The 51805-nt window shown below is 44.5% G+C and overlaps 2 protein-coding genes and 1 non-coding gene across 4 annotated transcripts; 2 read left to right on the top strand and 1 right to left on the bottom strand.

Moving 5' to 3' along the window:
- The first annotated feature begins 5711 nt into the window (after positions 1–5711).
- On the top strand, positions 5712–23612 carry LIPM (lipase family member M). The gene is made up of 9 exons (XM_046027824.1): positions 5712–5858; positions 8459–8576; positions 11677–11875; positions 12702–12811; positions 15085–15221; positions 15801–15947; positions 17161–17232; positions 18455–18526; positions 22025–23612. The coding sequence occupies exons 1-9, from the start codon at positions 5712–5714 to the stop codon at positions 22292–22294; spliced, it is 1272 nt and encodes a 423-aa protein (XP_045883780.1). The 3' UTR covers positions 22295–23612.
- Positions 23613–24032: 420 nt separating this feature from the next.
- Positions 24033–47456, bottom strand: ANKRD22 (ankyrin repeat domain 22). 2 transcript variants are annotated; one of them, XM_046027826.1, is made up of 7 exons: positions 47341–47456; positions 45354–45455; positions 33503–33694; positions 29835–29942; positions 27159–27236; positions 25155–25253; positions 24033–24891 (listed from the first exon to the last, which is right to left on the bottom strand). In XM_046027826.1, exons 2-7 carry the CDS (start codon positions 45372–45374, stop codon positions 24814–24816), a joined length of 576 nt encoding a protein of 191 aa, XP_045883782.1. In that variant the 5' UTR covers positions 45375–45455; positions 47341–47456; the 3' UTR covers positions 24033–24813. The 2 variants fall into 2 exon arrangements, with proteins under 2 accessions (XP_045883782.1, XP_045883781.1); XM_046027825.1 differs by lacking the exon at positions 47341–47456 and having other exon boundaries at positions 45354–45607.
- Positions 30044–30117, top strand: TRNAK-UUU. The gene has a single exon. It is a non-coding gene; the product is annotated as a tRNA-Lys (tRNA).
- Positions 47457–51805: the final 4349 nt, after the last annotated feature.

Genomic DNA, 51805 nt, shown 5'->3' with positions numbered 1-51805 from the left:
GTGTGTCTACACTTGACTCCTGCAACTAACAGCCCAGTGGGTACGTAACACCAGCTTCAGCCCCCCACAGCTGCCTACCCTGATTCCCAGCTGCTGGGCCTACTGAGGACCCCAGCAGCCCTGGCCACCACCGCAGACCCCCACACGCTCACTAAGGACCACAGAGTTGTCGATGCAATGGACCTCGGCAGCCTGAGTCAAAATGATCTCCTTCCCCTCTGGACCTGGTACTGACACCCACCCCCACACTTGGCACCCTGTGCCATTAGACATCGTATTACAGCATGCCACAAACAAAAGGTTTTCCACCCACAGACAAAAGGTTTCCCTCACCAAAATCAGCTCATCAAGTCTGAATGAGGTGACTGCATCTTCAAATACAGACACCCATTCGACGCTACCGTGATCACGAAGAATGAGGGAAGCACGACTCTAGCAAAAGCATAAGGCACACCTCCAGGAACTGAACCCAAAGAAATAGAGATCCAGAAATTGCCTGACAAAGAGTTCAAAATGCTTCTTCTATAGCTACTCAGAGGGCTGAAAGTACACAGGTAACGATTTAAGGGTATCAGGAAAACAATACGAGAACACAATGGAAGTTCAACCAAGAGATAGAAAATATGAAAAAAGAACCAAATAGAAATTTGGGGGCTGAAGAATACAATGGCTAAACTGAGAATTCAACAGAGAATTTGAATGAAGACTTAAATGAAAAAACGAAGCCATGAGCTTGCAAACAGGTCAATTGAAAATATCCAATCAGAGAAGCAAAAGCTAAAAAAACAGAAGAATGAAAAGGAATGAAGAAATGTATGGGATTTATAGAACAGCGTCTGTACCGCTGGAGTCCGGGAAGAAGAAGAAGGGAAGACACAGAATGCTTATTTAAAGAAAAACCGGTGGAGAATTTCCCAAATCTAGGGAGAGAGATGGATGTGCAGGTTCACAGAGCTCAGAGGTCACTCCAAAATTTCAATCCAAAACGATCTTCCCCAGGATACGTTATGATAAAACTGTCTAAAATTAGAGACAAAAGAGTATTTTAAAAGCAGCAAGAGGAAAACAATTCTCTGATACAAAGGAGCCCCCACAGAGCCGCCAGCGGAGGTCTCAGCAGAGACCTCACAGCCCAGGAGAGAGTGGGATGAGATACTCAAAGCGCTTAAGAAAGATGCTTCCAACGGAAAATACTTTCTCAGCAGAGTCGTCCTTCAGACAGACAAAAGCTGAGGGAATCTTTTGTAGGGTATGACTGTTTGGTTTTAGAAATTAACCTACCCTGAGGCACCTGGATGGCTCTGTGGGTTGAGTGTCCCATTTGCCTTGGGCTCAGGTCATGACCTCAGGGTCATGAGATCAAGACCCGTCTAGGGCTCGGTGAGTAGCGGGGAGTCTGCTGGGCATTCTCCCTCTCCCTCCGCTTCTCCACCCACCTTCTCTCTCTCTCTAGCAAATAGAGCTTTAAAAAAGGGGGATGAACCCACATTTTAGGCTCTGCCTTCTTTCCGCCCAGTTACCATGATATTATGCAATTGTTACTTTAAAACCCTGTAGTTTTCCTTACGCCTAACACACACCTAAGTGCATTCCGTTGTCTTATTCTGCAATCATGTTTTTTTAAGATTTTATTTATTTATTTGGCAAGAGAGAGAGTGCATACGAGTTGGAGGAGAGGGAAAGGGAGAAGCAGACTCTCTGCTGAGCAGGGAGCCTGACACGGGGTTCCATCCCCAGGGCCCTGAGATCATGACCTGAGCCCAAGGCAGATGCCCAACCCACTGAGCCATCCAGGCGCCCCGCAGTCCTGTTTGGAGTGGTCTCAAAATGAGAATCCTGTGTTTTCAGGCATGTCTGACACATTGTGAGGGCAGATAAACTGAAAGACCATTTACCTAAAGGTCTGGGGTGTCCTTTGAGATAAGTCTTGGTGATAAAGGAAGGGATCAGGCCAAAGTCTGTGTCAGCGTAGAAGTTCCAGTCATTTGATGGCACACAGAGTCTGCCCAGAACACTGACTGGTACTTTCGTTAGATTCTGGTGCCCAGGCCCGACTGGCCTCTGGGCTTCAGCTTAGCCAACCTGAAGGAACTGTTTTAATAAAACTCAATTCAGTGTCAGGCAAGCACAGCGCTAAGTCAAGACCCCTTTCACACACAATTCAAGCAGAAGAAAGAACTTCTCTCCCAGCTTAAGGGGCTTTTTCTTTTTTTTTTTTTTTTTTTTTGAGCATTGCTGGGAAGAAAGCTTTTTTTTTTTTTTTTGAAGATTTTATTTATTTATTTGACAGATAGAGATCACAAGTAGACAGAGAGGCAGGCAGAGAGAGAGAGAGAGAGAGGAGGAAGCAAGCTCCCCGCCAAGCAGAGAGCCCGACGCGGGACTCGATCCCAGGACCCCGAGATCATGACCTGAGCTGAAGGCAGCAGCTTAAACCACTGAGCCACCCAGGCGTTAAGGGGCTTTTTCAATTTGCCTTTTTTTTCTTACTCTTGTGTTACTATTTGTTTTCTGTTTGGGGGATTTTGTCCTATTTTGTTTGTTTTATTTTTATGGTTTTTTTTTTTTTAAGATTTCATTTACTTATTTGAGAGACAGAGATAGGGAGAGAGAGAGGTTTTGTTGTTGTTGTTGTTGTTGTTTTAATTTTGACAGAGAGAGAGAGAGAGAGCCCAAGCAGGGGGAGCGGCAGGCAGAGGGAGAAGCAGACTCCTCACTGAGCAGGGAGCCCGATATGGGACTCTATCCCAGGACCCTGAGATCATGACCTGAGCCCAAGGCAGAGGCTTAACTTATGGAACCACCCAGGCGCCTCTGTTTTGTTTGTTTCTTATAGTTTTAACACGCAGTACAACTTGGGGTAAGGCTACGTGCTGATTCTTCATTCACTTTGTTCTCAGAAAGCTTTTCTTTAACTCCTGTCCTATTAGACCAGTTGCTTTTACATCATTTTGATACTGAATTGATTTCTACATCATGTACATTGGGGAGACCCATTTTCCTAGTTTTGAGATACCAGGGTCTTTCAGATCCCCTGTCTTTAGGTATGGACAGGATAAAAAACCATTTTAAAAGATGACAGAGTTCTCGGATAGAAGCCTTTACAGATAAATCTTTGGAGAGAAACACTTCCCAGGTGAAGGTCAAGTTTGTTGGCACATCTGGACCCCCATCTCTGTTTATAATGCTTCTGATGCTTCCAATGGCTTGAAAGTTGCTAAGGTGGTTAAAATTCTGGAGTGGGGGAGAAATGAACTTGTTTCATGTTTGTTCAAAATTTATCTCCTTGAACTGGACTTAGAATGTCACTTTCCTGCTTCCAAAAGGATAGTCGGGAGCTCATAAAGTCACCCCAGAACTTTATAGCCAAATTGAACTGTATTTTCTCTGCATTATGCTCGCACCCAAGAAGGGCATGGCTCAGCAACGTGGAAAACTAAACCACCAAAAACGGCATTCTTTCTGAACCAAGCTGTTTAATTGGCATCAATTCTTTTATTAACAAATCCGTATAATTTTCATAAGTTTACTACTCCAATGTGGGCATTGATCTTACCTGAATATAGTGGAGCAAATGTGAGTAGATTATGTTTCCCAAATTTATAATGAAATCATTGCAAATAATCTTGAATCTCAAATCCAGGAGAGAAGTTTTAAAGAGACAGTTTCCAGAGATTGATGCCATTTCTTCTGACGCTGGTAAGGCTCTGTCCTCGAATGGGGACGAGGATACTGAAATGTCACATTTTTTTCCATGTAGTAAATAACACTAACCAATGAATTAAAACTCCTGAATTTCTGGTATTTGTGTTGCCACAATCTATCGAGGTAACGTTGGTGGAGTCTTCACACTTTTCTAAAAAAAAAAAAAAAGAGCCAAATGTGATTTTCTGGTTTTGTTTTTTTTTTTTTTTTTTTCTAGCTTTCTGACATTTAAAACACCAAGATATCAGTGATGGGAGCCAAAGTTCCCTTCGAAATTCTCACTTTGCAGGAGGTCAGAGCGAGCTCAGCGGGGACTGAGGACGTGGGGCTCTCTGCCGTGTTTAACAGACGTCCCTGCTCTTCTGAACTAGGTCAGAGGGCCCCTCCTTAGCAAGCATCAGATGCGCACAGTGGGAAGGCTGAGATGGGTCCAGATAAGAGCCTCAGGCTTGCGTCATTACCCCTCTGCCACCAGCCCAGCACGGGCGAGGCTGGGACCGTGGGCCGTCCTTTCTCATGGACTCGTACGTCCTGTTCTAGCCTGGGCTCCTTCACCAACCACATTCCAGGTGTCTCTGTTAGTGTGGCTGCTGTTGGCTCAGTTCATTTTTTTTTTTTTTTTTATTTTCTTTATTATGTTCAGTTAGTCAGCATATAGTACCTCATTAGCTTTTGATGAAGTGATCAACGATTCATCAGCTGCCTATAACACGCAGGGCTCATCACCACGTGTGCCCTCCTTAATACCATCACTTGGTTCCCCATCCCCCCCCCACCCTCCTAACCCCTCCCCCCCCACCGTAACCCTCTGTCTGGTTCCCGGAGTCCAGAGTCTCTCATGGCTCGTCCATCTCCCTAAACGAAGAAGTATGTCCCTTCAAATAATGGTTGGTTTTGTTTTGTTTTGTTTTGTTTTCTTAAATTCTAACACACTCTTTACTCACAATGACAGTAAGTCTATCCTGGCCTGCTTCAACAGCAGCAGGGTAAGGAAGCGCTCGCATCACCCCACGGTTGATCCGATTGGGACATTCCGCTCGTGAAAATAACTAGGCTGCAACTCAGCTGAGTTATTGCAGATGATTAATTACCAGGTATTTGTCTCAGTAATCTTTCGGCATTAGCTCTGATTATAACCCAGAATAAAACCCTTTTGCGTGTGTCTGCTTAGTCGAGTCACAGAGAAATGGCCTAAATGAGGAAGACTCATTTTCTTCCTGTCGATGATCTCAGCCATTGCTAAGAAGAGAAGATGTCCCATCGTTTCTTGACATGTTAAATTAAACTACTTATCAGTACGCTGATCTGCAGTTCAAGGACCAGTGGTGGGGGCGGAGTCTGGGCGGCTCAGTCAGTGAAGCGGCTGCCTTCAGCTCAGGTCACGGTTCCAGGGTCCTGGGATCGAGCCCCGCATTGGGCTCCCTGCCCGGCAGGAAGCCTCTTTTTCCCTCTCCCACCCCCCCTGCTTATGTTCCGTCTCTCTCTGTCAAATTAATAAATAAAATCTTTTTTAAAAAAAAAAGGACTGATCATTGAAGCCTTTGAATGTGATTATAGAAGCTTACAAAGTTTTCTGCAGACTCCGTATCTTTCCACCCTCCAAAGAAAGACAAAAACTAGGGAAAAAGAAAAAATGGTCTTCCCTGTGGTTCCTATTTCCTTATGGAAGAACAAGGGTTTTATGGGCTGTATCATATGCACATCACTCCAGGTGGTATGAAAGAATGTTCTACCCAGCTAGAAGTTGAGGGTTGGTGACTGTGTGTTCTGGGAGGAGTGGGAGGGGCTGGTGGCATTGAGACATCCTGGGCCACGTTTCCATTCTGCTTCCAGCTCTTTCTTCCCTGTCCACCAAGCCTGTTGGATTTGCTTCCGAATTTGGGGGAAGAATCCTGGATGGAACATGTAGGAAAGAGTTCTTAAAAGTTGTAGATCGTACTGACGTTAGAATGAAGTTGTGATATTGCCAGGAAAAGAAAAAAAACAATAAATGCAGATGTTGGATCATGCCAAAGATCTTGTCAAGAGTGTGGATTGTCTCCCACAGAACCGAGATGTGGCTTCTGATTCTGGTGGCGTATTTGTTCCAAAGAAATGTGAATTCAGGATATATGCCAACGAAAGCCGTGGATCCAGAAGCATTCATGAATATTGTAAGTTGGGATTTTTCTGTGTTTGGGGGGGAAAGAAAGTGACTCACATGCTCACTTTTGCATCTGTGTATTTTCTGCATTATATATTATATTTCTATGTGGTGGTGATTTTTGCTGGCAGAGCGTAGACATAAATAAGCTTGTCAAACTGGGAGGAACGCTAACCTGGGTACGGGTCAACAGCCTTCATCCTCCTTGAAGAAATTTGGTAGACTCGGGTGAATGACTTAATCCCTTTGCCCCAAGCACAATGTAAATTTTTCTTGGATTCTTCAGTTCAATGTAGGAGCGGAGAAATCATTGTGGTATCTTAAGCCACTCCCAGGCCCTGGGCAATTCCACTCCAGCTGTGATTTTTACCCCTTCCCTATTTGCTCCTAAGCATCCATTCTTCATACCCTCCTTCGGACTGGGACCTCAGTCAACTGGCAAGAAGGAGGCCTTTGTAAAATCTAGAGAGGGCATCATGCACGTAAGACTCATGAATGATGCAACGTCCTTTTAGGTAACCCGGAGGGTTGGGCTTACTTTCAAGTTGTGGGTTGAGTTTGGGAATGCCCGCCGTCTAGTTAGACTCACCCCATGGCAGACACGGTGATCAAAAGCTGTCGAAGTACGGCCGGATCAGTGGGTGGGATCATCCCCATTTTTCAAAGCCAAGGACCTGAGAACAAGGGGCTGTAAGCAACTTCAGTTAGGCCTCACCCCTGGCAGGTAGAAGAACCACAGTTTAGATCCGGGCCTGTCTGGACAAAAAGCTCATAATTGTAACCAACGTGCAATCAGTCCTCCCGGGTGAGAAGAGGCTCCCACCGGCTTGCCGGCCCTGGGAGGATCCTGTACACATTCCTCTGAGTTACTGCATGGAGGCAGTGTCTTCAACTGGAGGCAGAACCGGTCTCCCCAAGCCTCACCCACTGGGTGTGCCGAGCACTGGGCGCTGTTGGGGCTTCAGGAACCCTAACACCAAAACCCACTGAGTCAGACTCTGCCATTGACTGTTTATGCCTGGAGAGGCAAAGTAAAATAGGAAATCCATATAATTACTGGTGTACATTCGACAATAGAATAACGAGCCGTTCAGAGCCAAAATGGGTTTGATTCTGTAGATTGATTTATATGGATATAATCTAGACTGTATTTGGGGTTACAACTGGCCTCTTGCTTGAGTCTTTCTAGCTAGTGTTAATTGAGCACCTAGCAGTCCCTTGTTGGTGTGCTAGTCAGTGATGTTCCAAAGACATCTATGAACGCCAAAAGACCCGAGTTCGGAACTTCCAGTCCAGCAGGGAAAATAGACCCTCCATTACTAATTACGATAGCAGTGAAATCAAAGATGAAAACATAGAAGACGGGGACCTAATCCAGGGAATTCAGGAAAGTTTTTCTGGAAAAAGATCTCTTAAGCAGAAGTCTGCAACTGAATGGGAGTTACTTGGGAAGGTGGGGGTGATTTTTAATTCTAGTAGTCACTATTGCTCATTGAATACCGACTACGTGCCAGGTAACCTAGTGAGCATTCTAGGTGCATTATCTCTTCACATTCCTTGCCAGAACCCCAGGGAGTAAAGGCCATGGGTATAGCTGAATTGCAGATGAACAAACTAAAGAACACAGACAGGTTAAGTAATTTTTCCAAGATCACACAGCTGGTTTGTGTATTAGTGTTAGAACCGGGAATACAACTCAAGCAGGGGACCTCAAGGGCCTTTCTCTTAACTTCTATGCCCCTTTTCACCAGGCACTACACTGGGCGTTTCACACCTGACTTTCTCCTCACGGACCTGTTAAAGCTGAGAGAAGTGATTCTCTCCTCTGGGTGATGACAGTGAGCAGGAACAGGGAGGCTACTGAGGAGATTTCTGAAGCTTCCTGTTTTACAAAGAGTTTCTATGTGTAATATCTGTGTAGAGTAGGGGTCCTTAAACAGGGGTCTACAGATAGGCAACCTAAACCCCCTAAAAGGAGATACAAAATGTGTCAAAAAAAAAAAGTCCCCGTGTCCATGTGTGTATCCATTTTTATCGGTCTCCTCAAATTCTCTGAGGGCTCCCTGACCTAAAAATATTGTGCTTCTTAGAGCTGAAAAGGGCCGCAGAGAACTTGTGGCCTGAAGGTTCTCCGAAGCTGTCCTGGGAAGAATGCCTCGTTGACTTCATTGCAATTATCTGGTCCCATATCTGAAGTGAGCTGAGGAAACTGTACCTCTAAGTGCCCCCAGAAAATTCCGGCATGCACCCAGGCTTTGAAATCGGGGTTCTGGTCTAGTGGTTCTTAAACATTAGAGTGAATCAGAATGTCCAAAGACGTTTGTTAAAGCACAAATTGCTGGGCCCCCTCCTCAGAGTTTCCAATTCAATCCTTTTGGTTCAGGGCCCACACTTTGAGAACCATTGTTCTAGTCCATTCTCTACATTAAAGGCAAAGAAAATGAGTATTAGAGAGGGCTGGTTAGTTCTTCTAAGACAACATTAGTAAATGGGGAAAAGAAGGGACTCCTTTCTCTATCTTCCAGAGTCAAGGAATCTCTGTGTTACTTTTGGATCATTGAGAGTATAGCCATACAGAACCGAACTCAAAAGACACTGTTTTTTCCTTAGAGTGAAATCATCCGGCATCAAGGTTATCCTTGTGAGGAGTACGAAGTTGTGACAGAAGATGGGTACATCCTTTCTGTTAACAGAATTCCTCAAGGCCTAGAGCAACTTAAAAAGACAGGTATGGTTCAACCCCATGCCATCCCAACATGGCAGCCCTCTCTATAGCAGTGATTTCCTTGTGGTGTGAGTGTGTCGAGGGGAGTCTGGATTCTTGTTATGGACTGGAACCCATTGTTTGGGCCAAAAGATAGCTTCACTCCTCCCATCCTCCCCATCACCACCACCCCAATGATCCCAAATATCTCCAATGGTCTCAAAGAAACATAGGGTTTGCTTTAAAAAGAAAAAAAAAAGACCTTCAAGAAAGATCCATTTCTTGACCCATTCCCCAAACCCCTCTTATACAGATATTCTAGAATATCCACTGATGGTCTCTTGAAGAGACCATACCAACCCCTGCTCATGGAGAATGCAAACTCCAGTATGGCACCTGGCACCCACCACTGCATACTCTGTATTCCCCATCCAAAAAGCACTTCAAGTATTTGGGATGTTGCCAGCTTTTTTTTTTTTTTAAGATTTTATTTATTTATTTGACAGAGAGAGATCACAAGTAGGCGGAGAGGCAGGCAGAGGGAGAGAGAGGAAGGAAGCAGTCTCCCTGCTGAGCAGAGAGCCCAATATGGGGCTCGATCGCAGTACCCTGGGATCATGACCCGAGCCCAAGGCAGAGGCTTTAACCCACTGAGCCACCCAGGTGCCCCTGTTGCCAGCTTTTTGCTGAGGTTTTTTTTTTTTTTTTTAAAGAAATCAGACAATAGATACACTTCTTTAATTTTTTGATACATTTCTTCATGGAATCCCATTTTTTTCTGTATGAGATTTTCAGCTACTGCGGGCTTTTTAAAAATATTCACATTCTCTACCAACGAAAGTGTGCTCAAGTCCTTTGAATCCTTTAGCTCAACATTTATAGCAGCAACTATAGTATTTACCATGAGTACAGATAATAGTTTCATACCGTGTTCTTTGCAAACACAGCTAGGATGCCATGTGCTTTAATTGCATTAGTCTCGCTTAACTTTCACAATAATCTGAAGAAACTGGTGCTCACAGAGGTTAAATAACTTGCCGAGAAGGCCTATGCTAGCACTTGCTAGAATATTGCAAAACCTGTGTTCAAATCAAGACCTGTCTGCCACTCTAGCCCACGTCCTTCATTAAGACCCGACACGGCCGGCGAAGGCTATCCTCTTTGGTGTAAACGAGCTTCAAGGTTCTGTTTTATTCTAATTTATATGTGTGCAGCTCTTTGAAAACCAGCTTTTTTTTTTTTTTCCTAATATACCTCCTGCACAGCTGTGCTTTCTATAAGCCCAGCCTGCTCCAACCTTGGTACGTTTGAAGCAGCCCCTTGCCACCTACTAGGGTTTGGCTCCTTATGCTGCTTACATTCCCTACAGCGCTTACCCCTTAGTATAATAGATAATTTGCTGGTTTATTATCAGTCTCCCGCAACCAGAATGTAAACTCCCTGGGAGCTGGGACTTTATCAATTTTATTGAAAGCTGTACAGCCGGTGCCTAAAAGAATGCCACGCACAGGGCACCTGGGTGGCTCAGTCAGTTAAGCCAGTGCCTTCAACTCAGGTCATGATCCTGGAGTCCCAGGATCAAGTCCCGCATCAGGCTCCCAGCTCTGCAGGGAGTCTGCTTCACCCTCTGCTACCCTCTCATGCTCTCTCTTACTCGCTCTTTCAAATAAATAAATAAAGTCTTAAAAAAAAAAAAAAAAGAATGCCACGCACATTCTAGATGCCAATAAATCTGTGTGGAATGAATGAGCGAATGAATTTTATACCAATAAACAGAGAGCCTGGAGATGCAAAGAGAACTTTTTGCTGAGCCCCACAAATCGTAGGAGGTAAGCGAGGCACAGCTTTTCCAAGCAATCGAGTGACTGTGGCGGTGCCAGAACTCACGGGTCACCTGCACCCCTTTTCATGGATGGAGACTCTGTTCTCACATCCTGTTTACTTACACTGTTCACTCATAACCCCCAGAGTCCGGGAGTTCAACACACCTATCCATCTGCCCTTTGGGTCCAGTTGGTGCAGAATACTCCCCTCTAGTGGCCAGCATTGTCCCTGCACCTCCCATTTGGCCTCAAGGAAAAAATCGCCCCGTAGGCTGGGTCATATCCTGATCCCTTTCACTAAAAAGTAGGATGGATGTTCTCTTTTATCATCACAATACATCTATCAAGAAATTAGGAAATTAACTCTTATGGATATTAGTAGCTACTGCATAGCCCATATTCATACGTTTTCAGTCATACCAAAGTCCTTTGTATTTGATCTTCCTTCTGGTCAGTTGTCTTGTCCAAGGTCATATGCCACATTTAGTCTTCATGACTTTTTGTTTCCTTTATGAACTGAAACAAATTTCTCAAGTTTTGTCTCTTTTGACCTTGATATTTTTAAAGAGTCAGGGGCACGAGCGATCTTGGGTCCCCGAGACCCTGACCCGAGCTCATGACCTGAGTCAATATTAAGAGTCAACACTTAACCGACTGAGCCACCCAGGTGCCCCTAGACTCACACATTCTTAATTTATTCACTGGGATATGATTTATTGGTATCGTTATTTATTTTGAATCTCAAATTTTCCCATATTTGAGCAGTGGGAGCTCCTTCAGATGGCTTGTGAATTTTTTTGACATGAAGGGCCTGTAATCATTAAATCATTATACATATAATACCTATGGCAAATACATATATATATAATTATAATATGATTACATATACATATGTAATTATGTAATATATAATTATATTTATAATTACATAATTACCTTAATCATTAGACTATGCTATGTCCTGGCCACTTCCAATATCCTCAGCCCAGACACACCAAGTGAGAGTAAGAACTACAGGAAGGCAACAACGGAAGCCGAACTCAACCGATCGTTTCTCTACACCAGGCATCGTCGTTTCTGCTCCCTGTGCACTACTTTACCTAGTCTTAACAAAAATCCTGTTTTTCTGATAAGGAAATCGAGACACAGACAGGTTAAGTGACCAACTAATATAATCAATCTAGCAAACAGCTAAATCAAAATTTGAACACGGGTCTGTGGAACTTGAAGGCACTTGCACACAAGAGGGTAACAAGGAAGGTGGAGAACATGTCTAATGGCTGAAATTCTCTTGCACGTAGGACCGAGGCCGGTGGTGTTCCTGCAGCATGGCCTGCTTGGGGACGCCAGCAACTGGATCTCCAACCTGCCCAACAATAGCCTGGGCTTCATTCTGGCAGATGCCGGTTTTGACGTGTGGATGGGGAACAGCAGGGGGAGCACCTGGTCTCGGAAACACAAGACCCTCTCCGTAGACCAAGATGAGTACTGGGCTTTCAGGTATACCGAGTGGAGGTGGACACGGATGTCTTGGGGAGAACGGGGTAAAGAATAGGGTTTCTAGCATTTGGATAATTTACTTTGGATGCATCCTCTTGGTAGAGAGCCCCCAACTGCTTTAATTAGGGGGAAGTAGTGGGAAGGATGGGTTTCCCCAGTAGAAGAATGGGCCTGGCTAGTAGGCCTGGCTATTAATGGCAGTTGGTGTCAGGTAGTTGAGAGAAGGTACGTAGGTCCATGTCCTTGTAAATGCATATCCTGGAAGAAACTCCCCCACCCCCCGAATAATGACAAGGACATGTACCCCCAGAAAGAGATGAGATCAGGCAACATTAGAGATATCAGGGAAACTATTAAGCCCTAGGGATTATCAATTTGGCTGATACATATCTCACAGTTTTTAATGTTTTTGTGTAAATTACTTATCGGCATTTAACCTGCTCTTTATCTCAACCTATATCAGAGAAGGGCCCTGCGGCATTTTTAATCCTTTCCATACAAATGAATCTGTAAGGCCGGGTGCTGTTCCAATAACTACACAGCAGGACATTTCTACTAGGAGGCAGGTCACGTGCTCAGTATATATTGAGGATGATTATCGCTCTGTGATACTACCTGGAGAAAACAGCAGGATGCAAAAAGTCCAAATGGTCTGTGAGCCCAGAGGCCCCCATGTGTCACAGAGGTGAAACAAGTCCATCCTGAGGGGCATGGTCACAAGCTACTGGGGTTGATGACACGGGGGGCTTGTTTGTAAACCCCAGGGGCTTCTTTCATTGTTTCTGATTATAATTTTTCATGTAACTTTGTCTTTTCCCCCTTATAGTTATGATGAGATGGCTAGGTTTGACCTTCCTGCAGTCATAAACTTTATTTTGCAGAAAACTGGCCAGGAAAAGATCTATTATGTCGGCTACTCACAGGGCACCACCATGGGTAGGTTCGATGGAGAGCAGGTTTGTATAGTCAGGGACATGGGTGTATGGCCCTCGGCAGTGCCTGGGGTCTGGCACCCGACCTTCTCTCAGCTCTGGCCCTGTCTTCTTCGGCGACTCTTCGGGGGCTGTGGAAGCCAGGGACTGAAGAAGCAGAAGGAGGCAGGCAGAGGTGGGATTAGATCACAGCTGGCTCTACCACGTCTTCGGAGAATGTCCTCAAGTGATTTGTCCATCGCCTGTGGTCCCAGTTTCCTCATCCACAAAATGAAGAGAGTAACTTCCTCGTAGGGGAATTAGAGGTGTTCGAACTATTCAGGGACAATATGGATCCTCTCTGTGAGGCAGGGGTTTTTGTCTAAGACATAAATCTAAGTGCAGTTTCTGGCCCAGACAGTGCACTCGATCCCATTAAACAGGAAGAATGATCATTACACAACAGACAGGGCAGCTGGAGGATTTCATTCAAGCCTTTTTCCTTCCCTTCTATGGCCAATGTCTGGAATTTCATGCTGTTGTCCTTCTGCTTGTGGTGAATTTGTGAGAAACCTTAACTCACGGCCCCTGCTGGGTACAGGTCATCGCCGGGGAGAGGGGAGTGGAGGCTGTGTCCTCTGGCTCTCTCTCAGATCAAAGCCCGCAGGAAAAGTGTGTTTGGCTTAGACCGGGACAAGGAGGGATGCAGCAAGTGCCACGAGGAGAAGGCTCTCCTGGGAGGGCGGAGAGCACTCTTTGCCTTCACCCTGAGCCAAACCCAAAGGGGAAGGCCAAGGTATGGGATTCTGAGGAGACAGGGGAGCACACCCTCCCTGGAACTCAGGGCAGGAGTTCAGTGGACTTATTTTTATTTGGTGCTCTCTTCTGGCAAGCAAAAAGGGTCTGCCTTTCACATTTTCCTCTCTGGATTTTCCAATAACATGAACTGTCTCTGGGGATGACACGTCTCACCACAACCCTCACAGAAAGCAATTTGGGGTGTTAATACCTGCTTCTGCTCTAATGGCTGGAGGCATCTGAGATTCTCTTTGCTCTACACTCAAATTGTCCAGCTTGACATTAAGACAAGGGTGCTGATGATGAACCAAATGCTCTTTTGAGACGTGAAAGGGGACAAAAAAGCATAATAGGATTCTTCTAGTCATCAACCATGGAGCTGCTTCGATGGAGGACTTATACTAGGTTTGCATAAAGAAAAAGTATCGCTGGGAGAAGTCAGCTAGAGTTCTCAAACTTGACATTCGAGGGGAGTTCTAATAGGGTCACAATCCATCTGGAATAGAGTTTAATGGAGTTCCAACTCAGGCCTACTGATGGTACAGCTGGGAGGGCAAGAGGAACGAGTCACTCTCGGGCCTGCCTTTGCATGTGGCTGCCAAGCCTGATCACGTGGAGGGAACAGTGGGGGAGGACACTTTCTTCAGGAATACTCACTCACCTCGGGGAACTGAAGGAAGTCACGTGATACTGGTCCTCCCCTGCCCAGCTCCCCTCCCCCTCAAGCTGCAAATACAGCCTAGACAGGGAGTTCACGGATGTAGAGTATTTCAAATACAGTGACCAAGCTGTGGCTTTACATGATAGCCTTTTTTTTCTCGCCAAGGCTCCACAGAGATGGTCCCCACGTGCTGGTAACTCAGAGACTTTCACAGGCATAGAAACTGAGGTACAGACTGAGTTATCCAGGGTCCCAGACCTGGTCTATGACAAAAATAGGAGCTGGGACCCAGTTCAGTAGATAGCTTGTCTATTAGATCATGGTGCAGTAAGGGTTCCAGAAAAGGTAGGCATCAAGGAGGCCAGTGGAAATCCTGCTATCCCAACACCCATGATACTATAGAACCTGCTTGTTACTGATAAATAAGGCAATTTCTCTCATTCTCAATTTCATTCACTCTGAAGTAGAGATCTGTTAAAAGTACCTCACGAGAGTCTAAGAATTCAATGAGGTAAGAACCACAAAAGTGCCCTGAGAAGTGTCCAGCACATAGTTACTTCTCTGAATATATGTTTTCTCAAAGTCTGTACCATTAGACTCAATAGTTTAATTCAGTAATGCAGGGAGAACCTACTAGCTGGAAGGTAGATGCCAGGTGTCATAGGGAACACTGAGACGTGTGGCTGCTGGTGTTTTCCCCATCAAGGAGCTCATACTTTCCTAGGACAGTTGAGATAAAATCACTCATAGTTACTGAAATAACTTGATAAGAGTACAATCAGCATCTTATGGATTCTAGGATACACAGTATCCACACTGACCTGTCTCTTCTCTTCTAGGCTTTATTGCTTTTTCCACCATGCCAGAGCTGGCTCAGAAAATCAAAATGTATTTTGCATTAGCGCCCGTAGCCACTGTTAAACACGCAAAAGGCCCTAGTGCCAAATTTTTGTTGCTTCCAGATATGATGATCAAGGTACGTGACTCCCCAGATAATTCCTTGTCTGCATAGAAGAGTCCTCCAACCCAGTTCGCTAAGACATACAGACAGTCCCGACTCACAATAGCTCGACTTCACAGCCTTCTGACTTAATGATGGTGCAAAAGTGGTACACTTTTAGCAGAAATCATACTTAGAATTTTTTTAAGATTTTTTTAAATGTTTTTTTATTTATTTGACAGAGAGTAGGCAGAGGCAGGCAGAGAGAGAGAGAGAAGCAGCCTCCCTGCTGAGCAGAGAGCCCGACGCAGGGCTCGATCCCAGGACCCTGAGATCACGACCCGAGTCGAAGGCAGAGGCTTTAACCCACTGATCCACCCAGGTGCCCCTGAATGTTGATCTTTTCCTGGTGTGATGTTGGAGACAAACCTCTCTCGTGAGGTTGGCAGCAGCCACAGCTCCCAGGTTTTGACTTACCGATATTTGCAAGTTAGAATGGACTTATTGGGGACATAACTCCATTATCAGTTTTGGCAGGTCTGTATGCTTTTAAACTAGATACACTTCTTTTTCACTGTAACATAATGACTATGATTCCATGTCATATTTTAACAGGGACTGTTTGGCAAGAAGGAATTTCTGTACCAGACCAGATTCTTCAGACAGTTTGCTATTTACCTGTGTGGTCAGATGATTATGGATCAGATTTGTAGCAACGTCATGTTACTTATGGGAGGATTTAATACGAACAACATGAACATGGTAAGTGGGAGCCTCATCAGTTCTTAGTTTTCCAGAAATCAAAACGAGGAGTGAGTCTTACCTCCTGAGAGCGAGCTAATGCCAGGGGAGACGTACTATGTCTTCTTCAAATTATACTAACGTGCAGAAAATACTTCAACGCAAGCTGAGTCAAGGCTGGCATGAGGGCTTTGCTAGATATAGACGTTATAGATGATGGATGGAAGAGGTCCGAAAGCCCCTTTACTACATGAGGTGACCGTATTCAGAAGAGAGAGCTGCCAGGCATCGTGGACCTCATCTTTCTCCTTGGGTCCTTCCAGTTTGTCGATTCATGGGACATCCCAGAGCTTCATTTGAGCTTCGGCATAGTTATCGTTGGTGGGGTCACCGTGGGGCTTCCTCAGAAAGCACACTTGGGGGCAAAAAAATAGTGTGCACAGCGATTTGGGGTTATACCCTTGGGATGGCACCAGGGAAGGGAAGGAAACAGGATTCGGTAGATTGAAAGCATCAAGCGGTGATGCAGCTGGATGTGAAGGTGGGGTGACCCTTCTAAGCTGTCCCAGGTTAGAGTGAGAGGGTCGGTCTCTATATTCTCTCCTCAAGCTGTCATTTGCTACAGATGTCACCAGGGGAGACCCCGGGCAGGGCAACTCTCTGCACATGGGGTGGCCCCCCAAGGAAGCCTAGCAGTGGGCTGCTATCTGCCAGCAGCCTCTCTAGAAGCTGGAGGAACACATCTTTCACTCCAGAAGATTTTTGTTCTTTTTTATTAATAATATGATCAATCGCTACCGTTTGATAAGCATTTGTTATGTGCCAGGCTGGTGCTTCCCTGTAACAGTCGTATGAGACAGGTATCATCAGTAGCCTCCTCTTGTAGACAAGTGTCCCGAGATCTCATGTATTCAGCTACTCCCAGGGAATGGCAGAGGTAGGATTTGAATCCAATGTAGTTCCCTTGTCCTTAATTATTCTGGCAAGGTTTTTATTTTTAAAGAAATCAGTTGTCTAAAGAGAAGCTCTTCTGAGATGACAAATACAGGTGCCTGGGGACACACTGAGTGGTATTTTTTATTTATGCACATGTGTATATTACTGTTCTGTGAATACTTGCTGATAACTTGATGATATTCCCAATTCTTAGTCTGACACCCTGCAGACTGGTCTGGCCAAGGCGCACGTCTTGTGGGTTTTCCATGCCCCACACACCACTTGTGTTCTGTTACAGAGCCGAGCAAACGTGTACATCGCTCATACTCTGTCGGGAACGTCTGTGCAAAATATCCTGCACTGGATCCAGGTAGGAGGGCTAACTCCGTCGTCCTTGCCGAGGGTCTCTGCATGCTTTGTCTAGAGCACTCAAAGCTTGTCTTTTGACAGCCAAGGTGTTATTTCACATTTGTTCCAGGATGGAATGTGATCTTGTCAATGCTGTTGCCACGTGATCCAGAACCCTAAATCTCTTTTCAGGAGATGGTGGCGGGGAGGGGAGGGTTGGCCCAAGGAATCCTCAGGGCACGTTGAGAGTGTGACTTCAGATGGTCCAAGTGAGACCTTCCTCTGCCTCTAGTCACCTCACAGACGAGGCCGGAGATCACGTTTCCGATCTCTTTCTGGGCTCCGCTGGCACAATGATCACATAGTAGTAAAAATGCAAAGAAGGCAGGACCTAATTCACAGGAGACCTTCGTGCTGCAGACTTCTCCCACAATCACCAGAGGGAGGGTCCCGACCACCAGTCACACCATCTGTCTCTGGGGGCTGTGGGCCCCTCCCGGATCACCCAGGACTCATGCAGGGGCAGTGCAGAAGCTAATTCCTGCATCACTATAAGGAAGCACTGTGCCTAATCTCGCTCCTTATAGACGACACTGAAGAGTGACCGATTTGCTGTGGAAATAAGGATGGAGATAAAGACAGAGAGCCAGAGCATAGTTAACCTTGGGTCCTCATCTACTCCAACCATAACCTCATTGAACAAAACCCGGAGGGCTCCGAATCCAAGAATACTGAGGGTGAAATTTAAAAATCACAAATATCAGTCCTGTTTGCTCTGAGGATTTAGAGCCTAGTTAAATTGTTCCTCTAAGGTCGTGGCTCTGTGCGTGTGTGAGTGTGTGTGCGTGTGTATGGGGGAGGGAGATCTTATAATCAAAAGGAACGAAGAAGTCTGCCTGGGTGAAATTCTGGTCACGCTCTCCTGGGATCACCGCACCGCAGGGCTCTAGGGGGCGCTCTCCCGTCGTAGTCTGCGGAGGTGCGCGGTTCAGCCACCTGATGGGTACCACGACAGGGATGCACTTTCAGGACTTGAAGGACAAGGTGGCAAGAGCGTCTCCAGTGCATCTTTCTCCCCCAAAGGGCCTACTCTCTTGCTCAGTTGCTTTCTCGAAGATTCTCTTAACACCGAAGGGAAGAGCAGCCTCAGCTTTTGCCCTCCCCTGGCTTGGCACCTGCTCGCCCCTCCCCCCACCCGTATCCAGGGACGCGTTTGAAGGCCATGTCCGTTTGTCTCCTTTTAGGCAATGAATTCTGGGGAACTCCGGGCATTTGACTGGGGGAGCGAGACCAAAAATCTGGAGAAAGGCAATCAGGTATGAAAATCGAACACATCCTTTTGAAATAAAAGGAAGGGAAATTATAATGACAGTTTTCTGTAGAGGCAGGAATAAAATACGAGCTCGGGCTTGACTCCATTTGAAAAGAGAAGTTCACAGCTTCTACGAGAGGCTTCCTGCTTTCATAAGAGGGTAGGAGAACTTTCCTGATAAGTCTGCCGCTGTGAACAGGGCCTCTGGGCTTCTAAGGAGTAAGGTGGTGCAGGTATAGTGAAGGGAAGAGTGTAGACTGTGGTGGTCGCTAGAAGGACTCTTTTAGGATCAAGAGATAAAAATAAAAAACAAAACCAGGAATGAAGATGGCAGGGGTGAGTTTCCTTCATGGCCCATAAAAGAGCAAGTAAGGGTTGCTTGTGAGTCCTGCCTCCATCTCCCACCTGTGGAGTCATGGATAGGCTGCTTTCGTTCTGCAGACTCTGATGTCTTTATCTTCAAAAATGATTGGACTGGGGTGCCTAGGTGGCTCAGTCGGTTAAGCATCCAACTCTTGATCTCAGCTCAGGTCTTGATCTCAGGATCATGAGTTCAAGCCCGGCATGGGGCTCCATGCTGGGCGTATGCAGCCTACTTAAAAGATTATTATTATTATTATTGGCCTAGATAATCCTTTTAAAAAGTTTTTATTTATTTATTTATTTATTTATTTGACACAGAGAGAGTACAAGCAGAAGGAGCAGCAGAGGGAGAAGCAGGTTCACCGCTGAGCAGGGAGCCCAATGCAGGGCTCCATCACAGGACCCTGGGATCCTGACCTGAGCTGAAGGCAGATGCTTAACTGACTGAGCCACCCAGGTCCCCCCAGGACTAGATAATCCTTAAGAGTTCTGCTGGTCACACTTTTAACACATCTGTCACTTGCAAGCGAGAAGTATGAAAAGTTATTACATTATCTAAGAAAATGCATAGCCAATGCTCTAGAATAAAATGAACAGGCATGGAGAGTCGGAAGGGGAAGTTATACTCCTCTGAGCAGAAAATCCCCACTGAAGATCATTGGTTAGCTTGTGTGTGAACACAAAGAAATTCTGACCACAGGAACACAAAGCCAGAGGGAGCCCAGCAGACAGAGGCCAACCTCTGAGAATCCTGGATCATACGTAACATCCACTCCCATCCATCAGTCTAGATACAAAAGCCTAGGAGATGGGACATACTGGGGAGTGCCCTGACTAGCAAACTCTCAGTCACAGGCATCTGCTACTTTTTTTTTTCTTTAAGATTTTATTTATTTATTTGACAGACATAGATCACACATAGGCAGAGCAGTAGGCAGAGAGAGAGAGAGGAAGTAGGCTCCCCGCTGAGCAGAGAGCCCAATGTGGGGCTCGATCCCAGGACCCTGAGATCATGACCCACTGAGCCACCCAGGCACCCCCATCTGCTACTTTTTATTAGGTCCTTCTTCAGCGTTTCCTAAAACATGTCTTTGGAGAAAGCATTCTGCCTCCAAGATGGTTTTCAATTACCAACATTAATGTTGTAAACTCTAGAGAGAGCAGCTCACACAATGTAGGCCCCAGGAAAGCAAAAGAAAACACGCATACAAAAAAAGGCATTCTAGAATCACAGCACCTTAGAGTTCGACCTGAATTCAGGTGCCCGTAAAATTAAAAATATGTATGACTTGTGCCGTAGAATGCTCCAAACTTTCATATCTAAGTTAGAGCATGAAAGGTGACTCTGATGGGGCGCCTGGGTGGCTCAGTGGATTAAGCCGCTGCCTTCGGCTCAGGTCATGATCTCAGGGTCCTGGGATCGAGCCCCGCATCAGGCTCTCTGCTCCACAGGGAGCCTGCTTCCTCCTCTCTCTGCCTGCCTCTCTGCCTGCTTGTGATCTCTCTCTCCGTCAAATAAATAAATAAAATCTTTAAAAAAAAAAAAAAAGAAAGGTGACTCTGATCAACTCTGTGTGTGTGTGGGCTTGGGGAGATTCCCCCCCACCCCAGACAGGCAAGTCTCCGGACCCCAGCTGGGTGTCCTGCTGTCTAGCTCAATCCTGACACTACCTGGAGAGAGCGTCAGAGTAAGGACTCGGTGTGCTAAGACTGCCCTCCAGTTCACACGCCGGTCTCAAGCCCAGGTTCTTCTTGTGCTTCTGACCCATCGGCTCAAAGATTCTAACAGCCCTCTCCTTGGGTTCTATTAATTTGCCAGGTTGGCTCACAGAACTCAGAGAGACATTTTACTTCCTAGATCACCCCTTTATTACAAAAGACCATAACTGAGGAGCAGCCAGAAGGAATAGGTACAGAGGACAAGGCATGGAGGAAGGGCAAGGAGTTTCCAGCTCTCTCCCAGCCCATGGCTTTCCCCAAATCTCCATGTGTTCGCCAACCTTCTTGAGGGTTTTTCTAGAGGCTTTATCACATAGGCATGATTGATTCAATTATTGGCCATTGGCGATTGAACTCAATGTCCAGCGCCCTCCTCTCCCTAGAGGTCGGAGGCAGCCCTGAAAGTTCCAACCCTCCAATCACAGGCTTGGCCCCACTGGCTCCACTTGGCTCCAATGGCCCCCATCCTTACATCAAGTCCAAAAGTCACCTCATTAACTTAAGAAAAGACATTTACTGACTCTCATCACTGGGTGAAATCCAAGAGTAAAGAGTTCTGTGCCAGAAATGGGGATAAAGTCCAAATATACACTCCTTATTGCAAATCACAATCTCAGGTTAGAACTCAAAATTCTTAGAAAGCCACAGAGTCAACCAGGACTCCTGGGTTGAAGCCTTGGTTCCTTGGTGGACTTTCTGAGAAGAATTGGGGCTCAACTTTACTGTGGAAAGTTCTGGATGCTTGATTAACCTCAGAGCTCAGCCAGCCGGTCTGATCAAGAAGCACCGTTTGAGTAAGAGAGATCATCGGTTCAGAATCCTAGATACCTTTCTTCAGGTGACAGGGACTGGAGCAAAAGTCTAATCATTACTTTCCCCCCCAACCCCCAGGCTCAAACCACCCTAGTTCTAGTGCTATTGACTTCCCCAGGTTTTGAGCTTGGCCTTCCTCAAGGCCTCTTTGCTCTCCCAGAAAGTCTCAATGAAGACCTAGCGACCTTCTCGGGGCTCCAATCTCTTGCCTTTCTCTCGAGAATATCTCTCCTTCTGACCCCTCTGAAATTTGTGAAATCAGCCTTTAAAAGGACAGGAACATTATCTTCTAAAGGCAATGGATGTGTTAAATATTTACTAATAGGGAGGAAAAGAATTGAAAATTCATGCTTAAGATGGAAGGCCACTTACATGGTTTGTCAGTTAACCTTGTAAGTGGTTACAAGTGTTATCCCCATTTTAGAGATGAAGAAACTGAGGCTAACCAACTGTACCTCCAAGTAGGGGCTGAACAGACACTCTGAATGCAGTCCCATTTGGCTGCAGCGCCCATGAACCTTTCTGCACAACACACGGCAGGTTGGCTTGAAATATAAGTCGTGGTCCAAATGTTACCAATAGCTAAAAACTCATTCCTTTTTTCTAGACAACTCCCATAAGGTACAAAGTCAGAGACATGACGGTCCCCACTGCAATGTGGTCCGGGGGTCAGGACTGGCTTTCAAATCCAGAGGACATGAAGACGCTGCTCTCCGAGGTAACCAATCTCATCTACCATAAGCACATTCCTGAATGGGCACATGTGGATTTCATCTGGGGCTTGGACGCCCCTCACCGTATGTACAATGAGATCATACATCTGATGAAGCAGGAGGACGCCAGCTTCTCCCAGGGAACATGCAGGGTCAGACTGTGAAGCATCTTGATACTGACGAGTCTTGGATGGGAGGGGGGCGGTCCCTGAATGGAGGATTTTCAGGATTTCGAGAACTGGAAACCTCCCATATGGGGAGGGGGGAGGAGCGGGGAGTAGTGGAAAAGGGAGGGCGAAGCTAGGGTACACATCTCTTCAGATTTCCTGTATTTGACATAAAACGGACATTTAAATTTTTTCCAACAAATTAAAATATGCATTGGGTGAACATAGGTTTCATGTGTTATTTTACATTATGTCATCCTGAAGAGTTGGTCTTACCTGACAACTTGAAATTAGCTAGGACTAATTAGCCAGGACATTAGCTATATGTCATTCAGGTAGGCCCCTTTACAATGTTAATTTTTTTCTAGAAGCCATATTTTTGGAACAGTCAAGAAAAAGGATGGATTGGGACAGAGACAGAAGTCTTGAATCTCTGAACTATTGTAACTATGACAAAATAAGGTAGACACTTTCACCTTAAGGCCAAATAGACATCACACTACCTCAGGAAGCTGAGCTGCTTAATTATTATTATTATTATTATTATTATTATTATTATTAACCTATAATGTGTTATTTGTTTCGTGGGTACAGGTCTGATTCATCAGTCTTACACAATTCACAGCACTCACCATAGCACATACCTTCCCACGAAGCTGAGCTGTCGTAAGAAAGAAAGAGAGAGAGAGAGTGGGAGGGAAAAAGAACAGTATGGACGAAATATATTTTAAGCATCATTAGAAAGGGCCAAGTTTTAGAGTTGAGTCTCAGAGGAAATAATCTGGTAAGATATTCAGTGACTTTCCACTAAGTACATTACACCTTGCATGAAGGATATCTATGGGTCAGTACCTAGTGCCAAGTCCAAGCTCATATGAGCGTTTACTGCCTGAGGCTACCAATGCCTGGCCCCGTTTCCTGCCTTCAAAAATTAAAAACCAGGAAGAAAGCTTTAGAAGGTCTTAAGCATAATGACATAAACAGTCACATATTCTGTCTTTGGATCTCGACAAGAGCCCAAACTCACCTACCAATCTGGATTTACGTCTTTAGAAAAATGGTCAACGTTCACGCAGTTTCAAAGATGACAGTTAACAGATTACATGAGTGAGAGCGTAATTTTGCAAACCAAATTGGAGGTATACTGGTGCGTCAAGTTCATGTTTATTCGATTCCCCAGAGCCACCTGGTGACCTCATTCAATGCAAATGTGTCTTAAATAATTTAAGAGACACTTAAGGGCTTCAGAATCTGGATCTACACCCTACTACATCCCTCTCAAAGCATGTACCTTAAGGCTCTGTACGTAGTTTGATAAATACCCGTGGATCAGATTTTCGTTAAACCCTTACTCTATTCAAGGATGGTAAATCTTTTCGGTAGACTGTTTGTTACCACAAATAGTGTGGTTTAGTCCATGGCAGAAGATATTAATGACCGTCTTACCTTGCAAAATTCAACCATTTTTTAAATGTGTTTATTTCTACTGGGTCTCATTGATGAAGGACTTATGAAATAATTTCAATATTCTCTCTCTCTCCCGGAATCATAACCCAGATACCACCCCACCCTATTGCTCTACTTCTTGTAAAGAAGTCCTTTGTCTAATAATGAACGATGCTATTTTAAATTTTACCAATGAACATAAACAGAATCAACAAGCCCAGTAGCTGCCGCACATTCACAGGAGAATCAGAAAAGGTGTTTTTGAATGAACGTCTCGGTGGTTACAGGATTTTGTTCAAAATCAGGGTGACTTTTATTTGTAAACCGAGAGCAAAATGTCTAGAGCTATGCTGGTTAAATTGGCTCTCCAGAGGGGCGCCTGGGTGGCTCGGTGGGTTAAGAGTCTGCCTTCAGCTCAGGTCATGATCTCAGGGTCCTGGGATCGAGGTCCACATCGGGAGTCTGCTTCTCTTTCTCTCTCTGTCCCTTCCCCTGGCCTTTGCTGATTACTATGGCATAAATATTTCCACCCCTGATGACTGGGAGATGATTTTGTTGAAATTGTTTCACCAAGTAAATATTTACATATGAAGCTCATCTCCCATTTCCCCAATACATCAGTCCATACGAATATGTATACTTTGATTCTTCCTCTTACTACTCAAAAAGGACGGACAGAAACAGCTGTCTACTGGGCATGAAAATGCCAGGTAAGAGCTACACAGCTGGGAAGAGAAAACCAAACCAGGTAACTCTGATCCTTTTCTTTGGAAGAGACTGAGTTTGAAACGTCTCCTTTTTTTTTTTTTTTTTGGACCCAAATGGAGACTCCAAGAGTTCTAGTGTTTCTCCTAGAAGGATGGTGACCATGGTGAACTCCACTGGCAAAAGAAAATTCTAAATACAAAGCTCTTCCAAAATGTTAACCGTGGCAACCACCATTATGGTTACTCACGGTAACCAAAAAAATCACAGAGTCCGGGTTCAACGGTCCACAGACCACTTGTCCAAAATGGAGAGAGAATTCAGTCCTTTAACTTCTTCTACTTCTCCATGCAAGGCCACAAGGATTAGGATGCTTTCCTTAGCATTAATTCAATCTGGGAAAACTTTAATCTCCGCACAATATCCAGGGAACTCTCACCACGCTGAGGAGACAAAGAAATTAGAGTCATTTATCTCTGATACAGTCCAACGTCAAAGCCAAAGGTCTAGTAAACAGTCCCGATCGACTGATTCACACTCCTAGCAAGGGCCTTAAATGTCATTTGGCTCTAACAGTAATAGGATAACTTAATAGCTTAATGAGGACAGTACATTTTGCTCTTAACAACATCAGAGGCAATTAATTCACTGCAACAAAGACGACGCTTCTAGAAGGGACCTCGGATGCTTGTCCACAGATGCTTACCTTGTTCTTGATCGTGGGGTCAGCACGAGCTTCCAGAAGCAGAGGGACAAGGGTCTGGTTTTTCATTTGGCAGGCGTAATGCAGGGCTGTGCAGCCATACTGAAACAGAGGACCAAACAGTGCATCTGCGCTCTTGGTATAATTTAAAACACTAATTACAAGTGAAAAGAAATGTCTAGCTGGGGTGTTTGTGCCCCCCCAGTTTTGGCTATCAAAAAGCAGCCAATGGCGGAGAAGTAGCAGGCTGAGACTACATCAGAGTGAACATTCACCGTAATGACAGTTTCATCATGCTAAAATCTATCCACAAACCTACATTTGGGAAAAAAGTGCATTCCAAGAAATTTTATGTACAATATAAATGGAAAATGTATTAAGTCATTGAAATGTCAAGCTACACAAAATAAAACTAATTAACCACCAAAAAAAAAAAAGCAGCCAAGCCACTGTGGCTTTGGCATGTGGACAAAATAATATCAGGCCTTATTAACGCTTCGGAGATCATAGTGATTAATGTTGCGATCGCTTAATTTTATTGAGTGGTGAGATGGTTTAAGTGGAAGATCTGGCTCCCAACGTGCCATGGGAAATAAAGAATCTAATTACCTAAAAATACAACACACCGCTTCACTTAGAGGTGGAAAAACGACCTGAATATTCAGACAGTTTTAGAAAAATAGTGGGGAAAGTGTGTGTGCACACAAGTGTGCACTCGAATGCAATCATGCAACTAGAGACACACAGAGGACCAGAAAAGTAGGGGCCCCGGGGTGGCTCAGTCAGTTAAGTGTCTGCCTTCGGCTCAGGTCATGAAACCAGCGACCTGGGATCGAGTCCTGCATAGGGCTCCCTGCCCATCAGGGAGTCTGTTCTAGCCTCTGCCTGCAACTCCCCTTGCTTGTGCTCTCTCTCTTTCTCTCTGACAAATAAATAAAATCTTTTAAAAAAAATCTTCAAGCAATTTTGACCACAGTTTTCAACCTTTTGAATTTAAATGAGAAGACCAAGAAAATTTTTCAACAAACCTTTCCCTAATCTTTCATAACATCTTACTCAGTACCTTTCAAAGTTATCTAAGGAAATGATGGAGTATAGTGGTCATCTACTGCAATTAATTCAAAAATCCTAGTTTAAATAAAAGGAAACACATAATTTGCATAAACTTATTCCCTTGTGTTCTCCCACACAAATTAGGGACCACAAAGAAAATACTGGTTCTTTTCAACTCTAATTTCAAATCGCCTACTTTTCCAATACTTAATTGAGAAGCCAAAATTTCATCCAATCAATGGAAGCAAATGAAAGTTCATACCAATAAACATTTGATCCATTTCCGATCATTTAAGGGAGGAAGTGGGTTACAGGGGTGAAAGGTAAAAACAAAACCCGATATTTAGAAACAGAAGCTCAGGGCTGGTCACTGCCCTCACCACCATCTGGGCTCTTTGACCTTGATCCTTACCGATCTAGTTAACAGATGGGGACTCTTACAGGTGGGCTGGGAGCTGGGCTGTAGCAGCTGGTACTCTGCTAAGCACTTTACACAGTCAGCCTTGCAAGGTGGGTGCTGTCAACGGCCTCGCTTTGCAGGTGAGCAAACCTACAAGCTTATGACCGGCCACAATGCACATGGGCAAAAAGGGACAAGCCTAGTTTGACACGTAGGCATTCGGACTCCGGCATCTTCATGACGGAGGATGGGAGTTTCTTAGCCGAGCCTTCTGCTCCCATAACTTCTCACCAAGGGTGGAGCGGTTCTTTTCAAACATGTCCTCTAGTCAATAAAGATGTTATTCCCATGACTTTCATGGCAGCAGCCTAACAACTTCAAGGCTGCCTGACTAGCAGTGAAAATGAAAAGAAAGCAAGCGAAACGTAAAGAAAGCCAGGGACAATGGAGAGGCGTCTAGGAAAATAAAGCCAGTAAGTTTGTAGGTGACAAGCACGCTGCCTGCAGACACTATTTTGAATATTCTTTCTAAATGTCTGCACCCTCGAACTTACACAGTCTGCGGCATTCACGTCCACCCCGGCATTGAGCAACATTCGGACAAGAGCCTCATTCTGCTTGGTCTTTGACACCTGTTACAAAGAGCAAATATGGAAGATGTTCATTGATGACACTTGTCTCCATCTTATGCCTAGACTATTCTACTCAACAGATTTATTTTAATCCCAACCCCTTTATGTGTCTCTGAATCATTCTTAAAATTTCCCCCACGTCCCCGCCCCGTCTGATAGCAGGCAGGTAAAGCCTGGGTTCTCAGAGTGTGGTCCTGGGACAGCCGCAGCAGCCTCTGGGAAATTGGAAATGTGAATTCAGCGGCCCCATGCCAGAGCTCTCTTCTTTGCCTGGTAAATCCATGTTTAATATCCCAGCCCAAGCCCCTCCTCCTCCAGGAGGCTTTCCCTGACCTACCCCCCTTGGTGAAATCTCTGCTCTGGAAGAAGATCACCTCCCCGTATCACCTACTTCGTAGTAAGTTTACATGCGTTTCTGTGCTTATTTCATTAATGACCCATTCTTCAGTCCTCTCTGACTCTCACGAGGACAAGAACGACACCTGTTTGCTTCCCGACTGCATCCCTCCTAACCAGCCGTGTGTGCACGGAGTAGGTGCCCATATTCAGCGTGTGCTGAATGATCGAACAAAGGAATAGAATGAACAAGACTCCATAGAAATCCACGTTTGCTGCCCTGTCCCCTGAGATTCTGACCACAGGACAATTTGAGCAACCCTCCAACAACCCATTGTTTTAGGGAGGGCAGTTCTCAGGAATGGGTGGGAAAGTCCCAAAGGTGGGCCCATTTGCCTAGCAGGAAGCCCCACCCACTCTCCTGCTTTATTTGTAATTCCCTCCCAAGACAACATCCACACAGCCTAGACAGGCTCCTCCCTTTCTCTGAAGTAACGCCGCCCTTTCTGGTCCCTTCCTATAAAATGTCTTCTCTCGCCACTACTCCTTGTGCTTAATTTTAAACCTCCGACCGTCTTCCAAAGCAGGGTTGTGTGGCAACAAGCTCTGAACGAGTCTCGTTCTGGAAATGAACGGCAGATCCCTCGCCTGCTCGGAAACGGCAAATATACCAACGCTCTGCACTAGATATGCAATTAATTTTTTAAGAACTTTTCCAAGATAGGAGCAGATGGTGTGTCTCTCGGTGACCTGTGTTTTCTTTTTTCCATAAGTCCAAGCATCGAAATCAGCATTATCATATTTAGAGTTTCACAAAATGTGACATTTAAATACCCCAGGAGGTAATTACAATTCCAGTGGGCAGACTCCGTCCTGGGGCCTCTTGTAGCGATAATAACCAATGTCCCTGGTCTATTAGCTACGGGAGAGGGGAGCTCGGTCAGTTAATTGGATTAAGTGGACACATCTGCTGAGTCATCTCTCAACAACGGAAGTGGACGCTGGGGAACCAGATGGGAAAAAGGGAATGGGTCAGGGCAAAGCTGTCGCTCCATTTGAAAACAACCATCTCACACTTCATCTTCTACTCATAAAAGGACTGCGTTCCCACACCAAGTGTATCCTTTGTTATTCAGCTCTGTCAAGGGGGAAAGGTTGGCTTTAAATTCTCTATAAAGGTGATTGGTGTTTGTCAACCTCTGGCTGCAAATCTCTTGGGATCTGTTTTTTAACTCAAGACAGGGCAGGTCCAGAAAAATCAGAAACTCAAAAAGACGTGTGTAAAGACACAAGCGGGGATTTTTTCTTTTTTAATATTTGGGATTTTCTGCTTTTTTCAGATGATTCTTAATCAAAATTAATTTATTTTTCTAAATAAACATCTCACAGATGATTTTACCACAGATCAACCTAGTTGGCTGCCTTTCTTCTTGTAAGGACCTATTTAGCCAGAGCGACTCCATCTTGGTTAAAAGCCATTTTGTTGTTTGTGCAGTAAAACTTAAACTGACCCTGTGCCCCTCCCCCCCCCACCCAGAGAAACTTACTTAGATGCAAGTCTGGGAAACCAGTATAATATGGTCAGCTCGTTCCTATTAACAGAGCCCAGAATACAAGGACGAGTTGGGCCAGGTAGAGACATCCAATCAGTAAGAAACACACATACTTTTTCCCTAACCACCACAGAATGTAAACCCCGCCGTTTGGACTCCAACCTTGAGCACCAATTCTGACCAGAGTGATAGGTTAGTTCAAACAGCTACTATAAGATAAATTGTAATTCAGTTGGCCACCTTCGTGTGGCCTAACACGACTACAATCTCATCAGCCACCCATGTGTGACCAGGCTTTTGCTCTATAAAAGTTAGTCTGTGAGACTGGGAGGGGTCGCTCCCTTCAGAGGCAGCCCTGGCCGGTCAGTCTGACTTCTAATGCTTGGCATAGAATAGAGCTTGGCATAACTTTCACCTTGTCTCAGTCTCGTTCCTCTGACCAATCAGTCTAACTTCTAATACTTATCATAAAATAAAGCTTTAAATAACTTCCACTTTGTCTCAGTCTCGTTTCGTTTAATAACGGACATAACACTTCTCACTTTCCTTCAATCCCAGCATTATGTGGATATTGGAAATGTCATTTTTCAAATACCAGCCAGGATCTTATTTTGTTACTGTTTCTCTACATCGTACTGGCCCAGCAAAACTTCTTGAGTCACGCTGTTGATCTCCCCGTTTACCCTTTGATCACACCTGTGTTACTCACCATGAGGAAATACCCGATAAGCAGAACAGGCATTAAGAGGATGATGAGGAGGTAATCAAAGAAGGTAAATTTTTTCTTCACAGCATAATGTAAACAGTTTCTCTCTTTCTGAAAATTAAGAAAATAAAATAGAGAAATAAAGAAATTCTTTATTAACATTTGTCTCAAATTTCATATTTTCAGATATCAAGAAGTTTCATTTGTGGGGCACCTGGCTGGCTCAGTTGGTAGAGCATGCAAACTTTTGATCTCAGGGTCATGAGTTCAAGCCCCATGTTAGGCAGTAGAGTTTACTTTAAAAAGGAGGGGGGGTACCTCAGTGGTTCAGTGGGTTGAGCCTCTGCCTTTGGCTTGGGTCATGATCCCAGGGGCCTGGAACAGAGCCCCCCATCAGGCTCTCTGCTCAACGGGGAGCCTGCTTCCCCCTCTCTCTGCCTGCCTCTCTGTCTACTTGTGATCTCTCTCTCTCTCTGTTGAATAAGTGAATAAAATCTTAAAAAAAAAAAAGACTACATTATTTTTAAAAAAAAGTTAGTTTATGCTTTTTATTTTTATTGTGGGTACCCATGACAACTCTTTCTGTGGAGTGTGTCTGATTAATAAGGCCACGTCTCCATTGATGGGAATGTCAAACACAGTATAGTCTACAGATTCTCAGGGCACCTGGGTGGCTCAGTCAGTTAAGCAACCAACTCTTGGTTTTGGCTCATGTCATGATCTCAGGGTTGGGGGATGGAGTCCCCATGTGGGCTCCGTGGGAAGTCTGCTTGAGATTCTCTCTCTCTCTTTCCTTCTGTTCTCTCCCCTGACTCGCGCATGCTCTCTCTCTCAAAAAATCTATAAATAAATGTTTTTTTCAAAAAGATGGGTTCTCACATGCATGTTAGTTTTTGGGGGGAAAAATACATTGAGATATAAACATAGGACTGAATTCAGTGTGAAAAGCTATCATTATCCCTGACTCATCTATGGTATATGATTCCTCATTTTGTGGTTCGTTTATGGGAAAATCTTAACCATGTGGCATATATTTTCCTTTTCCTACATGCATACACGCAGTGCTGGAAGAATGGAATTAAATCAATTTAATTCTTCAAATATGTGAATATTTATCAGGCGACAGACTTTAGCTTCTAGAGGTTGTGGGGGGATGTAAAGCTTCCGGGCCTCATAATCAAACAAAGGTAGACAGAAACAAGCTCAATAAATGTAATGCAAAACAGTCCATGGTGACTGGAACACCAACCAAATCAATGCAAAGAGATAGAAAGCCAGAGAGAAAAGAGATGTTAGTTACCACTTGGGGGAGGTGCTGTTCTTGTATAAGAATAATTTTTGTTTTTTTAATACATATGTTCTTTGTAAAAATTTTGTAAACTAGACAAGGATATAATTATCGAATTTAAAATCACCCATTATCAAATAGCCCAGAAATAACTGTTGACATTTTGGCTGTATTGTCTTCCAGTCTTTTAAAATCCATTATATGGGGGCAGCCTTGGCTCAGTCAGTTAGGCGGCTGCCTTCAGCTCAGGTCATGATCCCAGAATCCAGGGATCAAGGCCCAAATCAGTCTCCTTTACTCATCGTGGAGCCTGCTTCTTCCTCTCTCTCTGCTACTCCCCCTGCTTGTGCTTTCTCTCTCTCTCTCTGTCAAATAAATAAACAAAATATTAAAATAAAATAAAATGCATTATGTCGAATTTTAAAATGTAGGGTCATACTGCATGTACAAAGTCATATCTGCTTTTTTTTTCAATTCCCATTTAGAACGTGTGCATTTTTCCATGCCATTTAAAACTTTTAAACATAGGACTATAACAGCTGTATGACTTTCTATTGAATGGAGCTATTCTAATTTATTTAACCAAACCCTATCTGTTGGACATCTCGAGATTTTAACTTTTTATTTTTATAGATTACACTACTTGGACATCCTCATTCATAAAGCTTTGTCAACATTTCCAAATTGGTCCTTAGCAAAAGTTTCCAAAAGTATAATTGTTGACATGAAAAGTATGAATGCTTTTCATATTGTATTGCTAAACTGTGCTCTGGTAAAATCATAATGATTTAAACTTCCTTCCTGATTAACACTTGGTTTCCTTTTTTAATCCTGGTAAATTTGACAGATATATATATATACACATATATATATATATATATATATATAAAATTTGCTTCCATAGAATTGATGTTCTCTATTAGGCCTGTGCATATGAAATCACCAGCAGAATTATGTGTTCTATTTTAAGGCCTTTGTTTATTTAGTACTTCTGAAAATAAGTCCTAAACATAGATTTAAGAAATGAGAAGGCACTTTAAATTATTAACATACCAAGATTAGCATTGGGGGAAATTAAGAAGATTAAGCATTTAAAAATGACTAAAAATATTAAAAAAATAGAAAATGGAAGCCAAACCCTTCTTGTAATAAGATCTCTAATATTCTAAAGTATCCCTCAAGTCCTTTCCAAGATGTTCATGATACCAGAGGATCCAGCAGGGCTGGCTCAGGTTCTGTCCCTTCTCGGCCCCACCCCTGTGTCGACCAGCATCTCCTGCCCACAGCTTCCAAATGAGCACGTCTCCCGACAGACGTCATGAATCCGAAGACATCTGTCTGCCACTCGCCGCGAAGCACACACAGCCGGGTCCTCAGCTGCGAACCAGGGAGAGCGTGTCATAGTCTCCCCTAAGCTGCATATCTCTGAGATTCAGTGCAGGCCTGACGTGCTTTTAAACCCAACCAAGAAAAAACAAAAATAAACAGTAAGGACAAACGGGAAGGTGTAGGAGCGATCCATTTTCTGGTAATATATTACTGCTCTAAATGAGCTGGTCTTGAACCTGACTTGGAAGGGGTCAAGGGGACACTACAGGCTGCTTTTCCTCACTGAATGTATGTGAGAGGGAACAGGACACTCATAATTATTACAAATAATGATTTTTTATATTTACTTGGTGTGCTTTCAATGTTGCTTGTTGCTATGCTGGACACACGGAACGTTCGAAGGTGTTCTGAAAGGATGCTCAGGGCAATACACACATGTTCTGCTCTTCCTTGATTCTGAAGTTTCCATCGGCTAACCCTGAATCTTAAGTACAACCTTCATGCCTTTTTGTGTGGCTTCAAGGAGCCTCTGGTTCATGAGCTTGTTTGTCCTTGACAAATGTCTCACTGGCATCCTTCAGTCCAAGAGCAAACTGTAGGATCTTCTGGAGAACATTGACCCAGTAGGTAAAAACCTAAGACATAACACCACTGGGTCAATAATTTTTTCCAGGAAGGCTTTCCCATTACTTCTGTGATAGTGAGGAAGAGGAGCAGGGAGAGGGAAGCCAGAAGGCAGGGAACAGCGTGGGGAGGAGGAGGAAAGGAAAGGAAGAAGCTCTCACGAGTCAAATGAGTGAACCATTACCTTTCCAGAAATACAAGGACATACTGAACCACAAAATATGCCTGCTGAATGAACTGTGATTTATTTGGCTTTTTAGCCTAATAGAATAGTATGTATTTGTCCCTCTAAAGTAAGGCAGAAAAGAAAAAAAAATTGGTATCAGAACGTACAAGCAACGAGAGAATGGCATTCACTCCTTCCATTGCTGTGGGGAGAAAGGATTTGCCATGGTTATTGACTCTCTCTACTCATGTGTAATGGCCTCACCCGGTTTTTGAGGTTCACATCTGCATTTCTTTTTAAAAGGAAGGAAATGATTCTCAGGTGTCCCCGCCTACAGGCACAGATCAGGGGAGTGTCTCCATTGAAGCCATCTTGCACGTTGACGCAGGCGCTGTCTTCTCTCACCCACCGCCACACTTGACCCAAGTCGTTCTGGTAGGCCGCCTGGCAGATGGGCTGAGAGGGGAAACACAGAAGCAGATTTTGCAATAGGGGTATAGTGAGACAATCCCCACCCCCCATGGGAGAGAAATCCTCATGCAGTCACTTAAACCTCACATGCTTCCAAATTGTAATATATTGCTTCGTAGGTGAGGTCTTTGGTCTCCCTTATGCCTCGGCTTAAAACTAAGCCTAAGTCCGTGAGGTAGCTCTTGGGATTTCCCAGACTGCTTGGCATTCAGATGTGTTTGCTAAAGGAAGGAAAACGTGGAAGCAATACTGCAGAGTCAGGTCAGGGAGGAAACTGTCTGGTGGGCGGCTGGATAGAGGAGACCTGTCAGAAGGGCAGGACTTCACTGAAGACAAAATAGGCATGTGGGGTGGTGGGGGGATTGAGGGCAGCCCTGGAAGATGAGATGAAGCCGTCTGACCCCCTGCTGTGCTCAAGGAACCCCGCACAGCAGCAAAGACCTATTTTAAACAAATAATATATAAATAACAAAATAACTGCCTTCTGTGCTTTTTATCTCCAGAGTGTTAAAAGGAGCTTTGCAAAGCACGACAGGAGCTCGCCAGCAAGACAGAAGCCTACCTCCCCTTGCCCACTTTGCCCCTCCTTCTGGACCTTTCTTCTTCTTTTTTTTTTTTTTTTTAAGATTTTACTTATTCATTTCACAGACAGAGATCACAAGTAGGCAGAGAGGCTGGCGGGGTGGGGGGGGAGGAGCAGCCTCCCTGCCCAGCGGAGAGCCTGATCCAGGGCTTGATCCCAGGACTTGGGATCATGACCTGAGCGGAAGGCAGAGGCTTTAACCCACTGAGCCACCCAGGCACCCCTGGACCTCTCATCTGTTTTCAATACCTATGTTTGGTTCCTTCCATCTGGGCCCCTGCCCTCCCTGTTCTCTCTGTGCAAACCCATTTTCCCCCTCTCTGCCCGCCTGGCTGCCTGCTGACCCGTCCTTTGTACCCTCACTTTCTTTTCACTTTATCCATCTTTCCTGACAGGGTCGGCGCTGGTTCGTCACAACCGGTAACTGTCAGTCTTTTCTTAATGGTTTATGATCGTGGGGCGGCAGGCACGGGGAGGGGAGGTGGCCGCAGCAGGTGTGGGGGGGAGTCCAAGTTCAGGCTGTCCGCGCTGTGCGGACAGAGGCTGCCTCTTTCCAGTCATCACTGGAACCCATCCAAGTCCTATCCCCAGTACTTACACAGCACTGGCACATGGTAGGCAAACAGTGAATATTCTCAGACCGGTTTTAATTAGTTTAAAAAAAGAAAAGAGGGGCACCTGGGTGGCTCAGTGGGTTAAAGCCTCTGCCTTCAGCTCAGGTCATGATCTCAGGGTCCTGGGATCGAGCCCCACATTGGGCTCTCCGCTTGGTAGGGAGCCTGCTTCCCTCCCTCTCTCTGCCTGCCTCTCTGCCTACTTGTGATCTCTGTCAAATAAATAAATAAAATCTTTTTAAAAAAGAGAAAAGAAAAGAAAAAGTAAAGGGCACTTAAAATAATACCGGGCACAGAGATGGTGCTCAGTTTAGGGAAATTATTTTTCCTGCTCACTCGGTCCTTCTTTAGTTTGGTAACAAAGTCAGACCTCCCCTGGGTGCCAGCCGCAGGTGTCGGGGGACAGGGAGGAGAATAAAATGCATCCATCTTCACCCCCTGAAATGTATTTACCAGCTGGGAATAGAGTGTGCGTGTGCGCGCCCATATACAGGCTCAACAGTAGGAAAACAGAGTTCAAGAAGCACGGATTCAGGTTACTCATTGCCAACTGGGGCAGACCTCAGGATCATTGACTAATCAGTTCATGTTCTAACATGGCCAAATGCCACAACCGGTGAGCTTTTTTTTTTAATTTATTTGAGAGAGAGAACGAGCATGAGAAGGGGGAGGGTCAGAGGGAGAAGCAGACTCCCCGCCAAGCAGAGAGCCCTATATGGGACTCGATCCTGGGACTCCAGGATCATGACCTGAGTCTAAGGCAGCTGCTTAACCAACTGAGCCACCCAGGCGCCCAACTGGTGAGCTTTTAAAAATAAGATGCTTTTAAACCCAAGGCCCCACTCATGAAAGAAACATCCTAAAGGAAAGTCAGCTGGGGAGCAGAGAAGAGGTGAGCTTCTGTACCCCAAGAGGAAATGAGCACCATACAGGGGTCTGAAATGCAGTACAAATGCACAATCATACAACTCACTTTTCTACTACCCTGAAGTCATCCCTCCACTAAAACTGTCACCACCTGGGCTCAGCAGTGTCCCCGGATTTTCTGTCTGGCTGACACAGAAGCAACCAGAGCCGTTGAAAGGATGCAAACTGGCTTGTCCTTGCGGTTCTGCTACTAACTCCTTGGTGACCGTGGACAAATCTTCCCCCCTCATGGGTCTCTGTGTCCTCAGTCACGAAGCAAAGGAATAAAGTAAAAGTTGTTTTATGTTGTCACACCCTGTGACTGTCACACTCCGGACCGCAAGTCCTTCCCCAACCAATGCCTCCTCCGCATCAACAGTAAGGTCGACGCATAGTCTTTTTTTTTTTTTTTAAGATTTTTTTTATTTTAGAGAAAGAGAGAGTGCGAGCAGGGAGAGAGGCAAAGGGGGAGGGAGAGGCAGAGAATCTCAAGCAGACTCCACGCTGAGCACAGAGCCCAAAGCAGGGCTCAATCCCACAACCCTGAGATCATGACCTGGGCTGAAATCAAGAGTGGAACATTTGACTGACTGAGCCACCCAGACGCCCCAGAGAGCTAGTCCTTTATAAGAATAAACACTGCTCAGAAACTTGCAGGGAGATGGCCTTACCTTCGCAGGGATGCCCTGTCACTTAAATTTAAATAACAAGCAAAATGGAGCTAAATACACCAGTATTAAGTGTTAAGACACATAGTGCCAGGGGCGCCTGGGTGGCTCAGTGGGTTAAAGCCTCTGCGCTCTGCTCAGATCATGATCCCAGTCTCCTGGGATCCAGCCCCGAATCGGGCTCTCTGCTCAGCGGGGAACCTGCTTCCCTGCACCCCCCCACCTGCTGCTCTGCCTACTTGTGATCTCTCTCTGCCAAATAAATAAATAAAATCTTTAATTAAAATTTTAAAAAAAAGACACCCAGTGCCTCTCAGGGCTTCCTTAACCCCACTCGGGGGATTGTACTTAACACATCAACCCGACCTTATCTTTTAATCTTTCCAAAGCTTCCTATATCCCAGGCACAGAGTTTCTGTGGGTCCCCCCACACAAGAGGTGTAGTTGAGTGAACCCCAGAAAAGGCTCTATGCTGTTGAGAATTCCCAGTGTCCACCAGGGGGCAGCTCGGGGTCATGAAAGCACCCACAAGGACAGGAGGGAAGGGCCCAGAAAGAGGAAGAGGCTGTCCCCTGGGGCTGAGGGAAGGGTTATTATGGATTCTGTTGACCTCTGAAGCTTCTGGAACTTGGGAGAAGTCTCGGTAAAGGGGAAGCCTGTGGAGAACCTGGAACACTGTCGTGATGATTCAGTCCCTTGGTACTCTTCCCTCCATTCTCACAGCCAAAGATCTGAGGAGGATTTGTGCTTTTTGAAGCAAAATGATTCGGGTGATTCTGATGCACTCAAGAAAAGTCTTCTCAGAAAACAAAAGAAGACATGTTCTTCCCCTTCAGATTAAGCAATCCTAGGGAATGATATCAAAGGCTTCATTTTATTGGTACAATTAATCACAGGCCGTTCTTTCTGATGACTCATTTTGTCACACATTGGGATTTAGAAATTTCTTGGTAAGTTCTTTCTTCCGGGTCAATTAAAAGGCACAGGGATTTTTTTTTTTTTTAGAAGGTTTTCTTAGCCCCATGGAGCCTTTATGGAACATGAAGGAAGGTCCCAGAAGTGCTTGGATTATGAGGAATGGTAGCAATGAGGAGACACGGAGGCAGGTCACAGTTATCTGTTTTGTATTCTTTCTCCTACAAGGTCCGCTTGGGAATATGTTGTCTTCGCTGCCAGGAGGCCAGAGGAGCCTCCCTGCTGACTTCCCTAGAAGCTCTGCGGTCGGTGATGACGACCGGGAGAGAGCAAGACACCCTTTCCCACACGAGAAGGAGAAAGGGCGCGTTCCAGTTGCCAGGGTGGGGCCGATCAGAAGCCTAGATATCTCCCTACTAACTCAGACCACCAAACGGTGCCGAGCCTGGAAGAAGCAGGAACATCACCCTCACAGCCTCTTGAACACCCAGACCTTCTGTCAAACAATGGCTACCCAAGGGAGAAGAGGACCAAGCTAGAATGACTGGAGCCCGGGTGATGCCAAGAAGCAAAACAACCTCTAGTCAGATTTGTGAGTCTCTCAGTTCCGCATAGACAGTGAACCTTGTTGCCCGCACCTGGACCAGCTGCTGAACCAGCACACCTTCGTATACCCCTCCGTCCATCATTCCGACAGGCTCAACCGTCCATGCTTCCAGTTCCCCACATATCCACCCCCTCTGTCTGGGACTCATCCCAAGCTCCCGAGACTGGTGCTCATTCCTCAGCACTCAGCTCCGTGTCACTATCTAAGAGGAGCCTCGGGTCAAAGATCATACGTGCAACCCTCCCCCCTCCCCCGTATATCCTCTCATCAGCCTGATGCTTCCTCGATGCCACTTTAAGTTATTTATGCTTATTTTTTTTAGGCGTGTATTCATTTTTGAAACTGATGACTCCAAGAGGTCAGGATCCACTTCTATTTACTGATCACTATCTACCAGGAGCAGCATGGGCCTGGAATGTGTGATCAGCAAATATTGTGGATTCGATAAATGGATGAGTGATCAAAGGAAGAAATAGTTACAGAGTTTTGGCCCTGGTTCCTGTTCCTACATTCAAGCAATCATTTCCTCTTAAAAATGTGACTTGGTACATTATCGTTTGTAAAAATATTTCTATAAGGAAAGAATTAAGAAACCAATTAGGATAGTGCTCTTTTTTCTTTTTTGACTACACGGTGCCAGTACTAGGGGTTCAACACACAAAGTAGAGAGAGCTGGTAAGATCGCGAAGGAGCCGTCTTGTTTCCATTGTCTCTGCCTTTCTGTTTCTCATGTCACGGAATGACTCGACATTAAACCAGATCTCACCCTGCTCTCATTTTATAGATATAGAGTCCCACAGAGTTCCCAGTGTGGTCAGTATAAATTCTACATTTTCTTGACTTTCCATCCAATGGGCTTCCCATTGCCCACAACTCTCTTCCTGTCTCCCTGAGTTGTTTCCCTCGACTCTACCAGCTCTCCCCAAAACCCCTGTTTAACCTCCACTGCTCTGTGGACATTATACATCAATACAATCTTTCTCCTATTTGCCATGTGCCTTTTTCTATAGTAACATCTGCCTCGGTGACAAGTAGGCCCATGCTCAAAAGATTACCATTAATGGTGGTGATGGTGGTGGTGGGTATGTGTCTGTGAGTTCTTCTGCTCATAGATCTCCTTATCAGTAGACTTTTCCAGGTTTAAATAGATACATTATTCTGATATGATTTTCAAGATATTTCTTTGGGGGCCTTTTCCCCAGCTGACAGGGTCAAGAGTCTACAGAAGTTTCTACAGTTCTCTAAAGCATGAATTCTTTTTTTTTTTTTTTTTAATATTTTTTATTTATTTGACAGAGAGAAATCACAACTAGGCAGAGAGGCAGGCAGAGAGAGAGGAGGAAGCAGGCTCCCTGCAGAGCAGAGAGCCTGATGTGGGGCTCGATCCCAGGACTCTGGGATCATGACCTGAGCTGAAGGCAGAGGCTTTAACCCACTGAGCCACCCAGGCGCCCCTAAAGCATGAATTCTTGACCTCTTTGAGTTGAGTTCCTACACATCTTCCTTCTTTCTAATTTTTGTAGTACTGCGCAGGGCAGTACTTGTGTGCTGGATAGGGGTAGAAGGCAGCTCTCTGGAACCTGGATTCAGGGTTCCCTATTCTTTTTCCTCTGAGAAACAGGCAACAGTGTATCCTAGTGGGGAAGCATACTGGCAGAGAGCAGGGCGGTTAAGACAAACACATTCATGGAGTATGGTGTCCCTCTCGAGAAAGCAAGTAGACACAGAGCTTTGCGTGTTCCTCAGTGGGGTAAGCATAATTCCCTTGAGTAGATAAACACGGGTCTCCTCTCGCAACCCCCGATCCCCAGCCAGGAAGTACGTTTAGCTGCATTACTCTGGTCAAGTTGCTTAAACCTCCTTTGCCTCAATTTTTTCATTGGTAAAATAAAGATAATAATAGTGATTCTCTTATATGGTTGCTCTGAGTAGTAAATCATTAATGCTCATGAAGTGCTTAGAACATGACCGCATACGTAACAAACCCTAATTAAATGTTTGCTGTGGTTGTAAAGAGTGTGAACAAATACGTCTGATAAGGGCTTACGTGAGTCAGCCTGTTTCAGTGCCCGGCCTCCTGAGCACGGATAGATCATTCTAATCCAGGTTCTCTCACTGAGCTCTAAGCCTATCCTGTGTTGCAGATATTAGCACAACCCAGGGATGCTTTCTTATGCTCTCCTTCTTTCTTAAAAATACATCAGGAACATCCCAAGTGTCCACGGATGGATGCATGGACAAAGGCGTGGCATATACACGACAGGGAATATTACTCAGCCATAAAAAGGAATGAAACCTTGTCATTTGCAACATAGATGGTCCTCCAGGGCATTAGGCTAAACGAAGTAAGTGCGATACAGAAAAGCAAATGCCATATGACCTCATTTATATGTGGAATGTAAGCAATGTCAACAGCAGCAAAGTAAAAACCACAAAAACAAAAACAAAAACAATCCAGCGCATGAAAATAGATCAGCAGTTGCCTGGGGTGGGGTGGGCGGGGAAGGTGAAATGTGCTAAATTGGTGAAAAGAGTGAAAAGGTACAAATTTCCAGTTATAAAATGAATAAATCATTGGGACGTCCCATACAGCGTGGTGACTATAGTTAATTCTGTATCGTGTATTTGGAAGTAGCTAAGGGAGTGGATCTTGAAAGTTCTCATCGCAAGAAAAAAAAGTGCAACTTTCTGTGGCAATGGATATTAACAGAACCTACTGTGGTGATCACAGACAAATACAGAGTCATTGTGTATTTGAAACTTTTGAAGCATTTGAAACTAATATAATGTTATGTCAATTATTCCTCTCTTTCTCTCTCTCTCTGTGTATGTATATATATATATATCCCAAAATATACCTCTGGCATAATGATTATTTTGAGCAGAAGTCAACTGAGACAATAAGGAAAGCTCTGCCTTCCTCCTATTCCACTAAAAGCCCGGCATAAATCTATGAAGGGGCTTCCCGTCCGCTTTCTGCCAGGAAGGACAAAAGTCCCCCTCGTCAGCCCAGAGAAGTCACCAAAGGACTCGGCATGATGATGGACTAAGTAGCCCCGGTCTTCATTAGCTCCACCGTATGTTTGTCCTCCACGGTCTGCTGCCCTACACACTCAAAGTCTGAGTTTCTCCTGGGTCTGGGAGTTTCTCACCGAAGGGTGCTCCCATGGGTATGCACGAGGCCCACGCCAATAAAATTCGGTTTCTTTTCCTTTTGTTATGATTTCAGTTGTCAGTCAGATTTGCAGGGCTCCTGCCAATCAACCCAAAATGAGTAGAGGGACAAAGAATTTTTCCCTCCCCTCTAGGGAAAAAATGACAAGCTTACCTCCCCAATGCAGAAGAGCTTCCCACGCTCGAACTGGGGAGTTGAACTCTACTAAAAGTCTTTCTTTTTTTATCAGAAGCCCGATGACGAGGACAGTTATCAGGATGAGCACTGAACAATGTGGACAGTTGTTGAACCGCTATGCTGCACACTGAAGCTAATATAACACTGTATGTTAACTCTGCTGGAATTAAAATTGCCTTTTTTTTAAGATTTTATTTATTTATTTGACAGAGAGATCACAATTAGGCAGAGAAAGGGGAGGAAGCAAGCTCTCTGCTGAGCAGGGAGCCTGATGTGGGGCTCGATCCCAGGTCCCTGGGATCATGACCTGAGCTGAAGGCAGTGGCTTAACCCACTGAGCCACGCAGGCGCCCCTAAAATTGTTTTTAAAATGTACTTTGAGGCAGTCTAGGACTAAGGAAAGGGCAGGTCTGGGGGCTCTTGCCCTGTTCTTAATTGAGTCGTTCCAATTCTTTACACTCAGGCAACGCAGAGCTGTTGGCCGAGGGCAGAAGAGAGACTGGGACATACATCACAGATGGGTCGGTTACGTTTCTGTATTTGAGGGATTACTCCAGAGTGTCACAACTTCTTTGAAATCAGAGATGGGAGAGCCTCACAGAAGGGCCTCCCCAGACCTTCTGCCTCAAGACACCAGAGTAAGGCTAAGCTTTTTTTTTTTTTTTCCTTTCAGAGGTAACCACCCCCCCCCCCCACGTGACTACAGTTGCCGCTTACAGAAAGCAAGCTAAGCTTTCTTCTGAGCTAAAAGGACCCAGGGTGCCTCCGTGGCTCAGTGGGTTAAGGCTCTACCTTCAGCTCAGGTCATGACCTCAGGGTCCCGGGATCGAGTCCCACGTCAGTCTCTCTGCTCAGCACGGAACCTGCTTTCCCCTTTCTCTCTGCCTACTTGTGATCTCGCTCTGTGTCAAATAAATAAATAAAATCTTAAAAAAAAATAAAAGGACCCACTTCTCCTCAGCACTTACATCCATTGCTCAGGCCAGATTGTTCCAGTCCTGGGCATGGAGTAACACGCAGTGTTAGTCTAGGTGACATCTGGGGATACTGAGTATCTTTAAAACCTTGGGCAGAATCGGCGCAGCTCTAGAACCCACTGCCCTGGGCCCCATCCCTCTATCTAAAGCCAGCAAACACACCACAGTCCCTGCAGCAGAACCCAGGGAGAGCACACTCATACCGGCTGAGGGTCTCCTGATATCAACCATGGGGGAGGAATGAGACGGAACGAGACGTCAGGACAGACACATCCACTCTGCAGACAGCATCCTGGGCCCAGCGGACACTGGAGAAGATTTAATACTTACTCCCAATACAAACCTGCCCCTCAAGCTAGTCCTACTGATGACTTTACAGTCCTCAGTGGTGGCCACTTTTACCTTAAGGGAAAAAAAAGTTGGTATCAAGGGGGAATTCTGCAAGTTGAGAAACGATTTGCCAAAATAATAGTCAACTGCCTTCTTTCTGGAAACAGTGGACTTCCCAAGGATCATGTGTTTCTCGTCACTGGTGCTAGAGTTAGTGGACCAGTGTGCACAATCAGATGGAAGGTTCTAGAATCCACGTCCACTTGTGATATGGATTGGCATGGCCAAAACATCTAACACTACCTTAGGTTGAACTTTGGTTCAATATTAATTAATTCAATATTAATTATGAGCTTTAAATAATTATCTGTGAGCTTCTAGGTATGTGAGGGATTTTTAGGGGTGTGTGCATACATGTGTGTTTGTGTGTGTGTGGTTGTTGGATCTGTCTTTAAATACAGTAAATTCTAAGTCGCTTTGTCCTCCATATATTTGGAAAGTGAAACACTGATTCCACTTCTGGAGATAGTCTCATAGATAGTGAAGGGGTTTAGGGTAAGTCTCCCCACTTTTAGCATGTGAACTCTTTTGAGCTAGAGGCAATCAAGATCCAGCAGGCTCAAAAGAAAATTTTGCTCTTCCCTGAACTACTGAGAAGTAATTAAATTAGGAGTCTCTCCTAGAATGAGTTTTTTCCAGAAATAAATTTTATCTGAGGGACCATTAGTAGAGCAGAGCACACAGCTCACGGTTAAACATCTGTCCTCCTTTTCACCTGGAATGGCCTTCTCTCCATTGAATCCTGGGTCCTCCTGCATGCCTTAGCTCAGGATAGCATAGGTACCTCATTTTACCTTTCTGTCCTTGAACTCTCAGGTCAGTAGGGTTCCCATGTATACAAAATTAAATTTGATTTTCTTCTGTTAATCTGTCTAAGGTCAATTTCGTTCTTAGACAAGTCAGAAGAAATTTTGAAGAGTAGAGGAAATTTTTCTTTTCCCCAACAATACTTAAAAACAATTCAACAGGGGTGCCTGGGTGGTTCAGTTGTTAGGTATCTGCCTTCAGCTCAAGTCATGATCCCAGGGTCCTGGGATCGAGCCCCCTCGTCCCCCCAACCCAGTGTCGCTCAGTGGGAAGCCTGCTTCTCCCTCTCCCACGCCCCCTGCTTGTGCTCCCTCTCTTGCTGTGTCTCTCTCTGTGAAATAAATAAATAAAATCTTAAAAAAAAAAAAAAACAATTCAACATATCTTACCTTGCCTTGACTCACTCAACTACTTGCCAAATCAACACCCCATCAACAAACAACTGTACTGCGCAGAGATATTTTTTTTAACATAATTATTCTCAGGATCTAGATCGCAACCTGGCTACTCCAAGTGTGGTCCGGGGACCAACAACACAAGCTTTGAGAAATGGAGATGCATAATCTTCGGCCCCATCCAGATCTACAGAACAAAAATCTGCAGTTGAAAAAGATCTAGGTGATCTGAACTCACATTAAAATTTGAAAAGCCCAAGCCTCACAGCAATGCTTCTCTCCCATGGGGAGTAAACCAATCACCTATGGGAGAGTCAGCTGGGATGCTCCCCTAAAAGCTGGTTCCCAACCCTACTACAGACCGAGTGCATGAAATGGACAGTCTGGGCTGGGAGCTCTCGACATTGCATTAAGCAAGTTCCTGTCCCTTAGTTTCCTCAAGCTCCAGCAATCTAAAGTTTGAGAAACACTGGGGTAGTAATTGTTGGTTTCATATATATGATCTCTTCACCAAACTAGAGTCACTGAGCAAGACACACCTGGGATTTTAAACGAATCAAAGAGTATACCGACTACAGAAAGACACGCACAGACACGCACCCGCACCGGACAGGTATTAGAAACAATTGCAAATGCAGAGAAACTGTCTTTAATAACGAGGAGGAGAACCACCCAAGGAGGTTGCGTTGAGCATTTGTAATGAAATGCAGAATAACCGGTTAATTGTGTTAGAGAGGAAAGGGAGTAGATTGTGCATAATAACATCATTACCCTCTTACACTCTTGTGTACACATTACTTGTACTGCTTTGACACATTATTACAAATTTATTTGATTCTAATAGGTTACTTTCAATACAGCGGAAAACATTTTTTGGATTGATCAGGTGGGAAAAGAAAAAACTCAAAGTATCACAAATATATTCTGCATTTATCCTCTTTTATACAGGGATAATCTCTGTTTATGATTGCCGCTACTGAATTTCTTTTCAAATGCCAAGCTGAAAGATGTCTCTCTGTCTGTGTGGTTCCATAAAGGAGCCGGTCTATTTTTGTATGTTTAGAAAATCCAATTGGATACAATTTTCACTTTTCCACTGGAAGTCTGACATCAGAAAACAGGACTCCATTAATTCCATTTTCAGAAGTTCCTACGAGATCCAAATTGCCCCACAAACATCTAGACATCGTGACATAGATAGCGTATTGCTCTCACCTTGGACGTGGGTAGAGTTTTAGAATTGCAAAATAATTGGCTTTAAAATATTAAATATATTAAAAAGATGAATACACAGCTCTTTGTTTGGGCTTAACCCTCACAGAAAGCTAAACAAGAAAGGGACACATTTTTACAGGAGCAGGAAATTACATTTGAAAAGCAAGAGCAGTTTTCAACACCTTTGGAATCTTACTTCCAGAAAGGTCACATACCTCAGAGTATAGGATCCCCATGCCGGCCCTTCGCAGATTGGCGTCGCCCTTACCGCTTCTTGAATCTTCTGGATGTATTTCTGATTAACATAAAATCCTTCCCTGCCAAGAGAAAAGTCCCTAGAAGCTGAGGCCGGTGGCACGTCCTTTCTTCCCACACTTGTGGAATGCTCTTCCAATAACACAGGCAGCAACACACCTACTAGAGAGCCCAGCCCAACGAAACACGGGCATTGGTTTACAGCACAATGACCTAAGTGTGCATCATCTAAAGTTACAAGCCCGAGGAACCGGTTTCTGAGTCACATTTGCTCTGCCAGTAGTGATATGTGGAGAGAAGGGAGCAAAGTCAAGGGGAAAGGGAAGTTCTCAGCCTCACAGGAAGGATTCAGGGTTCAAAATAGGGTACGGTAGTTAAGACATTTCCTAATTAAAATCTAGTTTTCAATGGCTATTGAGAAAGGCTAGGGATGAGCAGACTTGCTTGTTAGAACCATGTATATCTGCCCCGGGCTTGACTTTCATGAAAAATAATCCTCAAGGGGCACCTGAGCGGCTCAGTCAGTTAGGCAGCCGACTCTTGATTTTGCCTTAGGGCATGGTCTCAGGGTCCTGAGATCCAGCCCACTGTCAGGCTCCAGGCTCAGCATGGATTTGTTTAAGATCGTCTCCTTTTTTTTTTTTTTTTTAAGATTTAATTTATTTATTTGACAGAGATCACAAGTAGGCAGAGAGAGAGAGACAGAAGCAGGCTCCCCAACAAGCAGAGAGCCTGATGCAGGGCTCGATCCCAGGACTCTGGGATCATGACCTGAGCCGAAGGCAGAGGCTTTAACCCACTGAGCCACGCAGGCGCCCCAAGATCACCTCCTTCTTCCTCTGCTTCCCCATCCTACTCAAAAAAAAAAAGGGGGGGGGAAATAATCTTCAAAACTGTCATTATGGATTTTTGCTATCCTTTTTTTTTTTTTTGAAGATTTTATTTATTTATTTGACAGACAGAGACACAGAGAGAGGGAGAACACAAGCATGGGGAGTGGGAGAGGGAGAAGCAGGCTCCCTGCTGAGCAAAGAGCCCAATGCGAGACTGGATCCTAGGACCCCAGGATCAGGACACAACCAAAGGCAGACACTTAATGACTGAGCCACCCAGGTGCCCTGGATTACCCACTATCCTTAAGCATGGATAAAGTCATTTGTTTTTCCTTGATGGTCTGATTAATATAAATAAATTAAAGTAATAAGTTAAATAATAGATGAAGTTTTTAAGCTATATTATTTTATAGATATAAATGTGTTCACTTGCATGGGCATTTTGAATAAAGCTTGAGCAATTCAAGTTGAAAAACCTAAGATCTTTGAAGATTTCAGTCCCGTGTATATACTAGGTAATTAAATTATCCTTAAATGTTTAAATTATACTTATTATAGTATCACTATGTTTAATTTTCTTTAATAAGTACTTCAATTCTGAACGTAACAAGTAATACTTCCCCAGCGAAATGGTCTCGTATATCTAATAAACTTATTTACGTCATAAATATTAAGTTGTCTTAAAAATTCTAATATAAATTCAGCCAAATTCTTTGATAATATTCAATTTTAACATTGAAGTCTGAAATCAATTGCCCCATTACATGTTTTAAATGGAATCACCAGGCCACTTGGTCAAACACGGTAATACGGCAAATCTCTTCAACATTCTGAACATTTTATGTAATAAATATAATGCCAACCATTCACACATTATCTCTGAACACAATCACAGCAAAGTGTGGAAATTTTCCAGAATAAGAAAATCCACACACACCCAGGGAAGAACCGGTTTCAACCATCCCAAGTAAACTGATGTGATTTTTCCAGTCTCTGAAGTTTCTTCAGTGGCCAAGACCTAAGCCTACGTATATTCGGGGAACCTCTTCCTACTCCCCTGATGGTCATAATGAGCTATTTTTATAAGTTTTATAACAAGAATAACATACTTTACCTTGGACTTGGCTTTTGGACCAACCTCCCAGGAGTTAAGAATTAACGAATTCTTCTGTTGAGTTTGGGAGTCTGCAGTAACCACCAACGTAGCAGCTGACTTTCCTTTTGGCTTGGTTTGATTTTGCGTTTCTTAAAACACTTAAGACATTCGAGTATCTTTCCCTTTGACGTAAACATTAACGTTTTTTCCACTGGGTGCTTCACGTTCTTACGCAAGTCTTCTATAACCCCTTCAGCTTCTTTATAACCTCTTTCAACAAATTGCTGGCTCCAGAACCCTTCCCCCTCCCTGCCTCTCTAAGGCTGCTGCTGGCTTCCTTCTCCAGGCTCCTTCCTCCCTGATCCAGAGGATTCTTCAACTTCCTGTCAGGACCAAAACTCGCCTAATTGGATTCCGTGTCTCTCTCCTGACTTCATCTAGAAAGGTAGCAAAATGCACCACCCCAGCATATACCTCTTGGACATAGGATTGTTTTGATAGGGTTGTTTCTGAAAACCTTCAGACACACAAGAGAATCTCTGAAAACAGAGTAGAAGTTGCTTTTTTGTAAAGGACATTTACGTATATAAAAGAAATTTCCCAGTTACTAAGGTGCCTCCCTGGGGAAGAGGAGTTTGATTGTAAATCTCCATTGGAGATTAATTCTCCGATTAATGGAGAAAGCCATGACTGAAATCTGGGGCACAATTGACGTCCTTTATTGTGCTTTTCCTGGTAGCGGCCCGTAACCGCCCCTCCCCCATCTTCCATTCTCTTCAGCTGGAGATGATGTTTAAGGTGTTGGTTTGGGCCATTTCAAGGGGGTTTACTCAGTTTTCCTGGGTCTCCTGTGTGTACACATGAGGTACACGCGTTATTATCTGCAGTGTGTTTTTCTCTTGTTAATCAGTCTTTTGTGACGAGAGTTCTCAGCCACAGAACCTAGAAGGGTAGGGGAAAGATTCTTTTTCCTTCCCTACAATCTGGTTCTAAAGGCACAATACTCACTATAATTATGGTAGACGAACTGTTTGGATGTAGGGTTGACCCTGAAAAACAAACCAATAAAAAAGCAATTGACTCACTGCAATTAGTAAAAACACCCCAGGCCCGTGAGTCTAAAAAAGCGATGACTTGGCCCACAGGTAAGACTCCCAGATGTAGCAAACAAAAATACAGGATGTTTAGTTAAATTTGAATTTTAGATAAATTTCTGAAATACCGCATGGGGAATGCTTCTACCGAACAAATATGTTGTTTAACTTAAAATTAAATGGGCGCCTGGGTGGCTCAGTCCTTTAAGCGTCTGTCTTCAGCTCAGGTCATGCTCTCAGGGCCCTGGGATGGAGCCCTGAGTCTGGCTTCCTGCTCCGTGGAGAGGCTGCTTCTCCCTGCCCCCAACCCCTGCTCTTGTGCTCTTATTCTCTCTCTCTCTCTCCCTCTCACATAAATAAATAAATAAAATCTTCAAAAAAAATAAAATAATAAAGCCGTTGCTCTAGCCATTGTGTGGACAGTGGATTTGAGGCAGGCAGGAGGGGAAAAAAAAAAAAAAAAGACCAGTTAAGAGGCTACGGAGATAATCGTGTGCAGAAGTCAGGAGAGCAGCAGTGGGAACAGACAGAAGAGGAGGTAGGAGGTAGAAATGAGGGGCATTTTGTTGAAAATGCATTGTTAGGCTGTGTTGAAATAAACCTCTATGTCCAAGATGGGCCACACTTGCCCAGAAAGTCACATCAGCAAACCAAAACTGAGAGAACGTTCCTGTTCCTGTAAATGCTCCATTTAACCAGAAAGGAGGCATTTCCAGCCACCCCGTAGCCAACTGCCAAGAATCTGTGTTAATATCATAGTTCTAAACAAGGTAAAATAGTCAACCCTGGCCGATCAGCTTAAACCAAAGACATTTACCTTATTCCCTGATTGACCTGCTAGCCGGGGGTGTCCTGGGTCCATACTGCTGCTTCTAATGCTCGATAAAACTTGCCTCTGCCCAGCTTCCCTTGAGAAGAGTGTCCCAGTCCTCCTGCGGCACAGTACTCCCCCCATCCAGAGGATATCAAACTAAATTGTTTTATTCTTGTCATTTGACAACCATTTCCTCCTGGCACCAAAAGCACGTCCCTGCACATTGATCTGTGACGCTCACACGAGCTCTCTGTAAATTACATTTCTCTTTGCCCCACTGGCCTCCTGTTAGTTTCCCCCCATAGGGAGCACTCCAGGAAAACTGCAAGAAGAAGGAGGCAGAAAGAGAGCTGCTCATCCCTATGTGTTTGCTGATCCACCTAAGCCCAGCAATAGCCCTTCATCCTGGAAACAGCGATAGGTCTGGCTTTTCCCTGCACTGCCTGGAAGAGCAGAATGGAGCCCTTCAGAGGTACCAACTCCCACCACCTCCCTCCTCCAGCCCAACGAAGTGCAGCTCCTCCACTGAGCTCCGACAGCAGCAAGCAGACCATGGTCCCTCCTCACTGCCTGGGTCCCCAGCATTTCAGGGTCCTTCCCTGCAGCTCCTACATTCTGGTAACCCCAACCTCTGGTCCTCGTTCCCCTAGTCCAAGAGGTGGTGGTTGCTTCTGCCATTTTGTTGTAACAGTGTAACAAAGTGTTACCCTCCTCTGCCTGTTCACCCCTGCAAGACCCACTTTATTAATTCCTTATATTAAATTCTTTCAGTTAAAATAACTGTGGTTGGGCCCCTGAGTGGCTTCATTTGTTAAGCATCTGACCCTTGATTTCAGCTCAGGTCACGATCTCGGGGTTGTGGGATGGAGCCCTGCCCCTGGCTCTGTGCTGGGCGTGGAGCCTGCTTAAGATTCACTCTCTCCCTCTGCTTCTGCCCCTCCCTGCCTCACCCTGGCTTTCTCTCAAAGAAATAAATAAATAAACAAACAAATACATAAATACAGATAAAAATGAAAAATAAAAACACAAGTTGTATGGTTTTCCTTACTGGGCTCTAGCTGATATAGTACCCCGGAGATGTGTAGAAGCTACAGATGAGTGACATTCGGAATCCCAGATCAAGGAAGGCATGCACGTTTCCAGCTTCACTGTATAGGGTTGTTTCTTCTTTAAATAACATAATAACTTTTTCTTTTCATTTTAGCACCTTTAAAGGTGAACAATGGCTATCCAATCAAATAAGCACTTTTGCTCACCAGAATGTTTGTGTTTCTGAGTGTTATGCATTGGAGTCCCGCCATCTCTTTCTACAATTTTCCTGCTTGTGAGAGCTTTTTAGATCGTTTGTTCGCTTAAAATAAAGTCCCGGATTCTGAGGCCAAATTGCATTAATTGTTGTTCTGTACTAAGATAGGGTCCTTTCTCCAAGACTTAAAAAAAATCTTGTCAAATTTGAAATCAGTCTTGAATTTTCCAGAAAGAAGTTTATGATAATGGGAAAGGAAATGGGGTCAGCCATCCCTGAAAATTTAAAAAAAAAAAAATTGACATTTAAAGTTTAAATTTGAAGTAGGTCACTTCATTGCTTCACACTTACACCACACTTAATTCCCCCGCGGCTTCTACTTCTGTGTCAAACTCCGTCATGTACTCCCAGAATCAGTTACCATCACGTGCTGTAATGGAAACACCGGGAGTAAACACCGTGCTCTTGCTCCCTCCGTCACTGGAATGCTGTGATTTTTCTAGTTAACTTCACATACCTGAGATGAGAGTTTATTTGTATTTCTTGGTAAAAGCAGAAAAGAAGCTAAAAAGTCACTAGTCACTGACGAATCTCTTACGTTGGATGACTGTCACGGGATATAACCACCTACTTCGGCAAACCGTCCACTATTCCTCCAGTGACGGGGAACCTGCTGGAAGAATTAAATTATAAGGCTTTTGCCATTTTGCAGGAAAACCAGTTTTTAAATTAAAACAGTGGGAGACAAGCTACGCTCATTAGGGTGTGGGTTTACTACTTGGCTCTGGGGCAGAGGATGTTACCTACTTTATTTGTACTTCGAACTGCAATTTTCTCTGGCTCTTGGTGCCTTTTAGGGCTTGACAAAGAGAGAAGTTATGTCTACTTTCTCGTGGGGCCTTAACGTTCATCCTATTACATTCTCTTCTGAAGTTATGAAATGCAATGTCAATTTCTTCTGGAGTTTTGTTTGTTTTTTTCTATGTCCTAATAAAAGGTTGCTTTCTGAACTTCCTGTTTTGTTTTGTTTTGTTTTGTTTTTTAATTCAGCTGTTGTTAAGGTCAGGCCTGTCAGACTGGTGGTGGGCCCAGATTCTGAGCTTTCCTCTTTAGAACTTGACCTATTCCCCCCAGTCCTTGGTAAAGCCCAGAGCTTTTTGGCCAACCATTTCTCATAGAATAAGGCAGGGTCCCAAGGTCATTATCTCATGTATCATTCTTTTAATTCAAGGCATTCCTTCTTTCTTGCTGTCCATCATGAATCCACCAAAACAAGTGAACCCAAGATATTCCATTATGTTGCCATTTTAATATTGCTTTGAAAGCATC

This window comes from Meles meles, chromosome 13 (genome assembly GCF_922984935.1).
Source record: "Meles meles chromosome 13, mMelMel3.1 paternal haplotype, whole genome shotgun sequence".
NCBI lineage: Eukaryota > Metazoa > Chordata > Mammalia > Carnivora > Mustelidae > Meles > Meles meles.
The sequence above is the reverse complement of the archived record's forward strand: the minus strand, read 5'-3'. Positions and strand labels throughout refer to the sequence as shown.

What these genes read in the sequence shown, in the direction of transcription:
- LIPM (XM_046027824.1), top strand. Translation starts at nt 5,712, where the DNA reads ATGCCAAAGATCTTGTCAAGAGTGTGGATTGTCTCCCACAGAACCGAG. An exon ending in CAGAAGCATTCATGAATATT is followed by an intron (nt 5,859 to 8,458) that starts GTAAGTTGGGAT and finishes TTTTTTCCTTAG; the next exon opens with AGTGAAATCATCCGGCATCA. An exon ending in ATCTGGAGAAAGGCAATCAG is followed by an intron (nt 18,527 to 22,024) that starts GTATGAAAATCG and finishes CCTTTTTTCTAG; the next exon opens with ACAACTCCCATAAGGTACAA.
- ANKRD22 (XM_046027826.1), bottom strand. Translation starts at nt 45,374, where the DNA reads ATGGGGATCCTATACTCTGAG. An exon ending in TGGGGATCCTATACTCTGAG is followed by an intron (nt 33,695 to 45,353) that starts GTATGTGACCTT and finishes TTCCCCTCTCAG; the next exon opens with CCCATCTGCCAGGCGGCCTA. An exon ending in ATGTGAACCTCAAAAACCGG is followed by an intron (nt 29,943 to 33,502) that starts GTGAGGCCATTA and finishes CTTAATTTTCAG; the next exon opens with AAAGAGAGAAACTGTTTACA.